The 72,089-nt window shown below is 41.5% G+C and overlaps 1 protein-coding gene across 3 annotated transcripts; it reads right to left on the reverse strand.

Moving 5' to 3' along the window:
* Positions 1–2,003: 2,003 nt before the first annotated feature.
* Positions 2,004–53,118, reverse strand: tncb (tenascin Cb). 3 transcript variants are annotated; one of them, XM_084359384.1, is made up of 23 exons: positions 52,706–53,118; positions 39,685–40,244; positions 37,039–38,259; positions 35,593–35,856; positions 35,386–35,501; positions 34,704–34,857; positions 29,402–29,671; positions 28,815–29,000; positions 27,001–27,090; positions 24,481–24,744; positions 19,096–19,371; positions 15,053–15,325; positions 13,343–13,465; positions 11,223–11,366; positions 10,669–10,788; positions 9,870–10,013; positions 9,023–9,153; positions 8,783–8,915; positions 7,856–8,007; positions 7,050–7,146; positions 6,154–6,315; positions 5,311–5,474; positions 2,004–3,378 (listed from the first exon to the last, which is right to left on the reverse strand). In XM_084359384.1, exons 2-23 carry the CDS (start codon positions 40,169–40,171, stop codon positions 3,268–3,270), a joined length of 5,082 nt encoding a protein of 1,693 aa, XP_084215510.1. In that variant the 5' UTR covers positions 40,172–40,244; positions 52,706–53,118; the 3' UTR covers positions 2,004–3,267. The 3 variants fall into 3 exon arrangements, with proteins under 3 accessions (XP_084215510.1, XP_084215511.1, XP_084215512.1); XM_084359385.1 differs by lacking the exon at positions 15,053–15,325; XM_084359386.1 differs by lacking the exons at positions 15,053–15,325; positions 19,096–19,371 and having other exon boundaries at positions 52,706–53,117.
* Between the last annotated feature and the right edge of the window lie 18,971 nt (positions 53,119–72,089).

A 72,089-nucleotide genomic window follows, 5' to 3' on the forward strand; every position in this document is an offset into this window, starting at 1 on the left:
TAATACCACTAATAATACTAATAATAATTTAATATAGTTTTGAATTTTTAGTTTCTCTACAAGTGTCACTTTACTTTCAGACTATATTAGACATTAACACGTATTGTGAATATGTAAATAATAAATACACTAATACAACCCGCAAAATAAGTGTAATATCCTCACATTTAGCAGGTAATCCCTCTGACTAACGCCCTGTTTTGTTGTACATAGATAATACTCACTGGTTGTTACTGGTAGCTACTTAAATGTACCAGCACTGTATCCCATGATCACCCAGTGCTTACAAAACACTCACAGTGTTTGTTGTTTGTCCCGTAGGTACCAAGCAGCTTAAACACTTGCAGTCAATTATTTTTTTTCATTCCTTGTAAATGACCAGTTGTTACTCCCTTGTTCCCCGTACCTACATTTAAGTATGCTACCCCAGGAACCGGTGTTTGAGGTTACCTACTCATTTATACGACCACATTACACTGTACGCTCAGAGGAACTACACTGTGAATGTCTGGAAGTGACATTATCAATCACAGTCTGTATTATACTCTGTTTCCAAAATACTTTGTGATAGCATTTTCTGTTTGGGGTCATTTCCATTGTACTCGTCTCCATTGTCAAATCCTTCAGCTTACTTCTGATGGTACTCTGTTCACATTTATTTTGAAGGAATCAGCATTACATGCAACAGAATCTGACATGGATGATGAATAGAAATCTATATGTGGTCTGAATATGATGCTTAAACGACCTGTTGACAATCTGCGTGTGGTTTGTTATTAAGAAAGTAATTTGGTATGAAGTGGTTACATGCAAAAAAATATTTTTTAAATATCTGCTCTGAAAGCTGTTTTCAAATGATTATATTATTAATATAATTTTAATTTGTTTCTTAACATAGAAAACGTCAGCGTCAACGGGCAGAAAAACTATTCCAATAGTGTCTCCTGTCAGGGTTAGTGAGGAGAGATTTTCCATTAAAACACCCAAATCTGAGTAAGAATGTTGACATGTTCAGTGGCTTACTTCCTCAGGGGGCAGAAAAAAGGTAAGTCAATAGGTAAGTTTTTGGGTGGCACAAAAGACTAATGATTAATTTATGATTTAGTAATTTATGAGTCGCTACAATAATCAATTTATAGTTAATTCCTCTGTCAGGGAGGTTATTTTTTCACCTGTGTCCACAGGTTTGTTGGTTGCTTTGGACAGATTTCCAGGAAACTTGGATGGAGGATGGGTTTCAGTCCAGAATAGATCCCATTAACTTTTGGTGCAGATCCAGATAAAGGGACGGACCCAGGTTGCCAGGTAGGGCATTTTTATACGTTTTTGTTTCTCAATTTCTCAGGGTACAATGCACAGATCTTAATGGAGAAAAAGGAAAAAATCAGGCGTATTTAGGTGGCTGGCATCTATGAGTGAGTACAATTTGATCCAGATCCTGAATCTTCATCTTAAAATGTGGCTAACAGTTACGGATGGCTTAAAGTTAGAGGGATGCAGGGCTATTGAGTTTTATATTGGATTAGTCTTGATTGAATTCAAGGGAACTTTTGGGTCTTGGTGGAGGTACGCGCTCTACTGAGTGCCATTGTAGTTAAACTTAGTTAGTATTTATTTCACTGTCAACAAACAATGAAATGCTTTGTAAACCATTTATTAGTTTTACCTGATGTTTATCATACTTTGTAAATGTTAATAAATACTGTTTAGTTCATTTATAAACATTATTTGGATGGCCATTATGAAGGTGCAACTGATGTATATGTACTTTACAATTGCATAATAACAAGTTTATAAAGCATTTCATTGGTTAACAAGTTTAGATAACTACAAATTTACCATTTAATAATGATGGTTGTTCCTGATTAGTAGCTCCTCACAGGTGTGTGTGTGCTGGATTATAAAGTGTAACCAGTAAAGTGTCAGATCAGCTAGGCAAAACAAAGCTGGACAGTGGACCTCAGGTCAACATATGCCGTCAACAAATAACCAGCCCACACAAGTTCCTTTTAAATGAACTGTTTTATTGTAATACAGTTGACAGAGAACACCTGATGTTCACCCAGTTATAAACAAACAAAACCATAAAAACAAACTTAATTTACACAGGCATTCTTTAGATGGTCAGTGGTTTAGTAGTATGTTTTGAGCATCAACATTTTTTGTGTGAACAACACATGACATTCTCTTGTTCCACATGTATGCACTGTATTCACATTTTTCAAAAAGAAAGGAAAAAAATGTATTCACCGCATTTCATTATATACTGAATAACAGGTCCTGCCTCGGATTCATAAGACAAACAAAACAAATCGAAACACATCAGCTTTTCTTTTCTCTGTTCTTTAGCTTTTTAAAACACAATACTGTGGCTGTGGCATGATGCCTTCAGGGGCTCACATAATGAATGGAAACATTGCCACCCACGTGGACATGGAACTTTTTTTTTTCTCTTTTCATTTCAATTTTTATCACATCAGATGTTGGCTTACGTTGTGGGAGATGAGGGAATCTGGGGAGGATAAAGTGACACTGAGACCAGTTTAGTCGCACAAAGACAAACAAATGGCAAGTTAGATGAAGATATGAGACATCTGAGCAGTGCCATCTGAGGAATTCCCTTTTCATACATTTCAATCAGATGTTTACATGTACAGTACAAGGAATAACATTTCTAGGATAATCCAGTTGAATGATCACTGTATTATCAGTTTTTGCAAAGAGGCCCTGAACCTAAACAAGACCACATTATATTATAAACAACCTGTCCTTTCTGTTAAACTCTAAATGTGGCTTGGGTGTGAATAGGGAATTGTATTAATAACTGTACACAACATAATGCCCAAGCTGAACACTAGCCTCCTCACAAATGCTACAACACAAGAGAAAGGATCAGAATCAGGTGAGATGGAGTTGTTTTTGCTCTCTTTGGTGCGTGAGTAGAATCTGTGTGGGCTTGATTTAAGTCCAGTTTTTTTACATGCACGTTGATTTCCACACTGGCAGCATTTCCACCACCGTATCACAGGGGAAGGGGGCTATGGAGTCGAGGCTGAGCTGTGAGCCAATGAGAGGAAGGAAGGTGTGTTGGTTTTGCGTGGAGGCAGGCAGCGGGGCTCTTGGCAGTGGCTTTGGTTGCTGCGGGTTGTGTGGGTGTGGGAGTTGAGGTGGTTCATGGGAAGTCCAGACAGAGTAGGAGCGGTGTTGTTGTTGTTGTTGTTGTTGTTGTTGTTGTTGTTGTTGTTGTTTTTGTCGGTGGTGGATCATTTATGATCGTTTTCTCCTCCCCTCCAGGTTTCTAAAGTTGGATGGTCTGATCTTCATCTCGGCGAACTCGATTGAGTGCTCGTGGCCTTTCCAGTGGAACCAGTTTACACCCTGGAGAGGAGATGGACAAATGATGTTAGTAGAACTTGAAGTAGTAAAGTGGAGGCACTTAGCCATGTTCCTGTCACAGATTCATAGTAAGTCAAAGCAGTCAACATTGGTTGTTTAATATTGGACTATTCAGGGAACTCAAAATGATGTCCAAAGCCAATGTTTCTGGGCTAGACACACACACACTTTCCCTGTAAGATTTAGTCCAAACAACCCTTAATGAGTTTACCTTTGTTGTTAGTGGCTGTGCTGTAGTGAACACAAATACTGTAGTATGTAGTTTAAATCAAAGTAAATTACTAGTTATAAAGATTCCACAGTTCAACAAAAAACATGTCAGTGATTCAACAATAAACAACATAAGATGAGAATGTTTCTAAACTCTGTCCCGAGTAAACCCTCTTCCCAAACAAACCAGCTGTGTCGTCTTTGCAGTGTTGTTTTTTCTTCAGACACATGCCAGCAGGAGAATCACTGATCCAGCTTTACTTTTATTTTGAAGTTCATCAAAAATATGTCTACAGAGCAAAACAGTGGTCACTTTCTGCATTTGTAAACAGCAGATTTTGCAGGATTTTACCTTGACTTAATTGCTTATGAAGCATTTTATGTGCATGTAAAAGGTCTGCAAAGTGAAAAAGTCCACGCCAAAGGGAGTTACTTTCTCCCACAGAAAACACTGCTGCACTGCCTGAAACACCTGGTTTGGAGTCGAAAATATATATATATTGTAAAATATATACGGCTGTACGGCAGCCGTGCTTACCAGCTGTAGTAGCGTTCATTTGGATCACACTACCTTGCTCGGCATGACCCGCCCTACTATGCCTCTGATTGGCTACATCCTGCCTGTTAAATAATGCGCTTGTGCAACTCTTCAAAGATTGAACAGAGGTGAGATGTCTCACTCTGTAACTAAAACAGAGTGTTCAAGACACAATGTGTAAAGGGTTGCTGCAGCAATGCACCATATGAGAAAAATAATGTATTTTTTGAAAATTAAAGTACGTAAACCTATTCTTTAAGCACCCGCAAATAAAAGTATGAACTTGAAAATTAGCATAATATGACCTCTTTATTCGGTCTGTCTGAGTAGTGAACAAGAATGAGCTGTTTCATGAAGAGCTGCAGGCAACAGGATGAAACCTCCATCTTCTCAGTGAGGTAACGACTCCTTCTCCCTCATTAACGTTATCAGGTTCTCTGTTATCACTGAGTTTAAATACGACTTGTTGTCAAACAGGCGCTTATGCTTTTCTCTTTGTCAACAAATCCTCCACCACCGTCTTGTCAGTCAGCTCTCCTATCTCTCTCCACGCTAAAAGTTAAATGTGACTCCTTTTACTCTGTGCTGCGACTCTGTTGCTGGCCCTGCTGCTGCATGGAGCACATACCTTGTAGCGTCTGTCATCCAACTATTGATTTTTTAAATGATGGTGGGGCGGTGGGCAAATAATGTGATCGGTGTTCGGCCAAACACCAGGAAACACTGGGACACTGACTACTCTTTTTGCATTTTTGTTTTTGTTAAATAAATAGAAGTGCTGCCAGGTCTCTGACAAGAAAAAGTACAAATGTAGTTCACCTGTTAGTTCAGTGTAAGGTTTCACGTATAGAACATTTTCTGAAATTTTGTGCTTTCTTTTCGTACTTGAACACATCATGGCCCTCCCACGAGATGACAATACCAGCAGTGGCCCCAAGTTAATTTGAGTTTGAGAATTGCTCAAAACACTATGAATGACTCATGGATCCTACTAGTACCTGTATGCCAATGAAAACCCATTAGGAACCCCCTTTCAAATTTACATGAACCCTCTTCAGAACTCCAACAAGGACCCTGAGTGACCCCAGGAACCCCTCAGGGAGATTAATTTTCTGAATCACTCAACATGTAAGGCATACTGTAACTGTACTCTGTTCATACTGTACCTTGCTGTGACTGTTATCTCCATATCGTCCCATGAGGTTGACACGGTGGCAGTTTTTATACCAGAACGCTCCCTTATAGGACAGGGCACAGTTGGTGACAGCAATGTCATTGTCGTGGTCATAGGTGGAGAATGGACGGCCGTGGTGGTAGGTCATAGAGTCACCTACAAAGTCACACAACAGAGAGAGAGCCGACGAAATGTTAGGGACAGGTGAACCTTTACATTTATGTATTAAATAAACAAAAGCTAAAAGTTTCCCCATAAATAAAAAAAATCTAAACAACAAGAAACCAAAACTGCATTTCATTCAAATAATATCAAAATGGACCGATCTGGACAAGAACAATTTATTAACTAAGAAAACTGCTTCACTCTGAAACCTATAAAACAAATTCTCTGTACACTTCAGATGATGATCCCTCAAACAGTCTTAACCCTGTAAGACCCAAATATAGAAAACAATGAGCAAAACATTTTTTTAGAGAAACATTTGAGTAATAAAAAAACTATTTTAATCCCAAGTTTGCATACAGAGTTTGTTTCAGCCAATTATTAGTATTATATTCAGTCTGGCTTTTTTGTAGCGTTTTATCATTTCATGGCTGCACTCCTCTCCTCCTGTTTGGGTGGAAACATTTGATAAAAACCAAGACCAGCTGTTTCAGGGAAATGAAACAGCTGATCAGCTTTTTTTAACACAAATACATATGAAACTATATATTTTTGAGCTGTTTTAAAAGATTTATTTATGACTTCAGAAGGAAATAATGGGTTTGGGCCTTCCAAAATTGTGAAGTCAGAATGTATTAAGAGACCAAATGCAGAATAAAGTCAGCATTACCTGCTGTTCCACTGTATCCTCCTACGTGGACTTTGTAGCGGGTCCGAGGTTCAGAGACAGAGAACTTGTCGTACTGAGCGTAGGCTGTTTCTCCCTTATCTCTCAAGTCGACTCGCAGCTCGTACTGTCCACCAGCTGTGATCTTATGAAGGTTTGAAAGACCTGAGGATGAACAGCAATAATAACAATTCAGTGATAGCTTTGGTAAGAAAGGATTATCAGATGAGACATTATATAACATGACCAAAAACTTAGAAAAACCCAAAAAACATTCCATTAATAAGACAAACATTATTTGAAGGCTGATAAATCTATTTAAGATTTATCAGCCTGATCTATTTTCACATTCAATATATGTAAAATTCTCCATAAAAAGTAATGATAACAACAACAACAACAACAACAACAATAATGTGAAGTGGTATAAGAGACAGACAGTAATGATCAGCAGGGGGTTGGGGTGAATGAATGGGTTAAATATCAACAGGACTTTCATCCATGAGATCTGTGTTCATGTCCAGTGTGAACCAGAAGTCAACCGTGAGTTCTTTAACTGACTGATGTAGTTAAGTTGCGTCGTCACATACATAATATCACTTCAGTTACGTGCATAATGTACATACAATCGTGACTGAAAGGACATGAGTAACATAGTTATTTTAAGCCAAGTTTAAAATGTTACTCCAAAACTAAAAAGTAGTTTTCTTGCCTAAACTTAACCAAACTGTGAGTGTACGGTGAAGGTCTGCTCTGCCTGTCACTGGGACTGTGCAACAGTCATATTATTTTGGGAACAGTGATATATGTCGTTTAGGGAGATGTGGACAATGGACATATACAGTTGTTTGGGTGTGACATTGTGTTGTATTGACATATGTGTGTGTGCCAGAGATTACCCAGCCAGAATTCATCATTCATGTCACCGAAGCCAGCCGTGTAATTCTTCCAGTTGCGGAAAAACTCAAGTCTACCACTCTGGCGTCTGAGGAAAACCTGGACGGAGACAGATGATAAGAAATGGATAATGTAAGATTTTACTGATCACCAGACAGTCCCATCAACCCATAGACTGAACAGATTGAAAAATATCCTGGAGATTTTCTTGACAAGATGTGAGTTTATGAAAACTGAATATACAAAGAGGTATAGCAGAATATTAATGCAAACATACCAAAAAAAAAAATCATACCTCAATATTCTCAATAAATTAAAGACATATTCACTTTGAATTCATTTGAGAGAGTTAAGTTTCAAGCTGTAAACATAGCAATATATATTATCGCCTTCTGAAGATGTTATGGTTGCTTAGCAACACATCAGCAGACACAGAAACGTTTTCATTAATTTGAAGTTATGTTTCTGGCCATCTTGCTAAATAACATACTAGTAATAATAACAATATACCAGACAGTCTCTAATTTGTCTGTCATGTCATTTTGGTAGCTAGGTACGTAGCTTTTCTGCTGAAAACAGCTGTCTGCTGGAAACGAGGCTGACGAGAGTGAGTTTGAACCAAAACAGTAAACCCGTACAAAAACCAGACAATAAACTAAAAGACATTAAAAACGCTCCACAGAGCTGAGGGGAGCTGCAGAGTGTCTGGACATGGTCATTTGTCAAATCAGAAGCATTAAATAGTACGACTGTACATATTGATACATATTGAGCATATACTGTCTGTCCCTGTTAGCCGGTGACTTACAATCCATCCACCTCCATCAGTGTTCATGTCGCAGTAGACCTGGACTGGCTGGCTCTCATCTCCACCCAGATAGATGGTGTACAGGCCTGGTGAGGTGTCACCATTCAGCAGGGCCTGGGAGCAGTCCCTGGGGTATCTGTATAGCACACCAGCTACACACACACACACACACACAAAACAGATGATATGATGGAATAATCAACAAAGTGGACTGTAACACGGGAGATAAGATTTCATATACGTGTATCTTTATATTGCTAATGTGGAAGTGTGGCCTAGGGTTTTATGAATCAAGGTGAAATGAATAAAGCACATGGTGCTCAGTGTGCAGAGGGAGAGGCAGAGTCCTCGTTTCTTTGTTTTTTAATCTTAAGTATCGCTGCAGGCATGTGACTCTCTTGGGGCATCCCAGCATGCATTTGGGGTCAGGTATCAATCAGGGTATAGTAGGGAAATAAACACAAATCTCACTCACATCCACACCTGCTAGTAACTTGGAGTGTCTAGTTAACCTAAAATCACTGTCTTTGGATTGTGGGAGAGAAGTGAACCCGCTGGAGGGAAGCAGCCCCTGCTCCAAAAGAAGACCTTCTTGATTTGAGCTGACAGAGCTACACTGAGCCTCTGTGCTGACCTGATATACGACTATACAGTCACTACTAGTACCAAAAATACCAGACTCTGGTAAGTGCCACTTCTCTGCTGTGCACAGACAGAACACTTACATTTAGCTTTATCTTCATGGATCCTGTTTTCAAGTGAAGTTTTACAAAGTTCATGAGTTATGATTTTGAAATGAGGACATTTGCCTTCTCACTGAATTATCAACAGTATTAAAAATACACATACTGAAATCTACAACACTGATTCCAATAAAGTTGGTATGCTTTGTAAAAGTCCCACCAGGACTGTAATCTGTCCACTCACTGGTGGTGAAGATAGTAGTGATGACTCTGCTCCTCTTAGGACCAGCAATGGCCTGCAGCTTGACTGAATACTCTGTGGAGGCGCTGAGCTGAGCCATGTTATAAGAGACGGCAGTGGGACTCAGGACCACCTCCTGCAGGAGGAAACATGTTCAGACATTTTATTCCCCAACACAATTTATAGATTTAATGTACTGCTGACCAGGCAGACTAGAATGAGTGGCGTTGTGGTGCTACTCACCCGGATGGTGCCGTCTGCAGACTCGAAGCTGAGGATGTATCCGGTTATGTCAGCACGAGGCGGCTTCCAGGTCAGCATGCCGCTCTCTGTTTGGATGTTACTGGCTGTCAGGTCATGAGGGGCGTCCACATCTAAAACACAACAGCCTTTTCAGTAACTGTATCAGCTCCTTGTTGTGACGTCATTTATGTTTTAATTAATCTTTCATTCACATATTACTACTTGACATCACTGCAGTCATGCAGCAATCCTGGTAATGTACAAGAAACAGATCCCAGGATGTCTCCAGTACAGGATTCGTTTTTGAACCAGTTCCTCCTCTTGGTCTCATTTTCTTTTCTCTGTGCAGTTTCATGTGCTATATTCTACTGTTGTTGTAGAAATTATGGTCAGTTATTACCTGTTGCAAAAATGATTCAATACTGTCTACACTGTAGTTACAGTGTAGCACGAGACACATGTCTCCATTTCCATGTGTATTTATATTTCTACTTGTACTGTATATATCGTTGTCACATATCACAGTTTAATGCACATATTTAAGTTATTTTATATTTTATTTTATATTTTGTATTTTTATCTCTTATTCTCTCTCTCTGTTATTATCTTTTCTCTATTTATATTTTCTAATCTCTCGATACTGTTGCATTTCTATTCTAGAAGGAGCAACTGTTAGGTACCCAATACAGTGTTTCTGAATCAGACATAACCTACTTCTGTTTCAGATAAACACACAGTTTGTAGTTCCAATGAAAAGACTTAACATTTTGATTAAGTTTGATTCAATACATCAAACAATTCAGGTGTCAGGATGGAAACAAATCAATTTATAGGAAGAAATTCTCACCAGTGGTAAACTCAGTTGTCGTGGCTGCACTCTTGGCCAAGTCCCTCACAGCATAGACCTTCACAGTGTAGTGTGTGGCCGGTGTCAGAGAGCTCATCTCGAACTCCACAACGTTTCCTGACACACGCTCCATCACCGGAGTCACTGGAACAACACAAACAGGCCGGGCGCAGGTTAGCACACCAAGGACAGACATGTAGGACAAGAGGCTGATTATATTAGAGAAGGCAAACAGGGTTTGGACTCATGTCAGACAAATATGACTCTTTATTTAAAACAGAATATTGGAACGCTGCTCACGTTGTTTCACTCAGACATGATTGAAATCCCTCCCTCCCCTCTGGAAAACTCTCTGGAACCATCTTTGAAAACTTCTTTGCACACCTGAACTAATACTTTGCAGTAAGAAGCAATTCTAATTAGTTCTTCAGTAAAAGGCAGTGATGATTATCTAATGATGTTCATTGTCATGATTCCACAGTGAATGGTGGGAGAAGAACTGTGTTGTGTATTAGATGTTGTGTACATTAGCGGTGGGGATCTCTCGGCCCTACGCTATTCTATTTGAGTTGTTTGAATTCAGAAGGCTATGATGTGATTATAAAACAATTATAGATGAATCAAAATGTTTTATTTATAAACTGTGCATGATTTATTTTTTCTCACTGTGTGACTGCTCGCTACTTTAAAACATAGCGTAGCATAATTGTTAACAGCGATCATCATCATTATCCAGAGGAAATCACGAGGATCAGTATCCCCCACCCCTAGTGTACATGCATGTGTATACACTAAATACCTGAGTCTGCACTGTAGGTGATGACATAGCCATCTACAGTAGCGATGGCAGGCTGCCAGAGCAGCAGAGCTTCTGTGTCTGTGATGTTGACCGCAGTCAGACCACGGGGCTTATCCAGAGCTGTAACACACACACACACACACACACACACACACACACACACACACACAGAATCAGTGTGAGTTGACCATACTCAAATTTCTCCTTATGCACAGAGCTGACACCTTTCCACTTTCAGGCATGCTGCTGCTTGAACACACATGACTGTAAACATGTTTGATAGAAAATGTTGTATGAACATGGTCACAGATGAACAGATGAACTAGTTGCTTTTGTACTTGTTACTTTCTAGACACTCCATTAAAGTCTAACGTTAGCTGGTTTAGGTGATCAGTGCTATGAAATTGAACGTTCTTAGTGGTTGTTGTAATTGTAGACAGTAGCTATACAGTGTCACAAAACTGCCAAATCCAGGGAAAACATTCATTTTTATATCTGCCTTCAGATCATGAATGTGCCTGTGTGTCATAGTGTTAGTTCCACATTAGTCTTACCTGTGGTGACGCTATCTGATCCAGGCTCACTCTCCCTTTGACCCTTGACAGCGACAACAGTGACCTCATAAGTGACCCCGGGGGTCAAGTTGGGCAGCACAGTTTGAGACTCAGAGCCGTCCACTGTCAGTGTCTTAGCATTACCTGGGAGTCAGGAAAATGCATGTCATTTGGGGGAATAAAGTTAAGATATTAGAGGCTCAGCTGAAGTTGTAGTTGGTTAGATCCACCAAACTCTGGTACACGTGTCTGTAGTGCTATGTGGAGTAATCCCACAAATATCTTTAGAAAACGAAATAAGTTAATTTAAAACTTATAGCACTATGAAAATACATCAGAATTTAAAAGGAGAATACTTGAACTGAAATGTAATTTAACATAAGTTTTGTCCTGTAGTAATTTTGTTTCAGCCTGCTACAGTCACATTCATGTACAATTCATCACAAGCCAAACTCAAGCTGTGACGGCAAAACAGTAAACTGAGGTAAAATGAAAGGATCAGAAACACTCCGGATGTGGCTGCCAGCAGGGATATTAAGTGCATGGCAGGAGGAGGAATGGACATTTCGAGCAGCCCTGTTGAAACTGAAGTTGACGACAGTGAACTGAGCATGAGTGCTAGTGGCTACCTAAGCAGCACTGTTGAAGCGTTCACAGCACCTGCTAACATTAGCAGCAGAGGGAAGGAGATATGACTCAACATCAGTCATAATAGTGGTGGCTGAAGAGCCTTATATTTTCTGGGGTGGTGCACAGTCACCTTCAAAAATAAATGGGAAATGTATAGTTCATCCACTTTGAGTTAATAGTTATCTGACTGTTAATCATCACATCAGCTGCAACTTTACAATAAACAATAGCTCAATGGTTTATAAAGCATCCCATTGTTTGTTAACAGTGAAATGATTATCAACTAAAGTTTAATTAACTTTAAATAAAAAAAATAATTATTATATTAATATTATAAAGCGTGTCCCATTTATGGTTGTAGTGTTTTGTAACGTTTTGTTATTGTAAGTCATTCTAGCAGCATGTCTCTATATTTGAACTTGATTTTACAGCCGTTTTGAGGCCATTCATGGTTCTGTTATCCAAGCAGAATTTCCTGAAACCCAGAGAGTAAGAATTCTGAAATTGAAATATCATGGAATTATCTTCAGAATAAATTAAATATTAAATCGGTAATTGCTAACATAAAGAAAAGTGAGGTCTGCATGGAAATCAATTGATATTAAAAGATGGAAGAAAAAATCAATGGATGTCACAGTTGTGTTGTGTCATATACCTTGCTCTGTTACGTCACAACTGAGGGGCTAAATGACATTATTTCATATAACATGCAGCAATCATATCATAATAATGGTATTTTCATCCAACTATAAAAAAAAAGTGAATATATAAGATGTTTGCTCTGGACCCCTCAGTCCCTCAGTAAATAGAAGCATGGGTCTAGTCACTAGGGGGCAGAATCGGTCCGTCGGTCCCTGTAGATGATGGAGGATTCAAGTTTTTGGGTTTGTTTTGGCCTTTTTAAGGCTTCACTGATAGGACAGCTCAGAGATGACAGGAAACGAGATAGGGGGGATTTGATATGCAGCAAAGGGCCGCAGGTTGGACTCAAACACCGGGCCGCTGCAGCGAGGACAGGGCCTCTGTACATGGCTGAGGTAAAAAAAAAAACAACACTCATTCCGATGATCAAAAAAAAAGCTGAATATCAATTCTGATAATCAGCCAACCCATAGTATACAATATATACATACATGTTAGTATATGTACAATTTACTTTTACCTGTACTTTCAAAAATCATTTAACAGCAGATACTTTAAGACTTTTATTTAAGTACTATTCATACTGATGACGATATCTTTACTTTTACTCCAGTGTGATTTCAAAATCATCTTATTGGTACGAGTCTAAGCATGTATACCAAAACCTATAGTTCTTGATGAAAGCAGGGATGCATTTGAAGGTAAAACTATAAGAATGCTAAAGATCTTCCTTTTTTTCAAGCTCAGTCAACTTGGGGTGTTTTGTTGAATCAATAGCAGTCCTACAATTAGTGGCCAGATCTTCCCTGTTTTCAGTATTGAATGAGTTACACTAATGGGACACTGACCTCCATGAGCAGGCACATACGTGACCTTGTAGCTGTCCACTCGAGCTCTTGGAACCACCCAGTGAACAGTGGCAGACGTGTCAGTGACATCAGAGAAGCGGATACCCTTAGGTGGGCCCAGGTCTGGCACGAGAGGGACAGAAACAGCAGACGGGGGCAAAACACACAAAAATACAAAGTTAGTCAATATGTGTGCTGCCTTCTTAGACAGGTGAGGACTGGACAGTATGTGTGTCACTTATCAATAAACACACAACATGGAGGTACACAAGTTAGTACTTTCTGCTTCAGGATTAAGCAGCAGACACCCTTGGAGCCAGGGCAGATCCACCACTGAAAGGCACTTGTTTTAGGAAAGAGCAAGAAAGAGTGTGAAAGAGAGAGTGAGGTAGATGGACAAAGGGGGCCCGGCGAGGCCTGGGCTCATGGAGGGACCCTTCCCAGCTAACAGCGAGCCACAGTATCTTGCGTGACAGACCTGAGGAGATTAACTTGCCCACATTTCATGGCAACACAAAAGTGAAACATGCGCCACGCAACCCAAGAGTAAAGCCTTACCCCCAGGGAGGACAGGGGACACAGCCACCCGGTCTATGTGACACAGATAACTGCCCCCCCCCCCCAACACACACACGCACACACACACACACACACACACACAAAGAGCGACTGTGACACATGGGGCCAGGCAGTCTAAGACAACATTTGGGAGGACGACTGGACGAGGACGACACAATGAAAGGAGCAGATTAAAGAGCAGAGTAAATGTCCTGAGTGGGGGTTGACTGCAACCCAATTGGTCATTTCTGCAAACCACCAATATGTTGAACACTTCTTTAAGTTGCAACTTTTCTTTAGGTTCAATTTTCTAAAATGTTCACAAAGCCCCTTGTTTACAGTTTGGAAAAGATCATGTTTTGGCCTAAAATACCAGTTTTTGTTTTTGTCATATTTCTGACAGTCTGGTCATAAATATGTAATGTGTTTAACTGTCAGTATGATACGAAGCCTATGATACGTACAAATGTGAACGTATCAGTGGTTTGCAGGAACATTAACCGTCAACATTTCATCCTGGCAGCTGATGTGAATTTTCAAGGCCTTTTCTGATAGTTCTGTGTTGAAGCTGTAATGCTGAGCTTCATCAGGATAGTTGCTTCATTTCTTCACATGAGACTGGACACAACTGTTTTTTAAGAAAAGGTTGACATCAGTGAACTTGTATATCAATGTATATAAGTGTACTCCTGATCCAGCGGCCGTCTGGAGCCCTGAGATCAGCAGTCCGTAAGCATGTGGTCATTCTGAACCCAGTGTGTGTTCTCGGATGACGCTGCAAACCTGGGTCGTAACGAACCCTCTGCTCAGGTGCACTGACAGGTTTTGGGGTGTTCAGTGTTTTACATAGACGCTAACAGAAGGCACCCAGAGCTAGTCACCCTGAAAAATCATCACCATCAGTAAAATGCATTAGTTTAAGGACAAAGACAGTTTTGTCAAATTGCAGCATTAAATGCCCCTGAACACCGTGAGACGCTTTGTTACCAGGTTAGTAAGCCAGACGATGTTAGAACACAGGTATTAATAACCATATTTTCATGCTGTTACCAAAAAGGCAAAATTGACAAGATATGACATCATTCCACATTGACTACGTTGACATGACCAGTGCAGAGTTTCAGTTCACTGCTCTGACTTTTCACCGTGTACCTGTTCTCACCCCCTCGAGTACAGACTTGGACCGTCTTCCCAAAATGAGCCCAAAGATTTCAATTGTGTACTCTGTGTCCTCTGTGAGGTCTGTGATTGTTGCGCTTCGCTCCTCGCCACCCAGCACCTGCTCTCTTGGTTGGCCTGGGCCTTCAGCCTGGCTGACCATTATGACAAAGGTGTCCAAGGCATCGTCTTCAGCCAACCAGGCCAGCTTAAAGCTCTCAGGGGTGACATCGGAGACTAGGAGAGCCTGCACCTCTGGTTCAGCCTCTGAGTGACAGGGGAAAGTCAGTTTTCCTCCTCTGTGGGAAGAGTGCTTTGACATTTGAGGAACATGGCAGTGAAAGAGAGTATCAGTCTTTGTGCAAACGGCAGCATTGGAGGTTCAGCATCAGTCAACAAATAAAGAGTTTACAAGAGAAGAGAAGAGATTTCTAGCTGGTGTATCTGGTAACAGGCAATAAGGAGTGGGCTGTGAAGCAAAAGGAAATTATCCAGCTGCATTCTCTTTAAGATGAGTTAAAAGTATTAAAGCCACAGCAGTTAGTGAGATGAAAAAGAGATTATGCCAAGACTGTGACTGTGACCAGAATACATCCTCACAAAATCTCAGTAAAACATTATTTTTTCAATATTTATTCTGAATTCAAACTGAATGTGGGAATGAGCAATAATTTATTAAAGCACCCCAGTGTATACGGGCCACAGGCTGTGCTGTCAAAGTCAAAGTTAATTTATTACATTTAAACTTACTTGAGATATTGCTTTTGTTTTTTGGAAGCATTAAGCTGCTGAATGTACACTGTGTACATATTTAGCACAATAACTGTAAGAGCCCGCTCATGGTAACGTCATATTTTAGCTTTGCTGTGCAGCTCACAATGTCTGGACACTGGCACAGCTTCCATCGTGGAACTTGAACCACAACAGGACGACTTGACTGGTAAACAATGGTCATAGCACGTCTCAGTGTTTGCTGGGTTAATATGCTGGTATGTTCAGGTCTGTAGGATAGGCTCTGTGGATTGCTCTGGAAATAATTCACAATTAAAAAAATCACATGATCCTTCAAATCCAATTCAAAGCTTGTGTTCTGAAAAAGTGAGCTCTGGTCCGACCCATCTCAATCTTGCACAATTCCAAGAGATTTGAAATAAAGAGGCTTTGTCAAACAATTTATTTCTAACTGTACAAATAGAGTACAGTGCAGACAGATCCATAAAGATGGGAGTGTGTGCATGTGGTGCTGTAAGAGCTGGTAGTTAAACAGTCATTTGAAGCAGCTAATAAAGGCAGTGATAGGAAGAGAGGCTGAGAGACAGCAGGACCATACAGCTGGAGAAAAGGCTCTCTTTCTCCAGAGGATGAGTCCACTGAAGCTAATTAGCCAGAGAAACTTCCGGTAGCAGCAGATGGATACATGGATTCGACAGAGCTTTTAAAGCAGCCTGGATAGAGGCAGATATAAGTGGGCTCAAGAAAGCCTCAATAAAGCCCAGCGCCACTGCTCATTAAAACACTACACCAAATGTGAGGGTCTCAGGGGTCCTTGAACTAGCCTGAAACCCTTTTTTTATTGTGAGGGAAAACACATTGAGGCATTTGTTGTGAGAAGAAGTGGTGGAAATGAGAAGCAGAGCAGACAAATCCCAGGGAGCTGTCACTCTTCATTAGCCGCCAGGCAGCTTTAGCTGGTCAGTGGAAGAGAGGGAGGGCCACATCCATCAGCTAACATGTGGTAGCTTGCTACTGATTTCACCCCACCACCACTTCTACCCCTCTACCCCATATCCCTCCACACCCCCCCAAGACCTGAGTGAACACAATCCCTGCTCACAAAAGGGAGCCTGTTATTGGAGGAGGTACGTGCCGGCGCCAGCTAACCTGCTGAAAAGCTCTCTGCAAGCAGAAGCCCAGAACTCGTTCCAGTCTTGCCTGATAGTCTAACTTTACGAGAGCAGCTTGTGGTCATATGAATTACAACTGAGTGGAGCTTGTTCCGGGCGCTGTCTACATCTCTTTGTGGTTCCATCAGTCATTTGTTGTATAAAACTCCCTCTCTGTTAATCAGAGGTTCCTCACACCCTTTTCAGAAGAGGACTTTATTTTAGCTACGACGTCTCTCTCCAGTAGACGGATGCCGACCACCGTGCAAAACATAATCAAATTAGTCAGCACTTGTATTCACAAGTTGGAATGTTTTATGGATAAAGCGATGCTAATGAAAAATGCAAAGATGGTTAAACCAGCTATTAGCATGCAGACAATGGGCAGTGTTGAGCGCATGCCATATTCTGCATGGCCCCAGAAGCCCCTGGCACCCTAGCACCAGAGCCCAGGGGCAATGGCAGCATGAGAATGAAGAGCAGTCCAGGCTTGGGAAACTGGGGATGCATACAGAAGAGAGGCCTCACACAAAGTGACAAAGGCGCCTCAGGGTTTTTTTTTTGTTGTTGTTTTTTTTTTTTGCCCTCTGTCAGTCCTCCCATCTTTCTTCCACTTGACTGATCCTCATCAGTTAAATGCTGAATGATAATACCAGTGGTGGCTGACAAGAAAAAAAGATCAACCAACCTGAAACTGGTTATTTTTTTACTTGGATGGGTTTTTACTTTGAAAGATGAGTTCACCAAAATTCACTCATTATCCACTCACCCGTAGTTTCAAAGTCCATAGAACATTTCTGGAGCTTCACAGCAAAACAGTGTTAACAACTGAAGTAGCTGGGGACATTTTAAATGTAAAATGTTAAAAAAACTAACAAACAAAAAACCAAACATAAAATGGCTCCACCTCCTCTGGTGTAATCCAAGTCTCCAGAAACCCTGAGATTCCAAATTAATTTGAAAAGACGTTATTTACATCCTTCTTTCAGCCAAAATGGTCACTGTAGCTGATAAGCTAAAAGTTTGCATCTGAAGTGGGTGCATGAGTGCCACTGCGCGTCAAAGGTGAGTAGATAATGACTGAATTTTCATATGCATGAACTTATCCTCAAAGGTGACTGTGAGGTTATAAGTCTTCAAAATAGATTTTTGTTTTGGTTAAGGTAGGTACTCAGAGGCATCAATAGCAGGTTTTGGTTTAGCTGTTTACAGCCCACTTATTGGGCACATAATGTAATTCTGAGCATGTTAATCACTGCTAATGACTCATTGGTGTAATGGGTGGGAAACCAGTGCACCTGTTCTGGCCCAGTCACAGCACACTGACCTTTGTCCCTCATTAAAGACCATGTGTTGGCTGACATCTTAAAGGTGGATTAAATGTGTATCTGCAACTGTGACAGTTTGACTGCTCATATAGATTAAATGTGTTTTGTGTGGGTGCTGCGGCGGAGTGTTAGCCCATTTCAGAATCCCTGCATCAAAGGAAGGGATATGTGCATGATGGACGCCTGATGAGGGGTGAGGTTTGGGGATTTGGATTGTGCATGCTGCCTGAATGACAAGAAGATTTTGTTTACTCCATGAGGAATAACTTCCACCACACTGGTTGATAGGTGTATTGTCTTCAAACATCTTTTTAAAATTTACTTCCAAGGCTGAAAGTAAACAGACAATGAGAGCAGAGTTGATGCCTTGCAACATATCCATGGGGATGAACAACACAAGCCTCCATCCCTACAGATACAGTATCAAGACGCTTCCAGTCACAAAGATTTGTCAAATTAAGCCAGTCTCAGTTAATTATTCTGCTTCCAAGGATTTTGCTTCCAATTTTGCTGGATTACTTGTTTTTTAATATCCTTGAAGCCAATGATGGTTATTACTTAATAAGCCTGACAGGTTGAAGGCTATGGGGAATTGACAGTGATAATTCAAGTCTTACAGCGTAAAAGAAAACACAAACAACTGCTTCTGTAACACACAGCAGGGTCAATGTAAGACAGTGTTGAAAAGCTGCTCCAGAGCTCTTTGAAAAGACAAACACCATGTGTGAGTCCACGCGGGAAAAAACACTGGTTAATTCACTGTGTTCAGCAGAAGAAGATGGAAGCAAAGGAAAGAGCGAGGCCCCAACGTTGACGGCGTTGATACCTGTGATGGTGTCAGCAAAGACAGGATCTAAGATGGCCCCCCTGTACAGCCCGTACAGATTGGCCCTATACCAGGTGGCGGGGGAGAGGCCAGAGATGGTGAGGATACGAGCATCGGCGGACACCGTGTGGTTTTGCCACTCGGCGCCCGTCTCTGCGTCGGTAACCTCAATCAAAAAGGCCTGGAAGGCCCCCTCCTCAGCAGACCAGGACAGGAGGAAGCTGTCCCACGACACATCGCTGACAGTGACGTTGGTCACCACAGGCTTCTCCTCCTCTGGGTGATGACAAGCACATCAACATAGAGTTACAAGACTGGGACAGACATACAGCATGAAGACCAATGATTAGACCGATACAGCTTTTTCAAAACCAATTGTGAAATTTTTTGGACTGAATCTCAACTGACCGGGAGTGGACAGCAGATTTAAAAAATCCAGAATTGGCTTAATATATTGGTCCAACCTTACAACACACAAGCACACACATACGCACAAAATTCTTGGGTTCTATTCGTACCTTACTTGTTGACAACATTGTACATTATGCACCATATAAAACAATTAAGACTTCTGCTCAACAATGAGTCCTTCTTGACAAAATAGCCCTGACATTGAGGATCTCTCATTTGTTTTTCAGTCATTTAATTTTGCTGTCAAAAGACAAAAAAGACAGAAGGCCCTCACTGAGTCTGGACTGGAAAAAATCCCTTATTTCCACTACAAAGAGGGTAAAAAAACAGCCTCATTATCAATGGCTGCCTATAGCCATCTCCTCTATATTACCATTTAAGTGGGAAGACTTAAAGACAGAAAGCAGCAGGCAGACATGCTGATGCAGCTAGTAACCATTAATGGCTGTGAATATGCCATTAACATTTGAAGGTGCAGTGTAGCCCAGCCAGAATGGCAGTGGTACACTGTCCACTTCAAACCTATGGGGAGGCCTTGCAGAGCCATGCACAGCAGCCTGTAATTGGATATTGAGATAAATGTTGAGAGCACCACAAACAAAACTCACTTCATCTCCATTGTATTGAAGTGAATGCAGATATTTCATATTTTTGAGTGAATCCAACCCTTTAAACTCAGCTTCAGTTCTGGTTGGCACATGCAGCTGAAGGTGTGTCGTGACTTCATCAAATGACTTCATCGTCTCCTGTAATATCACCCTCTCATTCTGATATCTGCCATTTGATGCCCACTCATTCATATCATACTCGAGTGTATTTGTGTTTCAGGATGTTTGAGGATGTGCTTGGATACAACACTGCACAGCTCAGGTTAGTCCATGCAGGAGAATTGTCATGGGTTATGTTCCACGCTTTCCTCTAGAAAGCTCATGCACTATCATCATATGAAGTAAGACACACCAGCATAATGCCTAAAATGATGGCAATAGATACATCAATTGACTGTTTTTGAGTTGTCATGGCTTTTTAAGCCTGGTTTTTGGTGCAGGTGATCAAACCAGCCTGATCTCACTCCCAATTTATCAGACAGAGCAGCCTGGTCAGTGGCAGTATGCTTCGAAGTTTGACGCTGTACTTACCCCTCTAGAGTCACTTCTTGAAACAGCGCTCTAGTGCAGTAGTATAAAGAGCAGGAAAAGTCTGAGCTGGGGGTTGGTTGGATGGGTCAAAGACTGGACTTTTCCTCTGGAGACCAAAGTTCATGTCTCGTTTATTACCAAGAATCAAGAGTGATTTGTTTTAAAGTTATATTACATAAGTAAGTTAACGTACGTAAATGGTGTGACGTGATGTACACTAAGTTATGAGACTGAATATAGTTATTTTAACCCAAAGTATGATCTTTTTGTAACCCTAACTAGTTTTGGTGCCTTAACATAACTAAGTTGTTTTTTTCTTTGTGCCTAACCCTAACCACATTGCAACAGTTTCACAGCATTGTTAACACTCCAAAAGTCATAAATGTCATGATATATGAAGATTTTGACAGCAAAGTTTATTTTGAATGTCTAACCACACATTGCATATAGAGAGATATAGATATATAGATAGATAGATAGATATATAGAGAAACTCTCAGACCAAGAAAAACAGCAGATTTATTGTGATTTTCATCTTTTATCGCACCTTTTCTGTGCCGAGCCATCGTTTTGGTGACGTGTGTTGAGAGAGACGATGTAGCTCACTGAGCAGTTTAACACAAAACTAGATGATATTTTACCTAAATTACGGAAAAAAGCGACTTTATTGACTCGGAAAACTATCTTTTAAATTGACAAACATCATATGTGTAGTTCATGGCTCAATTCAAACAGGATAAAAAAATTATTGGTTTCTCTCCATTCACTATAATACATATTTCAAAATAAGGTCCCATGAGGTCCACTGGAAAGGCGTGACTTCAGCTCTCTATGACGTATTATTGCTAGCTCTATTGCAGAACCTTTATTTTGAAAAGGTATCTGGAAGTTGGATATTACGTATAATTGGTTACTAGCCCTTTACATACAAAACTGATGCTAGAGGGGTCGGTAGAGCTACATAGTTTGAAGCCAGTGATCAAGCTGCTGTATTTGACCAGTTGGGAGTGAGAATGTGTACGATCAAACACACAACAAGGTGGGGAGCTGACATCAGTTCAGTCCTACCCTGGGTTTGTCATGCCATGTGCAATGGAAGTAAAACATGTTTGTTCAATTTTTTCATTTGTACAAATATGAGCATTGAATTTTGGGACGACTACTGGAGTCATTACCATTTCCATGTCTGTTGGCATTGTTCCCTGTGCTTAACTCTTCCAGTCAGCTGATTAGTTTAAATTATGATAATCCCGGCTTTTGTCTCCTGATTTCCCAGTTTTAATTACATCGGTTTGTTCCTACATCGTCCTTTCTACTTTTGAAAGAAGCTGGATTTTTAGTAGGACATTTCTGCTTGGTATTGATTCTTAGCTGGTCAGCTAAGCAGCTTTTCAGAAACACTCGATAACAAATTCATGTAATCCTTTCGATGATTGTCAGGCACGAGTAGAACCCCCAACCTCTATCAAAATCTTGTCTGACCTCGCTCAACCCCTCCTCTTTATCACGATCCCTCCTGTAAAACGAGTGCGATCTGTGTTTGCACTATGTGTCTAGAGATGATAAAGGCTGCAGATCGGCCCGGCTGTGGATTAGAGGGCTGCTGATTCTGGGAGACAATGTTTTAACAGGAGTCCCAGCATGTGGCCTTTTATCTGACAGACCTACAGTTCATCGTGGTCAAATCGCACAAAACCAGAGGGGAGTGGGGCTCACGCCAACAATTATCACATGAATGAGCACTGTGCAGGGCGAACACATGTCCATTGAACCCCCACCCACACCCCCACCCCACCCTACCCCAGACACACACACGCACGCACACACACTCGCACACACACAGTTTCATCTCACTCTTTTTAGCCTCTCAGTCTTTCTATCACACATGACCACACAGACAAGTAGACATTAAGAGTTGACACATACATATGCGCACTCATCCATCCACCCACACACACACACACACACACACACACACACACACACACACACACACACGTACAAACACACACACACAGAAGTCTGTATTCTGTTCTTCTTGGCAGCGTGCAGCCCAAAAAAATGCAACAAAAGACAATTATTGCTCACCATATCGATTTTTGCCCATAACCATGCATTTAATGGGCACTCCTTGCATAACTGGAGTATTTATTGTGAAATGTTTGACTTGGAGGCACCCTGACCGCAGCACAAAAATATGCCACAGTCACCCCATTTGTCTTTTTCTTTTTGTGGTTAAAAAAAAAAAAAAAAAAAAAAAAAACGGGGAAAAAGAATAATAATCCCACATGCTATACAAGAGCCTTGGGCTGGGGGTTGGGTAGGGGTACAGACAGAGTGACTTACATTGAGAAGTTAACAATGAATTCAATTCATTGCCTCGGTTTGGCTGCAGTACTGAAGGATAAAAAAATGAACCTGTGGTTAATGAGAACTGGTCTAACCCACGCCACCAGCTACAAACCTCATGGAAACAGTGGGCTTCATTCAGAGGAGCCTCTGTCTCACACACATTTTATAATATACTGAATATGCTGCATCTCTCAGCCTCAGTCTCAGCCTAGCTACTATCACAGTCAAAGGCAAAACTTTACCACAACTCTGCTTTGTTTTCAGAGGTCAGCTCACCTAAAGGTTGAAAAAAAATCTCACTTACTTCTAGTGGTATATATGTAGATAGCGATCTAGTGATCTCTCTTTGGCTCTGGGTTTAAATTATGTTTAAATTGCATTCAAAGGTCTCTCTGAAGGGGTTGTTCTGGATAATCCATAGAACATACTTTCAACAGTTGTCTGCCAAAGTCTGGGCCATTGGTGAGCCTCTGTGGCCCAAGTTGTGGTGTGTCCTGCACTGTTGGCACTAGTCGGCCCTTGTCAGTGGCCTTTTGGCCAACAGAGCATGTTGAAAGGGCAATGGAGCCCATCAGTGAGCGATATCACTCTGGCTGTTCAGCTAAGCATATCAGTGCACGAGAAGAGAAACGGAAAAAGATAGGGAAAGCCCCCGTCTGTTGCTGCGCATGATTTCACCCACATAGTACGGTTTCTACTTATTTTTATCCTCTGCTTCTTCGCCAGTGCCATTTGACACTTTTTATTGTACATGTTCTTAACTAGAAGCGACTATATTAGCGAGAGTGGTGTGAAAATGGTCGCTAAATGCTGCTTTATCATAACAACAGTTTGTTTATCCACAGTCCAAAGTCTTTTAAATTACAAATACAGACTACCGCCACCTGGTTGTGTGGAGAGGTATTTTCTCTCATGCAGGCACAGAATGTACAAGCTAGTTGGCTGTTGGCTGCTGTCTTTGTAGGGTGTTCCAGAGCAGCTTTTCGGCTGAGAGACAGGCGACGTGAGGTGACGGACGCAACAGTCAGCCTTCATCACCACTAGTTCTTTGTTGTCGGTTTGGTGTGCCCAGGTGTGCCTAATAGAAAGTAGTTCCACTAAAAACTGTCGGGGCAAGGTCTTTGGGTTAGAATAACTAGGAAAGTATTTCTAGAAAACCAAAATGATCTGCATGACTACCACTTGAGGTAAGTGAGAAAATAAGGTCTTTGTATTTTGGAGGACTCAAACATTTAAAATAAGGGATGGGCTGAGATTGGGTAAAGAATGGCCAGTGCCTGAAATTTTATCTGGATAATAAAATAGAGAAAAGTATCTGAAATGTCAGTGTTTGGGATCAACACAATAACGCTCCAGATAATTGTAAGCAAAAAGCTTCCTCTTTCTTCCACTTCACTCCCCAGCACTCTGTAATTTTAAACAAGGCACTGTGTCTTAGTCGGGAACATTGCTTTTGAGGATGTGTGTTTGTTGCAGTTCTGACCTGTTGGTGCTGAGATGGTGGCGGGTGCACTGGATCTGCGGCCCCTCTCGGCAGTGATGCTGATGGTGTACAGCATGCCAGGCGTGAGGCTCCTCAGGGTGTGAGACTCAGAGGTGCCTGGGACCACCTCCTCGGCCCTGTGGCCATCAGCAGATACATAAACCAGTCTGAAGGAGTCCAGTTTGGCCAGGGGGCATTTCCACTCCAGCATCATGGTGGTTTCTGTCACCTGTGCAACAGTCAGGTCCTTGGGAGCATCCAGGGCTGATTGGAAAGGTAGAGAAAAAAAGAAATGGCTGGTTGCTCCCTTTATTATAGTTGCTAAACCTTTAAAAGGTTTTTCATTGAAAAAGCCAACATGTTTCAACCATTACGTCTTTATCAGGGCTCCAAACAACAAATAGCTCAATGTGGCCCTACCAATATAGTAACCACAGCCAATAGGAGGTGATCACATGACCAAGACAATAAAATACCAGGTGGAACAAATACAAAATATCAGAACAATAAAATAACAAGAGATGAGGTGACATAACATTCAAATGCACACAACATACAGGATATAGACACCCAACTGTATAATACCACAAAATGCCTCGATAAAAGAGGGGGGCCATACAGAAAAAACGACAGAAAACAGGTCTGAGCCAACTTCAACACATCCAGTCTATGAATCCACAAAGTTTCCCCTTGGTTAAGTTTCCATATTTGGTCCCCTTCCCCGACCAAAGGTTTGATTTGATTTATGTCCTCGTTAGTGTCTTCTAAAGTGTCTAGTCATTGGGTTGTTGTGATTCCTTATTCTGATGGAACATATTTTGTATGGCCTATGTAAAAAAAGGCCATCCCCATGTGGACAAGGAGGACAGTATATAACAAAAGTAGTGCTACAGTTAATAAAATCATATTGTTTTTGAGTTCTGTTTGTGTGAACATGGACAAAATCTTTAGTTTGAACGACATTACCTAAGTGTACCTCTGAGACATAATCTCTCTTTAAGAGTGCAGAAGAGGATCTGGGGCTATATTGATAAAGCTTCCTAGTACTGAAAAGTTGCTCATTAGTGAATTCTTATAATCATGACATTTTCTGAGACTCTTTTCTTAAAATTAAGACTAGAGCCTTCTAAAGAAAGAAGAAAAAGTCCGCAAAGCATCTCAGCCCTTAATAGAGCTCCTAAGGTGAAAAACTGTCAGAAGAATGGAGGAGGACCTTGGACTTGGGAGACTTGTAAACAAGAAGACTTGAAAACAATATTTAAACGCTACTTAAAATACATGAGAATTAACAATTAATTGACTCTATAGCAGCTAGCATTTATGTTGCAAAGAATGGAAAGACTTTTATCTTTGGGATAACATCAAATGCAGTGCTTCCCATCAAGGACCTGGCCAACTCGCTGCCTTGGATCGGTCCAAACGCCACTGGATCAGCTGCAGAGGGTCCGCAACTAGTCTTCCCTAATGAGACCTCTTACTGGCAGAACATGGGTGCTAGGCAGAGAGCACCAAGTCCCGCCAGGCCCTGGGCTGAAGTCATCTGCCGCAAAGGCAAGTCCAGTAAGAAGATAAATAAGAGAGCACCAACTGTCACTCCACCTCTTGAACTGTCATTGCCAAGTCAAGTGATCAACCACGCCTCTTTACTAAGATAAAAGTGTCGGTCCTGTCCTTGCTCAGAGTGCTAGGACTCCTTGCATGAGGTTTTAAGGAGAGCTCTCTGGGGGTATTCTCAGTGTTTGTAAGTACGGCCCCAGGATACATGGCCACTGCTAAGCCTTGCTTCTAATTATGCCCAGTGACCACTCGCAGTAATTCCCTTGCAGCCCGAAAAGCATTTTCCCCATAGAGCACCATTTGAAAAGAGAGGTCTGTAAAAATGTTGACAGGACACCTCCAACTGCAGTGAAAATCTGTGATGCCATTACAATGTAAAGTCTATAGGCTGAGTGGGAACTTACGGGCAGGACCAGTGGGAGAAACACTACGGCGCTTATTCAGTGGGCCACATAACCAGGTAGTAAACCTAGAAAAACCTTTTAGGGTATAAATGGAATTTCTATAGCGCTTTTCCAGTCTACTGACCACTCAAAGCACTTTACAACACTTGTCAGATTCACCCATTCACACACACAGTCGTACACTGGGCTGCCATACAAGGTGCCAACTGCTCATCAGGAGCAATTTGGGGTTCAGCATCTTGCTCAAGGATACGTCAACATGCAGCCGGGGGAGCTAAGGATTTCGAACCAGTGACCTTGCTATGTGCCAGGTCAGCAATTCTCATTGGACTGAAAGACGCCATCTTTAGATTCACTAGCTAGCTCTATGTACAGTCTATGCTGTGCAGTCACTCTGGCTCCTGCTGTTCCAACTAACAGCCCACTTGTTCTTTTCTAAATAAAGAATGTTTGTTTAATGTCAGAGGAGGAAAAGACGACAGTGTGGATATAGTAAAGGCACATACACAGTATGAAGAGATCACAAAGGTACAGTACTGTGTATGTGAAAGCCTCTTACCTGTCACTGCATTGGTGGTCGTCGGAAGACTCTCCCGCTCATCTTTCACCGCAGTCACACCCATCCCATACTCTGTGCCAGGTCTCAGGCCTACATAACAGGGCAAAATAAAAACACTGTGATACAGAAATAAAAAGCAATGTCACGCTTTGTTCGTACAAATCCACTGAGGTGTCACCAAATGAACGATGGGGGGGGCTCTGTAGTCAAGTGGCCAGCTGTTTCAGTTAATGGCTCCAGTGCCTTTGGCGAACACAAAAAGGTTCTCATGTGGTTTGATCGCACAATAGATTTCAGCCTAATTGCATTTCATGGTAAGCCTTTGCTCACTGTGGAACATAAGTGTTGTATTTGCATTGATGGATCTATAGGGCCCTTGTCGAGGAGCAGAAACACTACTTGCTATGATACAGCAGGCTCTGGAGGCCCTTTGGTCTCTACAATTAAGCCGTCTCTTGGCCTGATCGCCTCTAATTCCTTTATTAACTCCCACAGAGGTCATCACACACAGAGTTTTGCAGCATGAAATTACACCTAATGCCCAGGAAACTCATTATCAATAAAATCATGAGCGTGAAGGCAATTACAGATAATAACTGTGTGAAAGAAGTGCTGAGGTGTGTGTGGAGTGGAGGGGGGGTCTGCTGAATGGACCCAGTGCTTTATTTCCAAGGGATGGGCCTCCCAAGGACAAAGAATTGGGCCATACAAAGACACTATTAGCCTGTTTTATTGGAAGCTTTGTTTTTGTTTCTTATGGTGTCTAATCCTACCATGCCACAGCAGAGTGAAGAAACAAACACATCCACCTCAAAGCATGGCTTTATAATGTCAGCAGTGCAGATAAATGACAAACACACTGCTTTTCTTGTTTGAGCAAGATCTCACAGTGAAACAAACAGCAGTGTTATTCCATTTAAAGTCTGAATGCCAAACCCCCTTGGGTGGTTTTCTAATAAATTGAGCCTTTTGTAGGCGGGCAAACATTTCATGACACAAAACAAAGGCAACCCATTTTGGAAATGAGCAGGCTGAATATAGCACTGACCATTTTACAGGGACCACAAACACTTGCAGAATTAGGAAAATAAACACTTCAGACTATATAATTTTTTCCCCCCACAGATGTTTTTCAGCTGTGTAATTTGGATTATGGTTTAATGTGAACTCAAAGCAGACAAAAGAATGAAATCACTAAGTATGTGTGATGTCAAACTGCCTTTGTTTGCTGAGTAGGAGGTTTATTACTGTCTGTAGCTACAGTCTTAGCCTTAATTGCTGTGACATGGTGAGTGGTTGAGGGGTAATGCATGTATTAAACTCTAGGATACATTGATATCAAACATTTCTGCCTCCTTCACTGGTCGTATGTCATGTCCTAATGATAAATAATCACATTGTCTGATTTGAGATTCTGGCAACCCAAAGGTTGTTCTGATTAGGAGGTGCTTTATAACTACTCTATAAAGGATTAGTAAATGATTTATTAACCATTACTACAACTTTAATGCTACCATTAGTTACAACTCATAAACCCTTGGGTGGCTTATTAAAAATTGGTAGATATTAGATTTTTCAGAACCTGTGAACCCAAAAGTTGTTCATGTCTAATAAATGGCCTATGACTGATAAGTAAATGACTTGTTTATTTATTTAATAAATAAATAAACAATATTAAAAAAATTGTGAAAACTAAAAAGCGCACCATCAGTTTAGGTTATTGTATACCGGTGTCAGTGTCTGTACTGTTCACGCTGATAGTAGTGACATAACCTGACTGGATGTTTTTTGTGTGTGTTACTGGGGTCCAGTACCGATGATCTTGGCCTGGGTGCTGTCCTTGGGTCCCGGGGGGAAGAGCAGCTCTCCATGCTCGCCTCCAGACAGAGGTCCATACTTGATGCGGTAGTTGTCCACCTGAGCTAGACTGTTCTTCCACTCAAGAGTGATGCTCTCGTCCGTCAGCTCCACTGTCTGCAGGTCTCTGGGGGCATCCAAGTCTACAACACAGAAATGGCCTTTAGATAGATTCAAGCCTATCCTAAACAAACATTTAAGTGCAGTTCTAATCTAGGACCAAATCTTATGTACTGTAGAAGCCACGTCTGATATGGGCAGATTATTCTCATTTATCTTTACTTAGGAGGACACTTCAAAGTCATTCAAAGAACAAACACGTCCACGTCCACACATCAGCAGGATATTCTCCCTCGTAAACATGTAGACAGAAGTAAAGTATGTGTGGTCCAGGCCCCCAGCTGACATACAGCTCATTAAACTTGGCTGTAATAAACAGTTATTGGCTGTGACTGTTTTTCTTCTGGGAAATAGGTGGTAATATTTGAAGTAAAACATTCAGGTAGAAATCACTGAACAGCAAATCAAATGTATTCTGTCTGACCTGTGAGGAAAGAGTCATAGACAGGAATGCTTGTCCATTCTCCCCTCCGAGCTGTCAGAGACACCTCATACTGGGTGTCGGGGGTGAGGCCTCCCAGGTGGTACTGGGTGTCAGTGGAGGACAGCTCCACCACGGTACGATCAGCAGGGTTGGATCTGGGCCCGTAGGAGACGGTGACCCCATCCACCTCAGCCACGGACTGGAGCCAGGTCACCAGCGCTGTGGTATCTGTCACGTCACGTACATCCACCTGACTGGGGGCGTCAATCACTGGAGAAGAAGTAAGTGGGGGGGCATAGTGAAAGCTGTTAAAGGTACCTTATTAGCAAAATTCCAATGTCTTTCAGTTTGCACACACGTATGATTGGAGGTATTTGATGAAAGGCTGTTAAAATTGATTGTTTGAGCAAAGGCGCTCTGTTCTGTGTTGTGCTAACTAACGTTAGCTCCTGTTGCTCTCTGTTAGCAAAGATGAGACAGGCACTGAGACGAAGCACTCAGCTTAAGCAAATCTTCCACAGGCTTGTATAGGCAACAGAGAGACAGGGAAGGTCTCATGTTTTACCTAACATTATACTGTACATGTAACAGACAGTTAAAAAAAAAAGATTCTATGCAGTATAAAGATAACCGCCAAAATTCAAACGAATATAGCTACTGGTTCCATCACATAATGTAAAAGAAGGGTCACGCTCTGGTTGACACAGTCACATAGCAGACATTGCCGTTGATTTACATTAGAGGACTTATAATACATTAATTGGAGAAGAAGACATGAGTTTTGGATTGAGAGTAGTGGACTTCGAGACGACCACTACCCACGGCATCAATAGGCTCATAGTTACTAATTACTTGATCATTAGTTAAGTGAAACATCATACTGAGGAGTTACCCAGCATAGACTCATTAGTTACTAATTACATAATCATTAGTTACTCTTCCTTTTCCTGTACCTTCATATGAAATGATCAAATCCCTCCGGTCGACAAAAACGGTTTCATTTCTATGTTCATTTTTCTTAATGGTTGGGTTTAGGATTAGAAGTAATAAAATAGCAGCGGCTAATCAAAACGTCTCCCCTTTGTCACTCTAAGGTTTTCTGAAAAGTTGGTAGCCCTGCTGTGTTGTATGATGGTACATGAATCACCTTGAACCTTGGAGGCAGTAGATTAAAAAACTGAGTTGTTTCACTGTCAAACTTTGTGTTAGTGTCTAAGTTTAATTTCTTTCCAGCAAGAATTTTTTTGAGCAGAAGTAGACATTTTTCATCATGGTTGTATGACTGGCAGTGTTAGTGCCCTGCTCTACTCATTGATGAAATTGAACCCTGACCATAGACCATGAAGGTAGGAAGCACATGGTTGAGTCAGGAGGGTTGGATTTGTGTGAAGGCATAGAGTGTAGGGTGTTATATGCATGACAATATATGCATGACAATACAGTCATTTCAGCAATGCAGGTGCTGAAAAATGTGACAGCCCTCTTGCATTTACGAGGCTATTGAAACTATTAACAGATCAACTCCCCGCCCCATGAAGGGCTCCTCTCCACCGCTGCTGAAACAGATTTGTCACACGCAAGCAACTTCAGGAGTCAACCCTCTGTACAGCACTGATAAAATGAATAATCTGCATTTGAGGTTAACACAGATTTGTCTTCTGAGGAGGCTGCGAGTGTCTCGTTCAGGCGTCACGATACCATCCTCCTGGGAGGCCAGCGTCCCTCTTAGCCTGGCTGCTTGACTGACGGGTGCCTCCCACACATGGTGAGTTGGATGGGAGGGGAAGGAGAGGGGGAAGAGTGGCAGGGCTCGCTTCACACAAAACCCCCTCAGCATGCAAATCCCACGGTACGCACCCGCAAGCCGGTGTAATGAGAGACATTAAGAGAGTCTGAGTGACACGGAGAACTCTGAACCTTATAATCCAAGTAGCGCTGACACGTGGTCATACATACGTGTGTGCATGAGTGCATGCATTAACAGTGGATATGAAAAACGCTCATCTCCTTTGAATTTTGTTTTTTTTTCTTGCATTACAAGGTTTTTTTTACAAAATGCATTCATTATGAATTTCTGTTCAAGACGTACAGACATTTCTTTCTAATGATGTCCAATTTTTCCATCACTTCTTAATGTCAATGTGTAAAATGGCTAATCCTTTTTGATTTCATGATTTCTTTTTTATGTTACAAAAGAGAATTTAATTATAACAAGAGATTCATACATTTACATTTAAGGCATTTAGCAGCCGCTTTTGTCCAAAGCGACTTACAGTAATTCATACACTGATGGCGGTGGCTGCCATGCAAGGTGTTGAACCAGCGACCTTCTGATAACAGAAGCCACAGCCGCCCACTTCATGTTACAATTACATTCTTTTGTTATGACCGCATTTGAAATTAAATCAAGAAACATCTCTTGTAATAATACCATCTCACTTTAAATTGTTATATGACAAAACTTAGCTAATGAGAGCCACTTAATCCGAGATAGAGACATGCTGCTGCCAGATGGCTGGACATAAGGAATGATGATGTGCCTAAAGGAACGGAACCAATCACAGTGTTTGCAGGCTAGATTAGGAGCGGAGGAATGCGTAATGAAATAACGCAAAATAATGACTTTATTTTAACTGCAGAGCTCCGGTCTGTCGCTATTCAACAACTGGCCCAACAAAATCAAACCCATACCGAGGCTACTAAATGGTTAAAATCAGTTTGTATCAAATGTTTTTTTTATTTTTAAAATTACAATTTCTCATACCAGCATTTTGGATTTTATTTTGATATATTTGATAAGCAAGTATTTGTTATTTGTAACAAGATATGATTTTATGTATTCGTGCAGATCACTGATTATTGTTTAACACATTTTTAATCGGTTGAACTCTTAACGGCAATTCATTGATTAATCATTGATCATTATCATCCCTTTTTCATCCCTATCACTACACTTTGAACAACAATAGGTAGAAAACCTAATTTACCTGTTGCGCTGCAGACTAAAGACTAAAAAATTTAGTTTTCCTAAAATACAATACTATACTTTATAAATAAAGTTTATTGTTATTATGTTATGTATACAGATGACACTGCAGAAATGAAACAAAAAGCACCTTGATGTGCTCTACACTTAGTTCATGTTGTAATTTACCAGCCCTGCACTCTCTGCTGGATGCATAAGAAAGGTGATGATAAGCCTCAAATGGCATTTCCATGCATACTTCTGTTTGTCCTGGCAAAGTGCCGACTATTTTCACACCATAAATAAGCATAGAATTGGCCTGACTCACTGCTAGACGGAGCTGCCATTTATTAAATTTAGTGCTGAATGTGGTGAACATTGCTGCACCTTTGCTGAAACGGAAGTCTCCCAGGGGTAACAGCTAGACCAGTTTGAGTCCAGATTTAGGTTTCAGCCATGGAAGCCAGCCACTGAGGCTTACTTTTAAAGAAAATACGCATTTAACAACCTCAACAAGAGTTGCAGCGATATCTTAACCCTAAAAGACACCTAAAAATAGCCTGGTGGTTGATCAAGCAGGTGAACTCACAAATTCAACTGTGTTTTCTCTTTTTATATTGATCCCCAGCCCTGAATTCATCAGAGTATTATGAACCATTGGGTTTTATGGCTTGACGGAGCTATGGAGATATCTCATAACTTGCCAATTGGGTTGGAAATCCATATCTCTTTTTACTACCAGTGCTAAATCTCAACAAAGCAATGAAATCTAATGAGCTAATCAGTCAGGCTGACATGACACATCAGGCTGTTTTCAATACTCTGTTTGGTGCTGCAACATGAACAACTCAGATATAGGAACCAATGAACGTATAAGGTTTGAAGGTGACAAACAGTTTTTGCATTTAATGCTGACAGCTTAAGTGACAATTTATTCCACAATGATCTCTTTTTCTCAAACACTCAATAAGCAGCAATGTCTCAGAATGGTGAAGAAGGCTTTTTTTTTTTTTTTAAATGTGTTTGTGTTTGAATACAATGGTTAGGATTGATACTAAGAGGTTGAAATTACAATCATTACCTCTGCCAAGGAGATCATGTTTTAACCCATGTCCGTTTGGTTGGACTGTCAGCAGGATTACACAAAAACTACTGAACGGATTTCCATGAAACTTGGATGGATGAGTCCCTGGCCAGAATACACCCCATTACCTTTTGGTGCTGATCCAGATAAAGGGACGGATCCAGGATTTTTTTTTCTCACTTTCTTTAACATTGTGAGATGGGGCATTTTTCGACATTTTTGTTTATTTTTCTCAGAGAATAACGCATGAATCCTAATGAAAAAAAATCTGGTCTATTTACATTAGGTGGCTGTTATCTTTGAGTGAGTACAAAAGTGGACAGTTGGGCTTTGGCAGAGGTATGCACTCTACTGTTTGCCATTCTAGTTTGATATATATCTTTCATGTTTAGTATTAGTATTTAATCTTTTTCTGCTTTTCTTAAATTCATACATCAGGTGTGTATCCTTCCTTCAATGTATGAATACGTTTCTGAAAATCGTGTGTTTATAGGGGTCATAATGGGAGAAGTGATCGTCATGATTGATAAGCTCGGGTAGACCAGCAGTCCTGGCCATACGATTTATTCACAATGTTTATGATCTGCCTCATTATCTCACCCACCATCTCTTTTTCTTCTGCATGAACATTTCCACTGCAAACTATTTCATATAGCACAATTAAACTCTCTACTGCATAGGCCCGGAGCACCATCATTAGAAAAGTAATTACAGTAATTACACAAACTGCTTATGACATATGCCTACAGGTCTCCCCCACCTCCAGGAGAGCTGCCTCCAAATCTTGATCTAAACAAAGACTTTCCTTTTTATCAGGAGCATCAGAAACTTGGGTGCTTCGTAGGTTTTTTACCCTAGGGTCCACCATACTCCTGGTTACTGTAGACAACTCCATCACCACCATTGCTCCCCCACCCTTCAGCTTTGGCAAACCAGTCCTTGCTGTTACCACTGTTGCACCAGTGCAGTAATGTTGCCACAGACATCGGATTGAAAAACTCTGATATACAGAGAGATTTACTTGATGACGTGGGGCTTAATCAGCATTATCTGAACTCATTTGGCGAGGGCTTGAATGTAACAGATGTTCATTTATATGTCAAAGTCCCCAGGTTTAATTAATGCAGTGGAGGGTTCAGTTAGAGAAACCATTGCAAATTAAGTTTATGTACACCCTGCTGAAATGACATCAACCTGTAAGTCTAAAATAATAGAATGATAAGCCAGTTAGCAGCGTGCATGTGTACACTCACTTGTGACAACGTTCTTGGAGGCAGGCGGACCACGCTTGTTGTTCTTCACCACCTCCAGTTTGACCTCGTACTCCTGGCCAGGGCCCAGGCCCGACTGCTCAAAGGTGGTCTCTGGACGGCTGAGCGAGTTCAAAATCTCACCATCCTCCTCTTTCTGCCAGCACCGAAAAACACCAGTCATCAACTACTACAAAGACTAGGCCTGGCATAAAGTGTCGAGTGGGAGGAAAAAAACTGCCAAATCATACATAATGGTAGTCTGGGTGGCGTTTGGACTTAGTAAGAGCTGACAGGGGACTGTGTTTAATAGTGTGTGGCTTTGTGCAGATCCTAGCAGCGCTGTTTGGAAAGTTTCTATGTGCACTCAAAAAGGAAAATGAAGCGTTAAACACTTGCTCTGTGCTGTGTGGATATTGGAGCTGTCAGGACATGCTTACAGATTTAACTGCTGTATTTTTTGCATTCTGGCTTGAATAACCATTTTCCACAGGATACTCACCCTGAACCTCATGTATGCACATTAGGCAAATACTGAATTTGAAGTAGGGGGTCTGTAGGGGGTTGTGTGTTGTTTTGACTAAGAGGGAAATGTGTATAATGCTAGAGGCTGTGGTAAGCTCCAGAGTTCAACCACCTCCGGGATTAAAGAAGTTCTCTTAACATAAAGGGACCCAGGACTCACTGTGTTTCTGAAGATGATGTTCCAGCCATCGAAGGGAATGTCCAGCGGGTCCCACTGTACCTCCACTGATGTCTCCCGCACTGACTTGAACTTGAGTCCCTCAGGCTCTGGCAGATCTGGGATCAGGCAGAGAACAAAACTCTGACTACACTTTGTCTAGAATTATGCACTGCATTTTATAAACTACAACAGAGAGGACTGACATACGTGTAGCCACCCGAGCACTGACAGGAACACTCCTCTTGTTGCTGAGCACGGCATAGACACTGATCAGGTATTCCACGCCAGGCTCAAGCTCCCGAATAGTGGTCATCTTCACGTCCCCAGGAACCTGCATGTCTAGCTCCAGACCTCCAGGGGCAGTGGGTACATATGTGATCAGGTACTCGGTGACACGCATCTCATTCTCCCAGGACAGGTCCACCGTCTCTGGGGTGACCTCTACCACAGTCAGGTCCTTGGGTGGTGAGACTGCGGAGAATATCAATCATTTGTATCCAAGTTTTTAAATTGTTAGCAACATAGTAACAGGAGTTTTCTTGAAGCACTGTATGGTAGGAAATGTGCCAACGGGTATATAGTAAATACATTTTACAGCAAGTGACTGTTGATCAACCATAGATTTGGAAACTGATTTTCAAGTGACTATTTAAACATATTTTGCAGAAAATATAATCTGCAGGTTGAGTACAAAAACATTAATAAATGCAACTGAAGGCAGCTATCATATTATATTGGCAATTGAGTATTTTAGTATTATAGTTTTTATTAACAAACAAACTTCCCACATAAATTGAATCTATAACCATGTCCATGGATAGCAAGTTCAGTGATATGCAATAGATTTCATATTAAATTCAGGACAAGCGTGTTGTTACCATCAAATTTTTCATGCCTTGCTTGTTCTCTGCTCTGGAGCCTTTGCACACAAATTGCACTGTTTTAAACAGAAGTGCAACCTGAGATCTGCAGAACTTTCTGTTCCCTTGCCGTAGATTCAACCTTCATCCTTTACTAAGGGCTGCTTTCCGATTTGCATCATTTTCCAAGTGATTTTACAAAAAAAGCTGAGTCTACAATACAAACCAAATCATCAATTTACTGTAGTCAGTTTTACAGGAGCAGTTCCCCCAAAAGTGAAAATTCAGTCATTATCTTCTCACCTCCAAGCTAATAGAAAGTCTGGTGAAATTCTGTAGTCCAGGAAACATTTCTGGAGCTTAACCGAAAAATAGTGTTGCAGCATTCTCTTAAACAACCGAAGTAGATGGGGACTTGTTTTAAACACCTTGTGTGACATATTCAAAGTCTCTGAAAGCCCCAGGGATTTGATCATTTTTAATTTGAAAAGATGTTTTTCGCATCTTCTGAAGTGGGTGCACAAGCTCGACTGTGTGTTGAAGGTGTAAATAACATCTTTTCAAATCAATTTGGGATCTTTGAGCTTTCAGAGACTTGGTTTATGAATTCTTTTGTGGAGTACAAACTAAAGCCACCATCTGGACTCTCTGACTTTTCCAGTACTCACCACGGTACCCATGGAATAAAATCTTGTCTCCTGTAGGACCTAAATAACAGGTCTAACTGATGCTATTAAAACTCTGTAATGAACCAGTGGAAAGCTGCACAGTATGTATGCAAGGTCTATCTTACCCTCTGAGCAGTCCTCCCCAATGAAGCCTTCGTCACAAACGCACACTCCGTTCTCACAGCGGCCCTGGTTCTGGCAGTCATCTGGGCAGGTCAGTATGGAGCAGTCCAGCCCAGAGAAACCTTCATAACACACACAGTTGCCATCGACGCAGTAACCTCTATCAAGACAGTTCTTGGGACACGTCTTCTCGCTGCAGTCCTCACCAGCAAAACCCTTATGACAAACACATTGTCCGTTTACACAGTGACCACGGTCCAGGCAGTCATTAGGGCAGGTCAGCTCACCGCAGTCTTTTCCCTTAAAGCCGACAAAGCACATGCACTTGCCATCCACGCACTCTCCACGTCCCATGCAGTTCTTGGGACAGGTCTTGATGCTGCAGTCTTCCCCTGCATAGCCTTTGTCACAAATGCACTGTCCGTTAACACAGCGCCCCCGGTCTTGGCAATTGTTAGGGCATGAAAGCTCGCTACAGTCTTCACCTTGGTATCCAATATCGCAAACACATTCTCCGTTAATGCACTGGCCTCTGTCGCTGCAGTTGTCAGGGCACGAGAGGATGGAGCAATCTTCACCCTCAAATCCTGGATCACAGATGCACTTCCCATTGAAGCAATGGCCTCTTTCATTGCAGTTATTGGGACAGGTGAGCTTTGAGCAATCTTCTCCACTGTAACCGGTCTGACACACACACTGGCCATTCAGGCACATGCCACGGCTGTTACAGTTGCCAGGACAAGTGAGCTCACCACAGTCTTCTCCAGTGAACCCAGCATCACAGTAGCAGGAGCCATTGATGCAGCGTCCGCGGTCATAGCAGTCATTTGGACAGATGAGTTCAGAGCAGTCGAAGCCCGTCCATGGCTTGTCGCAAACACACTCATCGTCCACACAGCGTCCTCGGCCCAGGCAGTTGTTGAGGCAGTTGGTCTGGGCGCAGTCCTCACCGATGAAGCCCTCCTCACAGAGACAGGAGCCTTCGACACAGTGGCCGTAGTCACCACAGTCCAGCAGGCAGAGCTCAATACCGCAGTCGTCACCACCAAAGCCTTCAAAGCACTCACATTTGCCATCCACACAGCGGCCCTGGTCCTGGCAGTCATTGGGGCACTCGGGTTCAGTGCAGTTGGGGCCCTTCCATCCAGACTCACATACGCAGCTGCAGGTGTCAGTGCTCCAGTTCCCTCGGCCATTACAGTAGGGCTTTGTGGATACTTCACCTGAAGGAGGGCAAGAAAGAAAATATAAGTAGTAGTAGATTTACAACTCACCAGAAGAGTTCCACTTTCATCATCTGGTAGTCCACTGCAGTTGGCAGATGGCCGGACAACCCACTACTAACAGACAGCTGCCTCAAAGCTTTGCATGTTATTCAAATTCAGAAATTTAGACATCTTGACGAGGATAATGAGAAGGTCCTTTTTATGCATAAACAGCAGTCTATGCCTATAACTGCATCCACATTTGACTGACAATGATGATGACAAAATATTCATAGTATATTATCTTAGTCTATTTTCAAGCCCATAGATGTTGATACTCCTTACTGTAGTAAAATTAATGGAAAACAATGACTGCATAAAAAGTAGAAAGAATCTTTGAACCTAATCAATGCTTTGGAAACGAATGGCAGTACTGTAAAATACAGACAGTTGGTGACAGCTTTTACATCGTGCTGCATTTGTTCCATTATTTGAATATTAAAGACCAATTCACCAAATACAGCAGCTTGGTCAGTGGTCTTAATCTTCAACCTATGACACTCTACCAACCCCTTTATTATCAGTTTTGCACGTAAAGGGCTCCACGGTCAAGTTAGCAATAATATACAGTATATGCAACATCTGGTTAGACTTTAAAATTAGAATGACACTCAGAAAAGGTCATAGCTCCGCACAAGCCCACCAGTCCCCTTTTGTCTCTTTTGTCTCATAGATACCAGCCACTTAATTACACATGATTTTTTTTTTTTCATCACAGTCCATTTAATTTCCTGACAAATTAAAATGTCAAAAAATGTTGTAGCTTGTTAAAGAAATGTATCCAGCTTTGCACTAAAAGTTAATGGAGTCTATTCTGGGCTGAGACCCATCCTCCATTAAAGTTTCGTAGATATATTTTCAGTAGTTTTTGTGTAATCCTGCTGACAAAGCAACCAACCGAGCAACAAACAAACAAAGTATGACTTTAGGACTGTTGTTAATATTGCCAAATGCTCATGGCCTGGTTGGGTTCAGGCAGAAAAACAACTTGGTTAGGTTTAGGGAAAAGATCGTAAAAATAAATATTTTACGTATGTTACTTAAAAAACAAATCAGTCTTCACACTAGATCACACACGGGACTCGTACCCCATTCTAATGGGGAAAGTCCTGTGTATAACCATTCAACCAGCCCCCAATGTACTTTTTTGGAGGGCTAACTGCAGCGTCAAAATGACATTTGTAGAGTTGCTGTGACTAGGCCGCTGCTGCTGCGCTGGCAGTGAGAGGAACCTGTATCAAACATTAGCCCTTCAGTTTCATTTCAGTTGAGTGAAGATATTGTATACCAATATACTGTACATATTCTACAGCATACACACACTGCCATTGAAGCACATTAACTACAGTACAACAGCATACACAGTGAAATGTATGGATTTACCTGTAACCTGAGCTCCACAGCAGCCTGCCCCACTGCTGCACTGCTCTCTCAGACTGGACAGCTCTGACTCCAGCATCTCAAGCCTGTTGAGGATATCCTTGATGTCTGGCAGCTGGTTGTCACAGCCGCATGCCTGTTTGGGGATACTGATGCGGTGTGTGAAAACGATCTGATTGTCGCCATCCTCTGTGTGCTCCATGTGCTCGGTGTTCTGCATGTCCATCGGGGGGCTCTTATGTTTGAGCTCAGTCCCTCCGGGCGATTCGAGGTCCACGGAGCAGAGGGACGAAGTGGGAACATTGATGTTGTATACGTGGTTGAACACTACTGGCTGGTCAGGGTGGGGCAGAGTGAGGTTCTCCTGGGTTTTCTTGGGCATCAGAGCCTCTCTACGGTGACGGATTACCTTCTTGACCAGGCCAGCAGTGGAGAGCTCGAGGAGCAGGGCTACAGTCATGCAGCCTAAGAGGAAGCCTTTCAGCCCCATCGTGCTGCTTCTGTGGAAGTAGCTGCTGGGTGCAGAATATGGTCTATTCAGATATCAAAAAGCTGTTCTTGTCCTAAAAGAAAGGAAAATGGGGAAGATTGGTTCATTTTGAGAATTTATTTTCAAGGCTTCCAACTTTGTCACATAGTTCTTCATAGATGTACTAAAAGGCACTTTTAACTGGCTATGAAACTGTCAGTTTAATACTGATGTCTGACCTTCATGAGCAAATCAGACCATTAGCAAGAAGATCGGATTCTGACTTCTCCAAGTTGGAAGAGCCATAAAATTAAAACTATTTTATCCATTTTATGGCGTAGTGCTGAGAATAAGTCTGGGTCTCACAGTCTGAGGAAAACAGCTGCTCTGTAGTCTGGTGGTACGGTACTAAAACAAAGTTTACGTCATTCACACTGTCAACAGGGGCCGCCAGAATCAAGAAAAAAAATGACAGTTCCTTGTAACAGCTTTAATGTGGAAAAGATACAACAGAGCGATCCATGTAGAATTCTGTTGGATATTCACTTTTCTGGTTTGCCCTTGCCAAACAGGATATATTCATTAACATAGTCCCACCACACACACAAGCATCCACACTGGGGACCATAGCCGGACTGAAATATTATAGTATCCCACTAAAAAGCAATTAACCTTCTTCTGTTGCCCCTAACAAAAGACCACTTCCTATCCTGTTGCTGCTTCTGACCTATTTAAGCCACTCTGCTCTCAGTGGAGGAGACACACACTCAGTAGATGACATTGGGGGATTCTTTTCACAATTCTTCCGAGGACCAAGAGCAGCAATTACAGCAAGGGTGGCGCGTGACCTTGGAGACCTGAAGCTTTCTTTTTCTGATCACGTTGAGACAGGTTGCCACAAACAGCCCAGCAACACCTGCATGGTGGAGAGCCTCCTCTATGCTCTGCAGTCCAGACCACAATCCAAGCTGACAGATTAATACCAGTGTATGGTTAGACCATCTGTGGGCTTCCTGTAAAGCACAGAGTCTGCACAAACTTCTCTGCTACCTGCAAACTGGCAGGTCAGCATTCCTGGTCTGCTCTCCTGACAGCCACCGGGTTTTCTTTTCTTTCTGTAACACAAATCTTATTGCTTCCACCAAACGCTTCTGAGACATGATTCTTTTAAAAGGTCTGCTGGAAAAATGTGCTGAGGTTGTGGAAACCCTAAAGGAACCTTTCTGTTGCTTTTCTTAGCATTATTGGTTGGTTCATTCTTAAAGCATGTTTCTCTAATAATCAGGTTTCTAGGTATTTATTTGCTAAAAGATGATGATAAAAGTAAAACTGTTGGCCTGCCAGCACAGGAACCAAAGGGGGAAACAAAATAATGAATATAGATTCTTTGCACAGCAATAGACTTTTTAAAGTGTCTGGCTCAGCCTGAGTTTATTCAATATCACTTTTTCTTTTTCTTTTTCTTTTTACCACACCTTGTAAGAGAAGCTGACACCAATCATTTCCTGCCTCTAATAAAACTAGTGTGTGCCTCGGCTGCTCGAAAGGTTAATAGCAGCTCTCAGCAGCCAACATGGAAATGTCTGGGTAGCAGACATGAAAATGCGTGACTGCAGGCATACACAGCAAATTTCAACCCAGTGGTGGAATATGTAAGAAGGGGTTTCATTTTCTCTGCTACACCTGACTTAATGGCACTGATGTGGATGCAGCAGGAACACAGGAGGTCTTTGCTGGCCACTTTCATCTGTCATGTGTGCAGGGACGAGGAGGCTGACAGTTAGCAGGTAATGTTCCAAGAGGAAGAGAAGCTTGGTCTCCTCATCCCAGCCTCACATGTGATTAGGCAAGCTGACAGATGAGCTCAGCTTGGAGGGATCCCACGGCTTCACCCCTGGTGACACCCACCCACCCCCTGCCCCCTGATTAGACAGGCAAGGATGAGCGCCTCCATGATAGGTAGAGTGTAAAACTGCTAATGTAGCTGATAGGAGCATTGAGGAACTTGGACCCCCCTTCATTCATTCACACACACACACACACACACACACACACACACACACACCAATACTGTCACACCGCTGAGCCCAAGCATCACAAACTAGGGATTAAATCAACAAAATAGCCATAAAATTGCTTTGAGTTGCTGCTAAGGTTTTAGTTCTGGGCGGATGGTTGGCTTTCTCACTTTGAAGGCTGGCTGCTCTCCACATGGATCTCTGAGCGAGGCAACCCTGAGAGTCCAAAGCAGGCTTTGTGTGAAAATCTGTGGCTCTGGCAAAACTCTGCTTTATTCAGAAATAGATGAAGAGAAGATACTTCCACGGAGTCAGAGAAAACTTCTGATTTGGCCTTTTCTCCTCTTAGCTGCCACCTATTACTCTTTGATATGAAGCAGACTAATCACAATAAGAGAATCTGAGTGTGACCCTGAGAAACACAGTGCTGATCCCTCTATTTGGACTTCCTTCATGAGCACCCTGTGGCCCTGGCACCATGCTAATGCAGCTGGCTGCTGGCACTGTAGACATGGACTTGATACAATCTGACTGCTGCTGCTTTGTTATTCCCTCACTTGGTTTTGCTCTATAGCTTGCTTCTCAAACAGCAGCAAAGCTTCTTGCCCGCCTTGTGGCCGAAAGTGAGGTACCAGTGGAAACCTGCTGGCACACACAAATTTGGTGCAACTGATCTAATTTACCCTGTTGTGAATGAGTGCTAAGGAAATACTTGAGTTGTATACCTCCCACAGTGGTGAGCTAAAGATCCAGTTAGGGTCCGTTTCAAAGGGAATAAATCTCTCACTGTCAGGAATGTTCAATTAATTTGACAGAATTATTGTTCCAGGATTAAAGTAGCCTGGTGTGAAATATTCCAGCCTAATACAGTTGCTCGTCATAAACAGAGGAAAGCTTTAACAAAGCATTTTAAGTGTGTGACCAAACGACCAAGGCCAGCCCAGTCTCCAGGATTAAATGTTAACATTTCTGCAAACCACTGATACAAATCTGTAAGTGTCATTGCCCAAGTACCATATTGTGTCATTCCACAACCTTTAGTCTTTTGTTGCTCCTGTCCAAACTTGATAGAAACATGCTGCTGCCATCAAATTCAGAAAAAGCATATATTTACGAAAATCAATGGTGATGAGGTAAAACATAAAATATATTGTCTTTGTGCTGTTTTTGGTCGCACTTTATTTTAGAGAACACTAATAAGCCATAATTTGTATGAAATTAGGCAAAAACTAGAAAAATATGGTCTATATTAGACGTTAAACATCACCGTTATACACTAAGTAATCTAATAAAGATGTAATAAGCCATAATTTGTATCAAATTAATTTTAATTAATTAAAGATTCAACTTGGGCAAAGCGTGAGCTTTGCTGTGGCTTAACAAGCTAACTGCATGTGCCACAAACGCACCTGTTCTAATTCTCTCTTTGCTGTGGGCTGCTCCTGCTACAACTCTAAGCTAATGACTCGGTAGGTGTCATGGTGGAATAAAACAGACTTCATCATCAAGATAACAACAAAGGATGACATAGGCCTGTGTGAGTATGTGAGAGTGACTGGCACAGTGGACATAATTATTTTCTACTCTCCTCGTGGATTTAGCTACAAAAACATTTTATGTCATTGCAGATCAACCTGCACATGAGATGATGGAGACTGACCCCAACCCAGATATTAGCCTGGGCCCACCAGGCTGGAGAGATGCAGTCACACACTGAGGAGAGGACAGCTGATGATTTATCCTGTTGTTTAAACCTACATGTTACTGGAAATGTTTGTCAGAAGTATAGAATTGTACAACCACAGGTGGTCTGATGTGATGTGTTGCGGATTAACCTATAAGAATGTCTAATAACGGTCTAACAAGGTTTTTATTTGCAACAAATGATCCTGTAATAAAGTGAAACTATGTTAAATAAAGCCCAAATAAATGTCATTAATAACATGGCACTGCATTGGTCAGATCAGCCTGTGTTGTCTAATTAAGCCATGTTGGTCCATGTTGGTAGCATTAGGTGTGCTGTCTACAGTATTATCTGGTAGAAAGGCTAAAATAGTGTCTACTAAATATACTTTGGGTCTGATATGGTATGCATTTGATTTTTTGTTGCATAATCTTGTGAAGTAGTTTGTAATAGCGGATGAGGATCTCCTATTGGGTTTCTAATTAGAGTATAATTCAGTACAGTAGTGTCAAAGTATAGTACATTTTAGCTCATTATATGCAGTTTCTAATTACAGTGTGATTTAGGTATTTAGGTGTATGGTTTATAATGAGTATATAAATGTAGATAATATTAATAGTTTTTACCTTATTTGATATAAAATTCAATTTGTTGTGTTTTAGTTAGTTAGTTAGTTAGGATATGACGTTATTTTTTTCTAATAAAGAACACATTTCTAGGTGTTGACTAATTTAATAAAAATGATGGCTTATTACGTCTTTATTAGATAACTTATCTAAGACCGTATCATTTCTGTTTTTGCCTAGTTTGACAAAAAGCACGACTTATTACATCTTATTAGTGTACTCTAAAATAAAGTGTGACCATGTTTTCCAATGGGCATATGTCAAAAAGGATTCTGGCCAGAAGAAAACATAATTTACAATCCAGAGTGCCTTCTTACATAAGGCTTCTTGTACATCCCTGGTTTTCCCATCAGTGTAATGTAAAAAACATTGCACCTCCAACCAACTGACGAAGCAGTGACTTCCTTGCCAGAGCAAAGGTTTTCCAGCATGGTCTGAGATGTTGCTTCTTGTTTTGCTTCCATGTTGTGAAATTCTGTAACCTTAATCCTCCGGTAAATCAAGAGAATGCATTTGTTTCACACAAAGAAGGACCGAGGGGATCAAGATAAGAGTAAAACCAGGACAGTGCAGCAGCACAAATCCTCATAAGCGCCCATCTTATTACAGTGGTCTTCACTTAGCATTGATCTTGTTTCCATTTAGACTTTAGGCTGTTTCAATGGAAATAAATAAATCCCTGGTGGATTAGTGCTTCACCAGTGTTTCTTTCCTCCTGCTGTCTGCTTTCTTTGAGACACAAGTTTTGCTCTCAGTTGGTTCTGAGACTGATGAGCAGACTTCCTATCTGGGGAAGATTGCAGATGTCAGTATTGGAGAGTTCTTTCAAACACAGCCAGGGCCCATGCAGACAAACTCAATCATCACTGTAGCTCACCTTTGCTGAGACTACCATATGGCAGGTCCAAGATAAATCAGAAAACTATTACTCTGCAAGCATCGACAAGCAGAGACATTATCTATATAATCATTCTGTAGAGAAAATGTAATTTGTTTGGCACAAAAGCAAGGCCAGTGTCATCAGTCCATACAACAGCATAGTGTGGCAAGTTATTTAAAAGCAGACCAACATGGAAGTGAAGTCAGTGCTTTTTACGGAAAGAAAAGAAAGATTTGCTAACTGTCAATGGATAACTGCAGCGCTCTGAACAGACAACGCGGCATCCGTCTGATAAGTCGACAACAAACAAACTGAATAATGAAGCAGCGTGCCCCACTTGGTGTGTAAAAGCTGTAAATATTCAATGACTACAACTACAAATCAAGTCCCACAACTGTATGTTAAACAGGTCTGATAGGATGCACATGCTTTCTTTTCATTTCTGAAGAATTTATCAAGCTTGCCTAGTTTTATAGGTCACCCATGACAAAAACTCAGCTTGCCTTCTTTGGTACAGAATCCAAATCTGGGTCGCTGTTACAAGGATTGAATGAAGGGTTATTGTTTGGGGCTCTTTTCACCTATATATACTGTCACACTGTAAAAGGGGAAAATAACCAAGAAATGGGCCTCAGTCACGGACACTCACTGCCACGGCAAGAACCATAAATTAACTTATTTTTCCAATCCCACTTTAAAGTGCAATCTCATATCCCAATGAACCACAAATCCTCTAGAGCTGAAATCTGCTGATAAACATATTTATCACATTCAGCTTGCCTACAAGGTGAGAGAAACCTGTCACATATGTCCTGAGCGAGAGCAGGTAGTATTGATTTGGATCCTGCATCTCCACCAAGGTCACAGTCAGAGAGACAGCGACTTGCTGAGGACAGCACTACGGCTGTGAGTTATAATCGTCAAACACAGAAATGAATTTCCAGGAAAAGCTATAGCTTGAGTCAACTGCGATCGATGGTACAGTTGTTGCTGCTTCACAGAAAAAGGTTTTTCAAATTTTATCACCTCACGCTCTGGAGGACACACGTGGTCTTTCTCTTTCTGCCTTTTATGACCAATGTGGCGAAAGCTGTTGTGCTGAACTACACAAAACCCCAGCGGCGTTATAAACGGCTTGCTTAATAGCTGAGGAGATGCAGTATTAGAAAACAAGATTGAGAGGCAATCAGTTTCGACTCATTTCGTGTGAGGGAAATGGCTGAGCAGTTGAGACAGGACTGAGTGCAGGATTTACTTCTAATATGGCAATAATGTGAGAAACCTCCTCTCAGTCTGCTTCTCCAGAAAACCTCTCTGCAGGTCAGAGCACACTTTACAGACCAACAAGGATGGCCATTATATATGATCTGAGCTAAAACCAATCAAAAAAAATCAGATACCTTATTGTTATAATCTCTTATTTAATCAAATAATTGATTAATGATTGTCAGCTGAAGTCAATTAAATTAAATTAATAAAAATAATCATAAGTTGAAGCTCTAAACAGTTCATCTGCAACCCCGAGGATCCAGCATGTCATTGTGTTCACAGAAACACTTAAGTGGCCAAAACTAAACTAAAAATTCTTAGTGCTCTGAAGTCTTATTTTCCTGAACCAGGAGGAAGAAGAAATAAAATGGAAACTGTTGTTTGTGATGCACTGCTAGATTTTCCACTTTGCTGTGAATGTAATTACTTGGGATGCCCCAGATGATTGTTTTCACCAAGGTCGCAGTGACACTTGGAGATAGCAGGGCTGATGTGGACTTTGTAAATGTCTCTATGATGATATTTAACTCTTGACAAAGTTTCTGTTCAGAGCTTCTCTGTGTTTAGAGAATTTTAAGCATTAAGAATTAAATATTTCTTTCACCTCAAACATTAAACAAATCTGACTGAGGGCACTGACCTGAAATCAATGAATCATTTGAATATTTTTACTACAAAACTCTCTTTCAAAATGTTCAACATGGTAAAAAATAAATAATAATAGATGATAATAATAATAATAAAATTTGACTTGCTAAACAGAAATGAAATAAGTCATTTGCTGTTTCTGATGGATGAAAAGAAGAGTGGTTTCATCAAACCAAGGCTGCTCTCATTGGCTCTCTGCTGTGACCCCATTGGATCTGATGACACAGATAGCAGGGGAGTGGTGGGGGTTCGTGTGTTCATGGCTGATAAGACGGACGGGGAGACTGAATCTGAGATACAAGCAGAAACACTTATCTAAAGACTCGGAAAGAGCGCTCTGCAAAGGCTGAGCCCTATCGCGCTCACAGAACCACCAGAGTGATTTGGAGCCAGAGCTGACATGTCTGACTGATACTGCACGCCAGAAACTCTATTTCTTCAACCAAAACCAATTTCCGACTTTGACACTATGATATGAAGAGAACGAATATTGAGCGAAGGAGAGTGCTCATTGGGTCAGTCATACAGCAGACAGTCAACTCTCCATTTAGTTTTTACTGCATTGTGATTTGACTCGCGGCTCGCCGTGAGGCCCATCAATATTCTTTATGGCTCTTCCCCTGCGGTGCCTCCATCTTGTGCTGCTGTTCTCACTGGGACCAGATGGAGACATTGGATGCTAGTCATTGTTCATGAGCTTTTTAACATGCTAGGTGCTGGTGACCTACTATTTATAAGCCTAACCCCTGTATGATGTGGAGGCTTGAGGGCCTCATGCGCAGCCTTTACAGCACATCCACCTGCTGTTCTCTCCACACTTGTAAATGTGTAGCCCTCCATTCTACCTACCTCCTCGCTTCAGATGTCACACTGCACTGCAATCTAACTATAGAGGAAGGAATCTCTGTCTGTCTGTCTATATGTCTGTATGTGTCCTTCACATATCTCCAGAACCATTTACACGATCTACTTCACACACAGTGGGTTTATTGCTGAGGACTGGAGGACGTGCACTGTTGAATTTGGTGCAATATGGACCCGCGACACATTTATTATTAATGAATTTTAAATAACTAAGCGAAAAGCGCTCAGCACAGAAGCGGGGGTGGGGCTTCAGTGTTGGACTTAAGTCAGTCAGTCGTTGAACAGACAAATTTACAGTAAATACCTCTAGAACTCAAGTTCTATAGGTGTCCACCCACCAGTGTGAAGGAGTTTGGATGAACAGTTGACGAGAAATTTGCAAGCAGCAATACCAGAGGCCAAGCAACCGGCCTGTTCTTTACTGGTATGTTTTCAACTATAAAAATCTGGCTTTACCTGGCTGCTGCCTGTTTTGTAATGCTACACAGAGGTATTGATGTCGACTTCTGGGACTCGTCTAAGCTTACCAGGTAACTAATACCTGCCCTCTCAGGTAATCAATCTCAAAAGAGCTTTTGGCTGGCTTATTTTGCATGATTGTCACCAAGATGTCTTGAGAAGTGGCAGGTGGGACAGCCTGCACAACATCGAGGAGTTTAGAAAACTGACAGCATGAATCAGTTGACCTACAGACTGAAAGATTCAACCAATGAGCATGCCAAGTGACCCAGAACTGTCTGGATTCTAGATTTTTTTAATGAATGTCCAAGAAATGCTGAGTAAACATGTAAGAGAACTATGAAAGGCCTTTCATAGTCTGCATATTTCAGCCCTTTACACTGGAGGATTCTTGGTACTTCCATTCAAACTGGATGGAAGCAAGTATGTTGGCTGTGATACCCAGACATCTGTTTGTCCTTGTCTGTGATTAAAGCCTGAAGCGTGTTGCGTGTCCAAATTGGGAGTGCCTTCCATTCAGACACTTGTATGAGCCTAATGACCCCAGTCCCCGGGGTCGGCTCTTCGTTGGCTTTCCCGTTTTTTACCATTTCCCCCAATTTAAATTGTCTGCCCCTCTCAAAAGGGCCCCCATCTTGCTTCAAGAACATTATGGCTCATGCATTCTAATGTGTGAGGTCACTGGTGGAGGCAAAGTGTCAGAACGAAGTGTCTACCACATGTGTTCATCTATTTCATGCCTCCAATGGAGTGCAGGGTAATACAAAGGCATCCCGGATCCCACAGCTCTCAGGCTTTCACTCCTTTCTCATCACACATTAACATCGGAGGAACATTATAAACCATCTGGAATGCTTAAAACACTGAATTTCTTTGAGGAAAGGTCTTTGTTGTCGCTGTGGTGATGACTAATCAGACTGGGCCTCAGTGGGCCACAGGAAAATACTGTGGTGACATTTGTACCATTACTGGTGTAAATTCCAAGTCCTGCATTTATTTGAAAGCAAAGCCTGTGGAGAAAACTACTCTTTCATGCAATCCTTCAACTTCAGGCAAAAAATGCAGAATTTGAAAAAACAGGATTCCTCATTATACATACAAACATACAACAAACTTAAATACATACATAAATAAATACATACATACATACATGCATACATACACCATTGGCATGAGATTGTGACCCTGTGTTGCCAAAGGTAAAGTCATGATATCACCAAAGTGAGTAGGATTTTTGTCCTCTGGGAACCATGACTCTCATTATAAATATTTCAATACCTATACTTCAAGCAATGATTTCAGTTTTTCTGTCAGACCAAAACCACAAATGCCACACTCTCTTCCCTTTACATAAGCTTCACTTTCATTGGGTGAATGTGCCTTTGGTTAGCCAGATTCAAGGTATTGAGAATCGTCTGGGGCACAGGTTGGCATATGCACTTGGCAGCAAAGTGAAATTATAAGATGTAAGCTACTCATACATTTCTCAGAAACCTGCAATAATGTGGAAGAAGAGAGACAAAGGGCAGGAAGGAGAGGAGAGGACGCAGTTAAGGGAGTCTGGATCAGCCAGAATTAAAGATGACTTCCACTTAGTCAAACCAAAACACAACTGCATTTCTCCTTAGTTTTGCCAGCATGGGTCATCCTGAAACCCATGATTACTATTTGCTCTCAATCACCAGTGGAGTAGCTAAGTGGGGTTAAAGACAGTAACCCTCTGAGGGAGCTTTGGGGGGCAAGGAGTGTTGGGAGCTAGCAGCTGTTCAAATAAAGGAAATTTCCCACTCATCGTTAAGCTCAGTGTCACTGTTAGTGGCTACTCATATGTGTAGCCAAAGCATTATGAAATATTAATGCACCAAGCCCCGCTGCCACCTACGATCGGACAGCACCGATGTAGTGCAGAGGTAATCATTATGTGAGCAGAAACTCGACATGCTTGTATTAAACTGGGAAAATAAATCAAAATTTTAAAAAATTAAAAAAACGCATTTTAGATGAATTGACAAGCCTGCAGTAAACTTGAAGTTGCAGCTACTGAAACACAGCTACACTCCTTCATTGTGTTCACATGTCCTCACACACAATTACCATCCAGCAGACAATGCCTTGGTATCCTGTGGGTCTCCATCACCAGCCCACTAACTAACCCATTCACCTCCCTCCCTTCATCCAACCATCCATTGATAAAATATACATTGGGATTCTGTCACCAGGCACCATGAGGATATTATTTTCCTTGAATCATGGATGTATATCTGTGAATCCTGCAATAATTTCAGCCTTACCCTGCCTTTAAAAGCTGCTAGCTTACCTAAAATAGCTTCATTAGCTTTCAGTGGAGAATCCCACTGTGGTCTAGTTACTGCACAGTTTACTTCTTGCTAGCTCTGGCAAGAATAAGATTTAAGGCTACAAACGTTAAAGTAAGACTAGTTTGAAAGCAGAAAAACACAAAGTCATTCTCTTACAACTGAGTTGAAATCATAAGCAATAAAACACAACCTTTCTCAGGTTAATACACACTGTTGTTACAGTCTCACTTGTACTGGTGATGACCAGTATCTTATTTTAGCTAATGTTCGTAAATAATGGCAAACTTTACACAGCTGTGTAACCGATACACCTGTGTCAGTTTGCGGATACTTACACTATATTTTAGCTTTTACCATCACTCTGTAATTAACATTTCTGGCCACAGAGGGCACTGTTTAGAAAAAACTTACATTGGCTGACATTAAATACTTAATTTTCTTTCTTCTTCTTTTTAACGTGAAAATCAAACAAATTGATGGTCAGAAAAAAAATCGAGAAATTCACAGTGATCTATGAATTATATATCCACTGTCAAACACTTAGAAAGGATTTTCTAATCCACCAAACATCATCATGCTGTCTCTGTGTGGGACACAACTGACAAAGAGATGAAGCTGATCTGGAGATAGGAGACTGGAAAGCACATGGAGATGAGCAGTCGGTTCATCTCCAAGTCAGTCAGTCAGTGTGTTTATTTGTGTGTCGGTGAAGCTGCCAGTTTACAGCCGACAGTGTGTATGCTGGAGATCTGGGAGAGGAACCAACCAGCAGCATCTAATACAGAGCAGCTGTCTGTCTCCTGGGTTACACAAGCCTACTGTCTGCTGGCAACCATAAAGTGTACAGCTGGACCTACTCCGGCAAGCAACACACACACACACACACACACACACACACACACACACACACACACACACACACACACACACACACACACACACACACACAGTATCCATCTCTCCTATGCTATCCCATCAGACCACAACTCGGCCCTAATCTGCCCTAATGCAGGCAGAATAATTCAGCAGATCATCACAGACTTCCATCTCTGAAGACATTACTCTTTTTACCTGCTCTGGTAATAAATAAAAAATATCCAGCAAGAGGAAAAACTTTCACAGTAAAACATAATTGGCACCCAGGTGCATGCAGTAAAGAGTAAAATTAAGCCGGTCTCTGAAGTCTACGCTTGTAAAACATGAGGAAGAATTACAGAAGCTGCTTTGATGAATGGAAATAATCTCTTTATTACTAACATCTCCCACATTCGTGACCAGAGATAAGAATACAGCATTCAGCTTGTTCACAGCCAGTTAGTTAATTAATTGATGGAAAATTAATTGACAGCAATTATAATAATCAGCTAATAATATGAATCCATTCATCAAGCAAAAATGTCAAATACTGCCTAGCTTTTCAATGGGAGTATTTGCTTTCAGTCATCTCATAGGTAACAGAATGATTTTGTGAAGATCACTAGTGATTATCTTTTTCACTTTTTTTGCGCTTTTTTTGTCAATGACACAATTAATAATCAACAGAAAAAATGCTAACAGGACTAATTCTTAGTTGCACCCTGTGCATTTCTTCAGTATTACTAAAACAGAAAATAATTCCTCCAGAAACTTTTGATATCAGCTCATAGAGTGGAATGTTGTTGAAGTTATTAAGTTGTCAAGCTATGCCACTCAATTTCCTAAATGATCTTAATTAGGCTGAGCAATTATCCCATTCATTCTCCTCTCATTCAAACACACCAACTCCGTGCAGGTAAAGAAGGTGACTTACCTCACACACAATGGCCACAGCCTCTCCACTGATGAGAAAATTGAAGCAGAAGCAGAGCTGAAGAGAGCCTTATCAGCCAGCCCTGACAAATGTTCTCACCAGTCTGTATCTTTCAGAGCGCTGACAGCTCTGTCATCTTCCTCCTTCTCTCTGTTCTCTGAGAATGTTTACTCAAGTCTACCTTACCTAGAGAGCTGATGTGCAGCCAGTGAGGAGAGAGAGAGGGAGACGAAGAGCAGCAGAGAGAGGGAGAGAGAGAGGGAGTGAAAGAGAGAATTCCCTTTCTCTTAAACTGTAGTCCTTCTGCGGTCAGACTCCACTCCCACCTACTGCTCTCTTAAATGCCCCCCACCCATTCACCCTCTCCACAGCATTGTGAATGAAAACGAAGGAGCAGAAACGGGACGCCTCAAGGCTAGAAGGAGAGAGAGAGACTGAGAGAAAGAGAGTAGGAGAGGAAAATAGTGGTGGGAGGGGGTGGGGAGGCTGATGGATCGGGGTGGGGGTGGAGGGGTGTACCATTAGCAGCAAATAACAGCAAGCAAGCCAATGGAAAGCAAGATATGAGTGAATGCAGGGCCTGCATTAACATAGCGTTTAAGAACTTGAAAGCAGGGAGTGAACAGGAACCACCTCTGCCCCATTTGTGCGACTGAGGAGAATGCAGATCCCAGCAAACACGGACTATATAATGAAATCATGTACTCGACCAACATCAACCAAAAATATGTTACAAATTGAGAGTGTTGGTCATTGCAGCTATTATACTTGCTGGGCTAGTTGGTGAACTAGTGTAGCTGATGAGTTAATGGCTAACATGATTCTCTGACTGGGCAGTAAGTGCAGTTTATTCCAAAAGATGTAGGTAAAAGTGGATGGTCAACACAGCTGACAGTGTAAAGAAATGCTAGCTCCGTCCATTTCTGGCTCTCTGTTCTGTGGTCAGTGTGCATTGAATAACCCTAACCCTCTTAAATGTAGGATTATGTAACTTATACTTACATATTAGATATTGAATACCTGTTTGGTTGTACTTGGTTCAAGATAACATGATCAGGTTAGCTCGCAAATCCATCGTGCCAGGCTTCAAGATATGCTCTTCTGGCTGAATACACAGGTGCATAACCAATCAGCGTCCACTACGACGACTGCCAGCTACAATGTGGTTGAGATGTGAAGACCAGCGAGAGAAGTGACATCGTTGAAAAACAACAATGGCAGCTCCCAAAAATGGTTAATACAGATGCTGTAGCATCAGTTATGGAACGTAAGAGTTTCATTGAAAGCAGACCAACGCACAGCACTGAAGGCTTTTCTTGATGGAAAAGATGTTTTCACTCTTCTCGACTGGCTTTGGTAACAGTTGAATTTACCAACTGTCTCTGCTGGTGGTAGCGCTCCTCTGCTGTTGATGTGATTGGTTGAAGTTAGCCCTTGAAGGTGATAGACAGAAGGTTCGTCTGATCACCTGCCAGTTTTTAGCGGCACAATCTCAGATGGTTTTGTGAAACAAACCCTCCCGTGTGGCAGGTAAGCTGTCACTTACACCTCTTCTACCATGACAACACATACTGATGCATTAGCCAGTAGCTCCTTCAAGTCTTGCTACATTTTTGTTTTTTTTACACATATTGCCTAAATACATTCATCAGCACTGGAAAAAGGAAGCACATGTTTTGGGTTAAGAGCAGCAGACGTTGAGGCGGTCACTGCAGACAGCATCTTTCGACAGTCTAACCTGACCAGCTGAAGCACCCCAGGGAGGACGGCGCAGGACTACAGCGGGATGAGAGGTGGACTTTGTGTTTACAACATTGATGCTTGCTGCTCACACACAGTCACAGTTGATGGTTTCCCAGATGTTGAACTTCAAATGTGAAGATACCAACCACATTACCATCACTGTCTTGTTGCTGCTGTTTACATTCACCCCAATGCAGATTAAATAAATGCACTGCGTGTTTATGTATATATGTATTTAATAACTGTAAACATGCTCTGTGTTTGTGTAGCATGAAGGAATTACAAACTTTGATTTGTAACCCAGTTTGTATAATGACAAATAACATGAGCTTGTTTGATTGTGATGATTATGCTGAAGGAGTTGGTGAACGGTGGCTGGCTTAGCCACTGACTCGTCCATTTAACCGCTCAGGCAGCGACCAACAAGTAGAAACCTGACACGCTCAAACAGTCGTGTCAGTAACAAGGTCTTGATTAAAGTTTGCTCGGGGTACCAAACCTACACTGACTGCAATTACCAGCCGTTCTGCACTCAAGAATGAGGCGTAAACAGGCAGGACCACCTCAAATAAACACCGGAACAAAGAGCTCAGGAGAATCCTGTGCCACAAAGCTTCTATCGACCCCTCATTCTGAGGGAAAAAGACACGGACTTCAAAGAAACGCACATCAAAAGATCTTCCATGAGAGTCAGTGTGGAGGATGGTGTGACACTCATTAAGTCCAAATATGACCCCTTAGACTGATCAGACAGGGCTTTGCTATATGGAATATGTTGGGGAATGATTAAAACCTTCACAAATACTGATTTTCTTTTTACATGATGTATCACTTCTGGGGCAAACTTTGAAAGTGCTAATGAGGAAGGTCCAGGGAAACGAGACATTTCTTTCTAACTTATGTGAAAGAAAATGTTTTCAGTCTCTGCCCCTCATGTTGATAAAGATTGGTGGTATGTGAGTGAAGATCCATAGCGAACATCAGTGGGGTGTGAGTGCTGAGCGCTTCGTCCAGACTGAGTGAAGCTTTTCTCAGCAGGGGAAATGATCCTCATCTTGTTGCTGAGAGCTGGTAGCTAGTCAGGCAGAAAATATCCTCCCTAATCCTATATACAGCACAATGGCACATATGTAGCACGGCTATCGGGTGATAAAAAGCAAATTCAATGACTTGAGGGGGCCTAAATTCATTTTCATCCCCACTCCCCAGGGAGAGGGAGGAAATCTATATAGTCCGGGGGCATAGATCTTTTTTTAATGACTTCTGGCTGTAATGATATCATTTAGATGAGATGATGGGTTGAAAGCTTGGCTATGTATAGCACCTGTTTTAAATGACTGTAAATGTAGATTCCCTGCATGTCTCCATCTGTTCCTATTCTCACCTTTCTGTCGCACTCTCTCTCTCTCTCTTCCTTTCTCCTTCCTTCACAGCCTCGCCAGGTTTCGCAGAGAATTGCTGTGGGAGTTCTCCACCTCCCTGTTTGTGAAGGCGTACCTGTTCACCGACTTTGAGAGCAAGTGAACTGAGCAGTTTTGATTTCCCAGATGACACCCCATACGTGCATCCTCGACTGTCATCCAATTTCTGCCGCTCGAGAACCAGACGTCTGCTTGAGGGAGCCCATTTTATTTCCATTAGAGCATAGCAATGTTCAGTTTTATCGGCTGTCATTTAACATACACACAGACGGAGAAATGCTACAATAACGTGCCCAGCAAAGAGAGAGAGCAGCTACCTGCACTGAATGTTACAGCACTGATGTTGCATAAGGTTGGAAATACCACCAGGCACTGCACAGACAGAGACAGAAGGCTATTTTCAAAAACAGGATTTCACTACTCACCTATTTAAAACCAAATGTATAAGCTGCAAAGTGAAATCAAATCTGTCATGAAACAATAATCAATAACTTAACAGTGGTGCTGGTGTTCACAGTGTGTAACTCATTGCTGGAAAACTTAATCTAGTGGCAGCAAGAGAAAAAGTGAGGCAAAGGTTGCCTGGAGCACTTATAATAAGGTCTTCTGCCACTGTATAATTGGTGGCATCTAACTTGAAGGAAAGGAAAGGGACTCTGTTGGAAGTGAGACATGTTCTGTCGATGACAGTGAGACCTAATTATACTATGGAGCCCCTGCAGCCATGGAAGATGTCAAAGCGGGCAGCAATAAGGCAGCTGATAGGGAAGACACACCACCCACCACGGGTGTGTGTGTGTGAGCTCACAGGTGACCTGGAAAGACCTGTTTACCTCATTAAAAATAAATCACAAGGTAAAAAGGGCCCCACTCCCATTCCTCCCTTCCCTCCCAATGCCTGTCCTTCATCCATTATGCAGCAGCGAGGTGGGACAGTGTGGGTTAAGTCCTCAGGGAGGGTCACTTGGACAGGGACCCTGTCTACCTCCTCCTCCATAAGCTACTGGAGCCCCTGCCTCTGTAATGCAATAATGAGACAATAACACAGTGTTGAGAAGTGTAATGTGGGTGATGAGCACTAAGGTAGAGAGTCCAAGTAGAGGCAGCCATCAGCGATGAACCTGTGGCCACAGTAAGTTAAACAAGGGAGAAACAGCCTATTAGCAGTGATCCATAATTCATAATGCAGGGAAAAGATGGGCCCCTCACCAGCTTTCATGAGACATGGAGGCGCAGTGAAACCGAGTGGTTTTTCCATTACGGCAGCTGTTTGCACAGCTATTTGCATCATACTTGTACTAGAAATTGTGTCGCTTAGAGGTCAGAGAAACAGATCTGAAGATTACAGAGTAGAATCTCTCACTGAGGAACTTAAAAGAGGACGAAGTCACGCATCCTACATTTAAGGGAATAGTTAATATTTTGGAAACAAATTTCTTTTGGAGGAGATCTTATGTCCGTACAGAGCGGTGTCAGGTTTAGCTCAGCTTTAGAATTATTACGTTTTGATATTGTCTTTTGCAGCTTTTTTTTTTTTTTTTCAGGAAACTCAAAGACCAATTACATGTGTATTAAATCGGTCATACATCACGCTACTCAGCCAGTCAAAACTGTGCTTTCCAATATGCATTGTGCTGCGAGTCAGACAGGTGAGCGATGAGACGAGAGACCAGTTGGAGAAAAAAGTGAGGACAGAGCTTTTAATCAAGAATGGACTACATGTTCATTCTTCCCACTGACAGTTCAAAATCAGCCTGACTCGTATCTGAGACCATGGCATTTATTAAAAGAGACACTGTGATGCACCACTACTACACAAAGCACAGAGCATGTTTTGAGCAAACATACCCACAATAATCTGAACTGAGGGCACAGAGAAAAATATATTGTGTAAGGCTGAATCATACAATTTAAAGTTGAATACGTACGATGTTCTTGAGCTTTGTTTGAGGAGTTTGTCTAAGTTTGTCCGACTGGACCTCTTTGATTTTTTTTTTTTTCTCTCTGAAGCCTGTTGTTCTGTTCTTTCTGTTTCATCTTGAATCTATAATGTTCGCTACAGTATGCAGGGAGCAGTTCAACATGTACAATGTATGAGAGCTAGTACCAGCAGAAGCTGAGCCCAGTCTGGTTGAGTCTTGTCAAGTATAGCAAGTGCATACAGCTACAGTGAGCCCTGTCTTTAACACGTGTCAGTCAGTCAACATCTGGACTGATTAAAACAAGCTAAAATGTTGTCACACAGTACTCAAGTAAGTTTGTAACAATGTTCAGGGTTGTAATAGATCCATTTTGATTGCTGATAATATATAAAAATCAGAGAAGTCAGGAGAAGATAAGAGTGAAGTGATGACACAATGTAAGGCTGTGGCTGTGTCCCGGACCAGGCTAGCTGTCTCCAGCTGTCTCCAGTATTTATGATAAGCTATGGTGAACACGTCCTGACTCCAGCTCAGAGAGAGAGCGAATCCACTGAAACATTAGGAGAAGAATACCTGAGATTCTTTGCAAACTGGCCACAACATATGTAATGTCTTCAGTTCTTTGTTCTCGCTGTTTGTTATGTCTCAACTGAAGAAAACACTGCAGTGCTGAAGCAAAGGACGCTGTCTTAGACCACACAGTAACAACTGCTGCACCCATCTGTATAAATGGCCTATAAACACAGGTCCTCACAGTCACAGTATCTCTGCTGTGGTCCCTGACCTTTGACCCTATATCCATTCTCCACAAACCTTTTGTGTTGCTACAGTTGGCACCCTGTTCGCTCTGACTCAGCCTGCATGTGACAGCTGCTGTAGTCATCCAAGCTTCCACTGCACATATGATACTCTCTGGATCTGTTTAATACACGAGACATTTAATGCTACAATATACCCCAGCAGCCCCCTGTTCACCCTGCTGCCGTCTGGTAAGCAATACAGAAGTATCTGCTGCCGCACTACCAGACTATAGAGCGTCTTCTTTTCCTCAGGCTGTGAGACTGATCCTTAGCATTTCACCATAAAAAACAGGTTTTTGTTTTGCGTGTACCATAAAGGGACTATAACTTGCATTTTGTAGTGTAACTCAATGTTGTAGAATGACAAATTAATTAACCTTGAACCTTGATGAAGTTATATACAACCCTCCAGGACCACAGGCTGATTACCAGGCCACATGTTACACAGTAAGCACCAATACTACTGCTATTATGTATATATATATTATAGTAAGTGGCAAATTTTAACCACTCAACACCACCACTCAGTTTGTTTCTATAATTAAAGTTCTAACAGAACATGTAAAGACAAGTAAACCATTTCCTCCTGACCAGCTGTCCACAGACTTTGGGTTTTAGGTTGAATGGTTACATATCACCAGGGGCCTGGCTGATCCTCAGGAACCAATGTTAAATGTTTACATCATCCAAATGATGAAAATACTAAGGTTGGAGGCTAGTGATCAGAAGTAATAATAATAATAATAATACTAATAATGATAATTATATATGTTTAATAATAGAATGTGTTTAGTAAGAGCTGGGGACCTCCTGGTTGAAATGACCCCCAGAGACCTGACCCCACCCACTGGGACGAGCCGAGGTTGCAAGACTCATCTTTCAGCTCCTCCGTCCTCCTCTGAGGTTACACAGAGAACTCCGAAATGAAATTGGAAAGGGTTGTAGATAAATAAACAAACACATTCCTAATCTTTCGCATTGTACTGTAGATTTTCATTTAAATTAGATATTGTTCCCTTTACTTTTCTGAACCTGAGAGACAGGCGTTGACAAATCTCTGCCAAAAAGAAAAAAAGATTCAAGATGAACACACAAACATAAAGCAGAATAACAAAATGTACCTGGTGCCCCAAAATTAAAACCTTACGATACATTGACTCAAGAACACGTAATGACTGTGTTTTCTAGCCATATTTAAACATTGCACAAAATTATCAACATTATATAGTAGAACCAAAAGTCAAGCAGTCAATATCATCATGTTAGTTCAAGTGACAACAGGCTAACACGTTTAAAACAGCCAGAATTTGACAGAAATCATGCAATCTTGCATGGATGGCTTGACTTTATATAGTTTCTAGGAAAACTCTAGTCTAGATGAACTAAAAATAACAAGTTAATCCAAGTTGAACAGAATGTGAAATCCCTGCCCCCATGCTATACTGGTGTCAGTGTGACAATCTGACAAGTTCCTATGTCATGCAACGATTGTCGGTGTGCAGTGGTGAGAAAGTAGAATTTGAATTCATGTCACAAGTGCTCCTTTTTTTACACAATTACTTGTGCAAACTGTGGCAGTTTATAGTGCAACTCCATTTATGCATTTGAGGGGAAACAGTTGTAAAGTGTGCACTGTTATTCCTTTCTGTGTCTGCCTTCGAGTGCCTCAGACTACTGATAACACTGTTGTCAAACTGGTTAACTGCCATCGATATCCAATGTCAAGTACAGAAATCCTATATGATGCTTCCAGTTAAGTAAATGTCTTCTTCCCGTGCCATATGCTTCTTATGTCACATTTACTGTAGAAACTGTCAGCTGGGAAGCATCTCCATCTCCAAGTGGGAATCCCATTAAGCTATAGGAATTTGTCCAACATCTCCCATTGAAATCTAAAATGTTGGAGGTGTGTCAATAGAAGTGGCAAACTGCAGTAATCCACCAATGCATCTATAAAAAGCAGGTAATGCCACAGTCAGACTGGCCATTGGGAGAACTGGGAGAAGTCACAGTGTGGCAGTCACTCTGTGGACCACGAGCAGCCCATTATACAAAAACAAGCGAGAAATGGGTTGTCCGTACACTTTACTTTGAATAATCCATGGGTAAAATTCTCACATACACATAGGACTTCAGTAAAAGTCTTGAAGTATTGGATATTAAATGTATTTATCAGCCTGGCAGGTTATCAGATCTCATATCAAGCATTTTTCTGATTCAGTTTGTGTTTTTGTAATATACTCTATGATGCAGCATACAATCTGCAAAGTAACAATGGAAATGTAAAGTAGCAGCAATTGGAAATATTCAAGTATAAGTACCTTCAAATTGTATTGAATTATAGTCCTTCCTCACATTCCATCACTGGGCCATGTTTTAGTCCCAGGCCGTCCCTGGGTAGCGCTCTTTGTTTATGAGATTCAGAAGTGAAGATGACTATAATGAGCCATTGTTGCTGTGGGAGGAGAATTTACGGTAGTAGTCTATCAACCATCTTATTATTCCACTCCTGAGTTTCTTATTCATGTTCAGCCTATTGACTTGCCTGACTACACATCTGCTAATTGGTGGATTTCTTTCATATTATTTTGATACTAAGTGCGGTACTGTGTATCATGATGCCAGGATGTTATTTACTTGTTGTCGGTTTTTACTTCCATGTCAACATAATTGTGATGAGCATGCATTATCTCGTTTTCAGTTTACAATTCTGCAAGCCTCATTTCCACATGGAACACATATCAGCTCACACCATATTTTTGTGATAATATGTAACAGCATGGATGCCTCCCGAGACTTGGTCCTTATCTCTTCTATTTTAAGCTGTGCAGAGGAGCCCCTATAGAACAGTATGGCAGATCCCACCCGTTGTCTCCCAGCTGAACCTGAGCTCATATTTAACATCTCACAGGTGGAGACAGACACACAGCGACTGTATATGTCAGACTTTATTGCTTTGTAGATTAGCATGTCGGGGAGTTCAGAGTATTTCTACAAGCCTATAAAGCCTAAGCTACAGTAATATAGCTTATGGTTTAAATATGATGTGATTTGTGCCGCAAACCATAACAGAAGCGTAAGCTGCAGGATTCAATCTGACAACAAGGATCCAGTTTGATATTATACTTTCAGAGGCAATTTGCACCGTCGCTGAAAGAATTTAAATAGCTGTATCTTGCCTCCTCAGCATACCAACACAGCGCTCACACACTCGTCACCATTCTCAAGTCAAAGCTCAATGCTGTGCAACAAGAAAACATGGAAATAGAAAATCACAAGCGATTCTTCACCAATTTAAAAGCACAGCATTAAGAGAAAGCACAGGAAATAAAACAAAGGAGAGTTAAGCAACACATTTGACATTTTATAAGCATAAAGCCACTTCTAACATGTTTGAGGAGAAAAATAAGGAAAAACTGCACTAATTGGTGAAATCCTGAATACTACTGCGACAGGCTCAGGGGGCTTTTCCTTACTTATTTCTAGGTAAGGAAGTGCTACTGATTCACGAAGCTGCACAGCCAATCAGAGGGATTTCTCCCACCGATGGGCTCTGCCACTGATTCAACATGCTCATTTGTGTAAAAAGCCGCTAACAAGGGCTGACTAGTGCAAACGGTGCAAAGCACAACGATAAGAACAGAGTCGTCTGTAGGCCTGGTGTGTCAGGGTCCTCAGACCTTCCAAATGTGACTGGACAAAAGGGATCACATTTTGATAAAACAAAATGTCATTTCAAGAGGTTTATGAAGCTAATTCTCCAGTGACTGTAAATGAGGAAACTACTATTTTGCCAGTGTGTGTCACAGATGGGCAGTAGCCCACTACTGCCTGTCCCGCATTATTCCCTGTAGTTTGGTTTGTAAATTAGTTCGTTTTTCCTGAAAAAGCCGCAACAGTTCTGTGTTGCTGTGTCGTGGTCTCATGTCCGTAGTGTATTTGCACTGTGTTTCTGTATTTGGTTTTCTATTATTGGAGCACATTCGGTTGTGCTGCATGTGTGTTGTCAAATTGGTGAACATGTGTGCTTCAGTTGATTTGGTGCTGTCATGGGTTTATCTCTCCTGTTTCCATCATATGTTATAGATTAACAAAAAAATAAAGATGCACCATTTAACTGACGCTTCCTTCAACATACACTGCAGAAATTGGGGGGGCATCCTCACAGACGGGGCTATAGTTAAATCTAGAGAGGTCCTGTCACAGCTCAGCTCCATTCAAGCCCAGCATCTCTTTATGGTCGCTTTACCACAGCCTGTCTGGGCAAAGGGTTCAGGCCTGTGTCTTTTCCTCTTTTGTCTGCTCTCCTGGGGGACATGAATGGGAGGTTGGGGCCCGAACAAAAGGCAGATCATGGGTCTATTGGGGGGGACAAATGAGCTTAGTTTGGGTAATGGCAGCCAAAAGGAAAGGGAGGTCTGGGGAAGTATTGAGGCTCACCTAGGACCGGAACAGGAGGGGAGATGAGTTCTCCAGGATGAACAGCTGAGATCCTCCTTCCCACACTACACATGCTCTGTCACTATCTGACAACAACAGGGCCTGGAATGTCTACAGGCCAAGGAGGGCTGTGAGATGGTGGTGAAAGGGAGAGAAACAGCAGCTGATTGCAGGTTTCTCCATGGTCACCATTAGATGTGATCAGTGATGTGGTCCTAATAAAACGCAGGGTGAACTATGACCTAACAAGATATTCTGTTACACAGTTTCTTATTTTTCCTTTTTTTATACTCAGATTACACTCTCTTACAGTATGCATTATCACAGTCATCACTACAATGTGATACTAAGAGTTACAAAACCTTCTTAGTTCAAAAACAACACACTACATTTAGGTGGGTTTACCCCTGTCATGGTTTGAATCGTTGAAATCTGTGAAGATTAATTTCTCCTTTTTGTCAACTGAATGGTCCAAATTTTAAAATGTCTCAAATGCAACTCTATATTCCTTTATGACTACAAGCTGTGAGCAACCGCTCAACATTTTCTGGCATCAAGATAAGACCTTTAGGTCCAAAAAAGATGGAGTTGAGATTTTTCTAAATGTCACCTTATCACAAATGCCATTTGAATTCCCCTCTTCCGCCTGCCCTTGCAGCTTCACACTTTGATTTTTTTTTTCTATGAAAAACATGTGTGTACACCCCTACTCCATCCACACACACACACACACACACACACACACACACACACTCCTCACTGTCCACATGTCATTTCCCCCAACTCCCTTGTGGTTTTCCTTGTCCTCTGCAGCTTGATTATAAGCCCTTCTCCTGTGTCACTAACCCTGCAGACAGCCGCCCAAAGACCAAGTGATACTGCAGACCACAGGCTTTATGAACAGAATATTGGCTTTTTATAGCAGAACAAGAAGTAAAATGATAATAAAACTAAAAATGAAGAAGAAGAACATTAGTATTTTTGCATAAAGCAATGTTCTTTTTCAATGCATTCACTACCCCTTATACATATGCATTTCAGATATTGGAAACTTGATGTGCTCCATCTCTGAAATTATGGATGTCACAGATTGATTGATTATATATCTGTTGCTGAACTGATCTATGAAGCACTGGCTTTTCCACAGGCAACCTTTAACCTGAACAAAATTTAATTAAGCATTCTGAGCCAGCCCATTCTCACTCCCAACACGTCACATACAGCAGCCTGGTCAGTGCTTCTATGTAGTTATGTAGTTATCTTCTTGAAGTGTTCAGTTACTGCAATATACGTAAATGACTTATATATATATATAACTTATGTAACTTCAAGTTGCAAGGCTGAATGTAGTCACATAATCCCAAAATTGAGTCCTTCCCTAAACCTAACCAAGTAGTTTTGATGCCCGAACCTGATAAAACTGTGACCGTTTGACAACATTAATAACATTACAAAAATCATAATGTCATAATAATTAACGCTGTCAGTCTATTAGAATATTTAATTGCCATTAATCACAAATTAATCGCACATTGTTATCTGTTCTAGATGTACCTTAAAGGGATATTTTTCAAGTTTGTAATACTCTTCAACATGGGAGTAGACAAATATGCTTTATGCAAATGTATGTTTATTATTATTGCAGCAATCCAAAACACTGACAGATACTGTCCAGAATATTCTCCAGAATACCCTCAGAGGTACTGCATGCTCCAAAAATATGCTGAAAGTAAGACATGACAAACTGAAGTCCAACAAGCAACAACAGATGGACACACTGACCTGAATGTAACACTCCTCAGTAATACTAACACAATGTAGTGTCCAACTTTACACTGGTAAAGGTTCACTGGACAATGTTAATCAACCTGCAAGCTGCAGCCACACATTTAGCGATCACTGTTGACAGTTTGTCTCATGTGGAGTTGTTCAGGCGTCTCCATTGCAAACTACTGCTGCATCGCTTCCTGATTTCCTAAACTACAGGGCGGGCCGAGGGTCATAACGTGTGTGTGTTAATCGTGCGCCAAAATAATTTACGCCGTTTGTGTTAAGGTGTTATCGCGTTAACTTTGACAGCACTAGTCATAATATGTGAACTGTTTGTCAGTATGCCTTAATTTGAAAGTTGAACCTTACGTTGCATATTACATATAATTATTACTAACTTGACCTCAGAGCCCTTCACATGGAAGACTGACACCGGAGCAGTAGGTAGAGCGTCGTAGTTTGATGCTTAAGGCCACTGACCAAGCTGCTGTATTTCACCAGGTAGGAGTGAGAACATGTTGTCCAAGCTCATTAAAATATGATAATGATGAAATATCTCATGGTCCACTTACAAGCTTTCTCTGGGATTTTAACTGTATTTCATGGTCATCTGAACAAGGAAGACAATAAAAGGACAAAAATTGTGTGAAGTTGTGATGTTACAACACCAACAAAACTTCTTATGGCAGTCAACACGAGCCGTTTCAGATGTGTTTTTTAGGAATTCCTCTCACATGTGAGGCAACACGTATGCCTTTATTTTTAATCAGTCCAGCTGACTAGACAGGCCTCACTTTCCAAATGCTTTATGCTCATAAACGCAACCCAGAACTTATTTTTATGCTTCACGTTTCAAAGCTCATTTATGCTCAACTTTAGGTATGTATAAAGATAGATGGGTCCCTCTGTTCCTACACTGCATTCATTAGGGCTGGATTTGTAGACATTTGTTGAAAGCTTATTGATGTGGACAAAACAGAGCAGCAAGAACTGAAACTGTGGGGGCAGTAACCAATATTTAAACAACAAAGAAGTCTGAAGAATGGCATACATCCAAAAGTACTGGAAACGACATCCGTTTCTCCCATTGGTAGATTAGTGAAGAGTGTTCTCAGTCCACATGTCGCAATGTATTTAATGTCCTCACAAACCACTGCCATCTACAATGCTGCCTCCTTTTTAGTGGTACATTATCACAACCTCCTCCATCATCGTCAAGTTTGTTGCGGTCAGAAACTTTTGTCTCTGTTTTGGACATACATATATTCATATGTAAAGGGGGCAAAAGATTAGTCTGTAAGTGAGAAGCGTCACTGAGTGTTGGGCTCTGAGCGCTGCCAAAACACAACTGACCTACGCTTACTACTTAATGACTTAATCTGTTGCTACTCCAGAGCCACAGAAGAAATATTCAACTCCTTTACAGGCTGAGCAGTATTCCTTATGACTAGTAAATTCACGTGTAAAATAAGTGGACTTCTCTTTTTACAGAGCAGTTTCTGAACATAACCAAACACTGAAGGTGTAATTTGGGGCAGCATATCACCAGAGCAACCGACAACCCCGGCTGTGCTCCAGCTATCCTTGGCTGTAGCTAGCTACTACTAGCTAAGTAGCCATTGCTCAGTTAGCTGTGGAGCCAGTGGCCCTAGAGTAGGCCTGGACCGAGTCACAACGGGGGACGGATGCCAGCTCACCAGGATTTGTTAGCCTGAGAGTGAACACAGCTGGACACAGTTTGGGGCTGAACACAGCCTCTGAGACCACCGGAGGTCAGTTTGTACCTGACCAAGGCTTTGACTTTGGGGACGAGAAGCAGGGACAGAGAGAGAGAGAGAGAGTCGGACATCAGCAGTGGGTGGAAATGGCGTGTAGAGCCGTGATATTTTCCCATCTTACTCTGTGAATTGAGGATTTATTTGGACCAAACGAGAAGTGATTGTGGAAAGACAAACCAACACTGTCTTGGTGAGTTTTATTTGGTTCATGTCGAGTTTGGATGATGTGTGTTTTATGACGTGTGAACAGGGCAAATAAGCTCATCTTAGTTTGGAAATCGGAAGAAACTTGAATTCAGAAGGTGTTCGGTGGAAATGTTTGTTCAGTATGGAAAATAGAAGTAAGACTGTTTCATTTCTTGACATTTCATGAGTTGATTTTGTCGATTTGTTAGACTAAAAGCTGACATATATCTGCTGAAACTACTGGGCGTACCAGACTGTTGTTGCTGGTACAAAGTGGTGTTATATGACTGGAATGGCTGAGGCTAGCCGGTTAGCATGCTTACTTTAGTGGACATCACTGCAGTGGAGTACATGAACTTCTGGCAGAACATCAACACTGTTGTTTCTTCACATTCAGTAGATAATGTTAGTTAACTGTTTGTTTTAAGCAAAAATTTTGGCCAATTGCTCCTTTAAACATAGAGCTGGCACATGTAAAAACATGTTTCTGTCTCAGTCATATGGCTCCTTAAATTATAGAGCAGGCAGGGGGTTTAATCATGCGGACGTTTACCTTTTTTCTCACTGAGATGTTTTGTTTCCGTATTTATATTTCATGAAATGTTCAGTGTTAAATGTGTAAAGTCCACTGTTATCTCTGGAGTTAATTGATACTCTCTTACTGTCCTGCACTCCTGAGTGACATGTAATAGCGCCTTGTTAAACAGATGAATACACAGTCTAGATCTGGCTGTAATGATGTCAGTGATGTGACTGATGACCGACGGTGACCTCTGGGTATAGGCTGGCAGACGGGCTGATGGGTGATGTGTGAAGCGACAGGAGATGAGCTGCTGAATAATGGGCCCTTGTCAAAGTCTTTTTCTCTGCTTTAGAAGAGATGGCACACAAGGCAGCGCAGCCTGGGCTCCCATGATTGATGCCTACTTCAGGACTGAGACTCTGATAGGCTGTTGGTGGTCCCTGAATGTGAATGAAATGTAGTTCAGTCATGTCACAATGCCACAGTCATCCACAATATCTCTATTTGCTATAGTGGCGAAGGCATTAAAAAATGCCATGTTTTGCAAATCTATTTAAGCTCTGTGAGGATATCTGTGAGACAAGTTGTGGTGCACTGAATTTCAATGAGGTCCATGCTCCTAGAAAGACAATGAAAGAGGTGTTCCTGATGGAAACTGAGGCATTGGGATGTTAACTTTTACAGCTTATCTTCACTGTTTATATTACCCAGCAGTCGAGCTGGAGGCTCACACAAGGCTTGTCTTTCATTCTCTACCTCCTGCTTTTCTTTCTCCTATCCTTACTTCCTCCTTTCTTACCGCTGCACACTAACCATCTTTTCTCTCTTTGCTTTTGTCAAGCAGTGAAAAACCCAGCACGAGCCAGACTTTATAATATTTCAAAGCTTTCCGTTATTTACCCCTATCCGTCTTGAATAAATCACCTGCAGCCAAAGAAGGGAGCCTATAGCTCTGGAGAAAACACCCGTCCATTATAACACGGGAGCAGCTGTGATGGATAGAGGTGAGAGGTGAGGGCAGACAGGTCAGCCAACAGCAGAAGGTCCACTGGACAATAGAGTGGAGAGCTCGGCCGTAAGAGGCAGCTTCGGTCTGCATTAAGCAGCGTTGGCTGGTTCGAGTGCTTCTCCTGTCCGCCCTCTTCTCCATTATATGTTTTCAATCATTTTCAATGATGAGCCATTAGGACCCTTCTCCGTGTCATCATTATAATCATTTGGAAAAACGGCAGAGTGATGCTCCTTTAATGGTGGTACATGTAATTAGCCTCCCATGAACCTCTAAAATGCATTTTTCAGCCACTTGTGTCCAGTAAAAATCTCAACATTCAAAGTGCCTAAACTTAACCATAACCTCGATTTTTGTTGAGGTACTGGGTTGTTACAAATGACTTTGACACCACAAACCATGGTTCACAGAAGAGTTTCAGTTTCAAGCCAAGATAGCCCCTTACATCAGTGTTCTGCAGTGAGTGTAAATTCTGGGTTTTGACTGACACTGTTGGCACTGATTATGTGATCGGTGTAATATCTGTGGTCAAGCACTAAAATGTTAATCAGCTGAGGGGTTGATGTTGTTAGCCATTTCTTAGAGCACCAATATACCTCATCAGAACTGCATTTCTGATGGTTGAATAGCTTTGGAAACTTCCTCACCCCATACCTTCCCAACACTGAGTTAGGGCGTCTGTTTCCACCATTTCATCATCTGTAACTGACAACCTGACATTCACACCACATGCCGTGATTTGCCAGCTGTGTGGAGATGAGACAGCAAGCAGGTTCTGAGCTTTTTTGTTGTCTTGTGCACAAATGAGAGAAAATGTGCACCTTTATTCCATTATTTAAACAATTTGGCGTCTCTCCTGTCTCTGTGACAGACAGCATTCCACCTCACCTTCAAGTGTGGATTTCCCAACAGGTTTGAACACTTTAGATTCCCGTTGTGGTACGATAAGATTTGTCCCGTCTGAGCACCCCATACAGTACATTACTTTCTGACTCCAAGAACGTTATTCTGTGATTGTGACACCTAAACTCTGTGTTGTTATTCAAATGACAGGGTAATATACTGAACGCCAACATTTTGTCACTCCAAGCGCGGTCAAATACAGCAGCTTGTCTGTGGCCTTCAGTTTTCCATGTGCAGGGTGCTGCAGTCAAGTTAGAAATAAAAGATATGCAACCTCTGGTCAGACTTTAAAAGTAAAGATTGCTGGAACAGATTTCACATATTATGATATATGCCTTTTGGACTGATATTAACGTTGTGAAATTGTCGCGGTTTGGTTACTACGTTACTTACAGAAGTTCAGTCACATCACTTACAAAACTGAGTTACATAGTTTGTTAGATTACTGACACACGTAACTTCAAAACAAGTCACTTTGGATTTGATTACTCACAGGACTCAAACCCCTGTCTGCTGTATATGACCCATTCAACGGCCACAACCACCAACCAGCTATCCTCACCCTTTATTCTACTGCACTAGATGGGCTGACCTGGCACTGACCAGGCTATTTGACCTGTTAGAGATGGTAAGTACTAGCTTGACCGCTCTCCTTTGTACAAAACAACATGGTAGCCTATGTGTAGGAGCTGCCAATGAGCCAACAGGTGAAAAACATGAACAAAAGATAATGTCAAATGGGAATCACTGCCAAGGTTTGCAAGTTAACTAACTCGCCTCCACTTTCCAAGTGGAATACAAATTTACAATAGGCACAATGGGTCCTCCCAAATTTTAAAACAAAAGTACTTGAACCTCTAGAGATTGTCTTGTTCTAATTCAGCCCTGCTTGTTTTGGGAATTTAATTTATGCCACTGGTATTGACGAAGTCATCTTTATTACTATATTTCATGCTTTGGCTCAGGATGCTGCTGTACAGCTTGTTTGTGAAAGATTAGTGAAACTACTTTGCAAACAAGTGATGTTATCTCAGCCCACTGGCAGTTGTTTCATGGCACAGAGTCAAGCAAAACTAATTTGCATGCAGTTATTGTGGCATATGTAGCAACAGACTGGTTGCAGACGCAATTGTGCTGCTGAAAGGTCACAGTTTCAATCCTCACAGCAGCCCATCAACGACCAAAGAGTCCCTGGGCGAGATAGTGTACTAAAGCACACTGGATAGACAGCGTCACAGATGGCAAATGTTGTTTTCAAATGCTATTTTTTGCAAATGAGTAGAGACTTGATAAGCTATGACTGTGTTGTGGGCTGAAATAATTGGTTTATAGTAAAATGAAATGTTCATTTTGTTAGGTATTATTTCTAATGGGAAATACTGAGGAAAATCAAATGTATCTTTTTCATAGATGTTTTTGCCATTATTTGATGGTGAGATAGAGAGGAATAACATGCTACAAAGGGCCACCAGGCCACCCCAATTACACATGATTATAATTGCACGTTGTGGGAGTTATCACTATCTTTAAACTACTGATTCCACTAATGCCAGGCTTTGGCTTGTTTTAAAAAATGAAGGATTTTATGAAACAGACATCCTTGATGCGAAAGGAGAAATGCTGATAGCCTGCCATCATCATGGATTTAGATTTAAACTTTTAACCTGCAGTAACTGACTTTTGACCCTTTGGGGCAGTTGTTACACACTATTAAAAACAATTTGACATAAATATGTTACTGTCTTTCAGAATGATAACATTTTTAGATTTGGTCAGGTTTAGGCATAAAAACAACCAGGTAAGGGTTAATGAAAAATCCTGTGATGGGTTGAAATATGAGCTTAGATAAGGTAGAGAGACAAGAGACGATTGCTTCTGTCATTTTTTTTGGGTCAATCTCAGTGTTTGCTAACTTAACTGTCAGGGCAGGTAGTTTACAGTGGGTTTATCAGTGACTTTTCACTGAAAGTGACTGACATCTTCCTACTTCGACTGAAAATGAGGAGCAAAAACAGTGAGTCTGAACCAAATCCATAAAGCTGTGGCCCAGAAAACCAAAACAATGAGCTAAAAGATGGTAAAACACATAACTGAAGGGACCTGCAGAGTCATGTGACGATTCTCTAGGGCAAACTAGGGATGTCACTTTTGGCTTTCTGTAGTCTGACAACCATAATATGTATATTTTCCTTTTTAATGTTTTGTACTGTAGTTATTCTCTAATGTTTGCAATTTATTGTGGAAAACACTTTGAATTGCCTCTGTGTATAAAATATCCTCTAACAATAAACTTTCCATGCCTGGCTCAAATGACTTGATATTTTAGCAGATTACAGCTCATATTCTTCCTCATGTTCAATACCCGGGAAAAAAGTTGCAGAAGAAGTGTGTAGCACTCTTCTTCTGCTTGTAGGCATGTTCATCTGTTTAAAAAAAAACACTGTTAATGATTCATCTTCTCCTGTGCAGGGATGAAGAAATGGGGGTACAGAAGCACAGAGAGAAGGATTGAGGGAAAATGGGGACTACTAAGTGTTTATTAATGATAAACTAGCTTCAGAGACTCCAGAGGGCTCAGAGATCTCCCGAGGTGGAGAGTCTGCTCTATTTATTCTCACAACCTGTCAGCCGATTGAAACAAAGGGAAAATATATCTGGAGCCCTGCTGTGCTCACTTATGGAGGCTTGCAAATGTCTCGCAAACATGAATTACATCCAAATTTACCCCAGAGCGTTTCTTTAATGGTGGCTGGTCTGTTTGAATTCTAATAGACTCAAATCATAGATGGAAACACAGAGTGAAGAAGAAGATGAATGCAGGCTTTCAGTTGCAATGATGGGGTAACTGGTTATAGAAATAAGACAAAATAATTTATGTGTTCACAGGAG

Source organism: Pagrus pagrus (assembly GCF_965226575.1).
Source record: "Pagrus pagrus genome assembly, chromosome: 8".
NCBI classification, from domain to species: Eukaryota; Metazoa; Chordata; class Actinopteri; order Spariformes; family Sparidae; genus Pagrus; species Pagrus pagrus.

Coding starts and splice junctions, on each gene's coding strand:
- tncb (XM_084359384.1), bottom strand. CDS start 40,171: ATGGGGCTGAAAGGCTTCCTCTTAGGCTGCATGACTGTAGCCCTGCTC. Junction 29,672..34,703: donor CTCCAAGAACGTTGTCACAA/GTGAGTGTACAC, acceptor CTTCTTCTCCAG/TGATTGACGCCCCCAGTCAG. Junction 9,154..9,869: donor GACAACTGAGTTTACCACTG/GTGAGAATTTCT, acceptor GTTGTGTTTTAG/ATGTGGACGCCCCTCATGAC.